This window comes from Acomys minous (assembly GCF_964271855.1).
Source record: "Acomys minous genome assembly, chromosome: 16".
Taxonomy (NCBI): Eukaryota; Metazoa; Chordata; class Mammalia; order Rodentia; family Muridae; genus Acomys; species Acomys minous.
The window spans coordinates 76,648,985-76,721,073 of record NC_140498.1 but is presented as its reverse complement, the minus strand read 5'-3'; the positions used below and the strand labels follow the sequence as shown (position 1 = coordinate 76,721,073).

Genomic DNA, 72,089 nt, shown 5'->3' with positions numbered 1-72,089 from the left:
AACAAACATCTGTTTACCCAGAGAGGGCACCAATGACAGATCGAGGAAATGATTCTACCCGGATCCAGGTGAGTGAACCGAAGAGTTTATTGGCGCTGCTTTTAGGAGTGTGGGTGAGGGGTCACTCACAGGAGTACCAGTGACCTCAGTGTCACTGAGAAGTCCCACCTCAGCATGGTGACAACCTTCAGAAAGCTGCATAGGTGGAGGTCTGCCTTTAGCTAACTTTGGCCTCCTATAGGAGTTAGTGCCTCCCTAAACCACTAGCAAGGAAGGTAGGCTTATGTGCAGCTGGTTGGGCGAGCGTGAATGGCTGTGTTAGGGTAAAAGTTTTGGGCTGGATTCTTTTAAGACATTTCATTGTTTATTAGAAACAATAATAATAACAAATAGGACATGTATGTATGTGTTCATGGTGTGTGTGTGTGTGTGTGTGTGTGTGTGTGTGTGTGTGTGTGTGTGAGAGAGAGAGAGAGAGAGAGAGAGAGAGAGAGAGAGAGAGAGAGAGAGAGAGAGAGAGAGAAGAGAGCAAGAACAATCGTATTCCTGGCACAGTGTACACATAGAACTCAAGGAACAAGTTTTGGGAGTGAGTTCTCTTTCTACTGTGTGGATTCTGGGTACAGCACTCAGGTTGTCAAGCTTGGTGGCAAGCACCTTTATCCACTAAGCCATCTTGCCATCCCCTGCTTGTATTCTCTCTCTGAGTTCCTATGCCTACGGGTCGCTAACACCCATGCTTGTTTTGAGGTCTCTAGCTCAACTGAGAAGTGTGGCTGCGGCTCACTGGTCATGGTACCTGAAGCTTAGATGGAGCCTTACTATGAAACTGCAGCTACAGTACAGCAGTTGAGTTTGAGGGTGGGAAAACCTGGACCATCACTGTCAAGGCTTTTCTGCTTCTCTGCTGCCTCTCCTGCCACTGCCAAGGCTTCCTGGCTTCTTCTTCAGTGGGTGTAGTGTCCTAAAGTCATTGTTTTGTCATTATTTCACAGGCATGAGCTTATATGTGTATGCATGTGACGTGTGTGTGTGTGTGTGTGTGTGTGTGTGTGTGTGTGTGTGTGTGTGTGTAGAGAAGTCAAAGGACAACCTCAGATGTCATTCCTCAGACACCATCCACCTCCTTTGAGACAGGATCTCTAATTGGCCTACAACTTGCTAGCTGGCCACTACTACACCTCTCTCATGAAAATGGCTTCTGGGGATGAAACACAGGGCCTCATGCTGACTGCCTCAGCCCCAGAATGTGCTTTCTAAGTAAGTACTGTCATGCAGGGCTAGGGTGGGCTCTTTTCAAGTGGTGTGCTGGTAAGATGTTTAATAAATGGCTTCCTGGAAAAGATGAACCACCCTGGCTTATCCTGTTTGCAGATTTCTGTGGTGTAAAGCCTCCCATGGTGGCCAATATCAGGCTACCAAGGGGACACCACAGAAGCTGAAGTGAGATGCGTAAGCCTGGCTTGTGGGAATGGTCTTCGGCTTACTCTATGGTTCTGTACATCTGGATGCAGGCAGCACGTGCTGGGTGCACACAGTAGGTCCCCAGGAACTGTTTGTTCATCGGCATCCCCACTCTGAGACCAAATGGGAAATGGAAGGCCAGAGAGAGATTGTTCTTGGATCTACCACTCCAGGGGGCTGTACGTAGTTTGACCCTACAAACCAAAGACTCTGTCTTCCATCTATGGCTAAGTGATCTGTCTCAGATATGTTTTGGATCATTTCACCTTTCAGAGCAGTGGTTCTCATTCTGTGGGTCATCATTTTTTTTGGGGGGGGGCTCACATATCGGATATCCTGCATTATATGATTCATAACCATAGCAAAATTACAGTTATGAGGCAGGAGTGAAATAGTGTTATGGTTTGCATCACCACAACATGAGGAGCTATAGTAAAGGGTCGCAGCGTTAGGGTGGTTGAGAACCACTGATCTGGGCCCACTTCTTACAATCTTTAAAGCTCTGTGAGTGTATTGGCCATATCAGGTACTGTCACCACACACATGTTTATCCATGATGGTCTTCTCCAGCACATGGGGTTTATCTTGTTCGTTTTATCCTTGGTGTCTAGCGAGGTCTAGCAAATAGTAGATATACAACACCATGCCTTTAGTGGCTAACTACAGAAACAACTGGGCTTCTCTTTTCCTCGCTCTTCCTTCCTCTGGTTCCTTGAATGGTCAGGAGTTGGCACCGATTTTGATTCTTCCCTCCCCGTCTGGCCTTAAACCAATATCGAGAAGAGTTATTTGATTGACGGTTGTCCTTCCAGGCAGATGGAAGTGGCGATTCAGCCATTTTTTTTTAGTTTATATTTTTCTTATCACTCCTTGCAACGCGTCAGTATTTGAAGATGGTATGTGTGGGAGCTCCAGCTCTCTGGTGACTTCTCGCCATTTAATTAGCCTGACCTTCTGTGCTAATCCCCCTTGGATGTCCCTGGCTCCCTCCTTCCAACTCCTGTATCACATTCAAGCGTCTTCCCTTCATCAGCAAAAGACCAACTGCTCGGCTCAGCCTGTAGCATAATTCACAGCTTGGCTCTTGAAAATGAACTTTCACTTAGACGGAGCTGCTCTTAGCATTAAAATTGGCCTGAGTGAGCTAGGAGAGTTTATCTTGGAGCCAGCATGGGGTCTGTTCCTCCAAGTCAAATATTTCTCTTTAAAAGTAGAATGAGCTTTAGCGAGGCCACTACCAACTGCTTCCTAAAATACCGGGGATATCTTTAAACATTAGCGTTTAGTTACAGCGCTGAAGGCTTGTTGGAAAGTTTATAATCTTCCCCCTACCCGCTTCCCTCCTCAGAATACTCAGGGCTTTCATGCAGACCTTCCTTTTATTTCAGGACATGCAACCTCTCTGTTCAGAACTGGGGAATGACAAAGCTCAATACTGGCCTAATCAAACACTCATTTATTTTTTTTCAGTTCATCCCTCTAGGATTTTATGAATGAGGTAGAGTCTACTTTAGAAAGATTCAGAAAGTCAAAGTGCTACCCCTGGAAGGTCTAGTCTGCAGGATGCTGGGAAAATTCCAGAGTGTTCACTGCTCTCTTTTCAACCCTCCTACCCAGGCTGGGAACTGTATTATTCTTCCATGCATTTTCAGTTTCTGGATTAAAATTATGTATGCTAAGCCAGGTGCAGTGGCGTACAGCTGTAATCCCAGCTCCTGGGAGGCAGAGGCAGGTGGATCTCTGTGAGTTCGATACCAGCCTGGCCTACAGAGTGAATCCAGGACAGCCAAGGCTACACAGAGAAACCCTGTCTCAAAACAACAACAACAACAACAACAACAACAACAACAACAACAACAACATATGTATTCTGTATACAAAGGAATGACCCTCTTCAGCAGTTTCAAATGGGATAGGGGCAACTTACATTATTTAGCTTACAGACCTGGAGGCTAAAGTCTGAGATTGTATGGCACCATCTGTTCAGCCTCTGGTGAGGGAAGAGGCCCCTTAAATGTGGGTGATGCCATTCTATAGACTGGGGTCCAGGGCTCTTGCCTCTCTGCTTTGTGCAAGTGTCGTGACAGTTTCACGTTCCTGCCGCCCTAAATTTTCCTGCCATGATGGGCTGCATCATCAAACACTGACTTCCGACCTCAAAGCCCACCTGCCTTGCATTGCCTTTCTAATGCATTTGATCACAGCAACAAGAAAAATAACGGATTCTGCAGAGTAATGTTTACCCCGCCTCAAAACCCTTGGCATCCCCTTGACCGGAGGATACGATCGTTTCCTCAAGCAGACAGCCCTTAGGGATGGGAAGAATAATGATTATATTATAAAATACCAAAGTCCCCCCTCAAGGCCAATGAGACTAACAGCGTGTCTTAGTACTCACAGAACATGTGTCATCCCAAGAAAGCATACATGTATCACAAGCCTCCAGGGGCACTATGAATGCTTCCTTGCTCATCAATAGTACATGTCTCTTGTTAAGCCTGGAGGCAAGAAGGAAGGCAAACCAGGAAAGGGATTTGAAACTGAGCCTTAGAGGAGGAATGGCTGAAGACCATGGGAACATTTGAGCCTGGATAAGAGAGGACTTGCTGGGGACTACGTCATAGAGTCTTTGAAGATTCAAGGACTGTCTTGTTTAAGAGACAGCATGTACACAGCTGCTCTGGTGGCCCCTCAGAGCAGAACTACCAACAGATGGGGCATAACGTAGAACCTGAGCCCAGAAGGACAAAAGTTTAAGCATGCCTCTGATAGAGCTGCTGGGAAGTGGGTTATTAGGCTTGTGCTGTGGATTCATTATGAAATGTCCCTCACAGGCTCATGTACTGAATGCTTCGGTCTCCGGATGGTGGTGCTATTTTGGGAGGTAGTGGAAACATCATGATGTGGGGCCTAGCTGCAGGGAATAGGTCAGGTCCTGGCTCTCATCCCTTCTCCCTCTTTGCCTATTGTCTGTCATGAAGTGAACAGCATTTTCTTCCCTACCCTGCCACCGCCGCCATACTGCTTTGTCTCTCTGTGGGTCCAGAGTCCATGGAGCCAAAGACTGTGGTTTGAAACATTTTGGTTAGTGAGCTGAAATAAATTCTTCTCCCTCTCTTGAGATTGTTTCTTAAGACCAAGCATTTGCTCACAGCAATGTAAAGAGTAATTAGTGTACCTTATATTGTGGGGGTGTGTGTGTGAGCACCTCTACCATAGAAAGTACCTAATCAATTATAGGCTGGTAAAGCACTTAGTAGGGAGGCTGATGAGGAAAGCTAACTAGTACTATAGGAGATCAGAAGACATCTTGAGCAAATCAGTTCTTTTTTTCCATCATTTGAGTTCAAGGGATCAAACTCAGATTGTCAGGCTTGGAAGCAAGGGCTTCCACAAGATGGCTCAGTGGGAGTGCCACTGAGTCAGTGCCAGTCTTGGGTTTAAATACTTGCTCTTCCATTTTTACTTCTTCTACCTCAAGGCTATGAGATCTTGGATAAGCCAAATGTCACTTTTTAAACAAACTACTTTGGTTTGGAATAATGATAACTCACTACCCACAAGCCTGTGTGTTAATTGTTGATGCTATAAACTTCCCTTAACTATGGCAGATGTATAATGTGAAATAAAGTTGATTTTTTTTTTTGAGACAAGGTCTCATGTAGCTGAGGATTACTTTGATTTTCAGTCTTCCTGCCTCTACCTCCAAGTGTTTGAATTATATGCGTGAGTCACTGTTGTATGACATATTTTTCTGTCAAGATGGGGGCACAGAGCTGGGCGTGGTGGCGCATGCCTTTAATTCCAGCAATCAGGAGGCAGAGGCAGGTGGATTGCTAAGAGTTTGAGGCCAGCCTGGTCTACAAAGCGAGTCCAGGACAGCTAAGACTACACAGAGAAACCCCGTCTCAAAAAATGAAAAACGGGTGGGGGGGGGGGGAAGGGGGGAAGAAAAAAGAGAAAAAGAAAAAATGAAAAACAAAACAAAACAAAAAAGATGGGGCACAGATGTCTACTTCTTCTAGATAGGGAACCAACTCCAGATCAAAGTAATGATGCCAACAGAGCTCAGTTTGGTAAACAAGTGAGTTTATTGAGGTTACTGGCAGAAGTATGGATGAGGGTTTACTTACAGGAGCAAAGAAGACTGAAAGGCATCTGCATCGTTGAAAATTCCATCCCAGAATGAGTAAATGATGGGAAATTGGAGCTGTCTGCATGGCTTACACAAAGCTCAACAGGCCAGAAAAAAATCTCTTTCAGGCAACTTGGCTGATGACCTTACTTCTTATATAACCTTGGAGGAATTACTGTCTGCCTCGGGCCTCTGGTCAGTTTCAGGTACTTCCTGAGACTTGTGAGTTGTCTATTTTCTAAGTCTTAATGAGACACCTTTAGGACTCCTTCAGTCTTAACTAGCTTCCTTCCAGGATGGAATATTTTGACTTGGAGTAAATTGCTACCCAACAACCACCATGCTTGGTTTATACTGTTTGGAGGATGAAACTCACTGATTCTTGCGTAGTGGGAAAGGGGTCTACCAATTGAGTACATCACTTACCTTCCTGCCACTTATAAAAACAGGTTTTTCTGTAAAGCGGTGTGCTACATTATGCTGGCAGTGGCTTCAAATATATGTTTATTGTGTTGCTGGGTTGGGTTAAAAGGCTTTGGAAAGGTTGTCCTATACCAGCTAAGTTAAAGTATGTCTGTGCTATTTACACAACGGTGAGGCCGTCTAGCAACAGGTTTCTTACAACTTCTCCCAGTCCAGTGGCCAGCAAGGTGAGGCCAGTAGCACAGTGCATGTCTGTCTTTCTTTCTAACGTTTGGGATGCTGAGGCAGGAGGATTGCAGGACCACAGCAAGCCTATATTAGACAGCTCAGATATGCCTCAGAAGGTCCCCCTCCCCAATGGGAAAATAAAGACAAAGGACAGGAATTGGAGGAGTGCTTCTAGGTTGCACGGAACGTGGCTGTGTCTACCTGAAAATTATTTCCTCAAATTCTATCTCTTTCTCTTCCACTGCCATTGCCTCTGCAGTTGCCTCCTCCTCCTTTCCTCCCCCCTCTTTCTCCTTCTCTCCTCCTCCCTCTTATGCTTTCTGTTTTTCAAAGGGTCTCACTAGGTAGATCTGCCTGTCCTAAAATGTTCTACGTAGACCAGGCTGGCCTTGAACCCCTGATGATCCTCCTGTTCCTCTCTACTGATGCTGGGATTATACGCGTGCATCTCCATGCCTAGCAACAACGTCTTTAAATTATATAAGTAATATTTTGGAGTCACAGGAGTCTTTTGGTTTGCACATTGTTGAATGAGAATGCAAGAGCTAAATTTGCCTTTTCCCTTTCCATTCAAAAGGGATGTTGCTTGTATACACTTATAGTGAAAAGGGAAAAATAAAACCTCACTATAAGAATACCATAGAATCTCATAGAATCTTCTGAGGCTACCAGCATGCCCTGACCTCTCCTCCCTCTCGCCCCCAGGTTCCTCCTTTCTTTCCATCCTTTCTTTTTCTCATTTCTCTTTCTTAACCTTACGGAAATTTTCAAACATATTCAGAGGGAGAGAAAGTATAATGAACCTTGATAAAGAGTTCCTTTAAATACCTCTCCTTTTGGAACATTTATGATAATCACCTAGGAAGCGCAGAAAGGCTCCATTTTTGTGTGGAGTATAGAATGCATATATGCTATAAAATGAGTCTCGGGAGAGATGTACACATGACAGGACTGTAAAGATCTTCTAACCTAATAAACAAGGGTAACTCCAGCAGCATAGTAATGCCATGCCATTTCTCTCTCTGTTTGTTCAGTTTAATTATTTATTTTCGCCTTCCTGAGAATTTGAATCTAAGGCAATACAACACACTAATGGTACTTGCCCAAGTCTGTGATTTTTTTTTTTTTTTTGAGCAGTTCATGGGGGAAGCACGGCAGATGGTACACCTGGGCACTTATTCAGTGAAATTATTACACCCACGGGCTATTGACCTTATCTCATTGACCCAAGATCCCATACAATCAACCTATTAAAAGACTGTTTCTTTTATTATTATTATTATTATTTTTTGAGACAAAGTCTCACTACGTAGCCCAGGTTGTTCCAATCTGTGATTCTTCTGCCTCGGCCTCCCAAGTGCTGGGATTGCAGATATGCGCCACTGCATCCGTCTTAAAGCAAGGTTTAGACAGGAATCCTCCACCCCCATTCGCACTCGTGCTCTGCCTCTCAGGGCTATGGATTGTGTGTGGTTTGAGTGTCTTCCCCATGGGCTTATGTGCTGGGCCTCAGTGTGGTGGTATTAGAAGGCAGCATGGAACACTTAGAAGGGAAGCTATTGGGCTGTTATTTTGGATACTGCCCTTGGAAAGTGTGGGGCTCTGCTGGATGAGGTTGAAGTCTAACATCTCCGGATAGGTCATTTTTGTGCGCGGTCTATGATGGCGAACCCCCTTTCCTTAGTGGGGTTCTCATTCCACCAGATCTTGTAAGGAACATCACATAACCCTCAGGGGAGATTACAGGCTGGACCCTTTCCTGATAAGGAACTTGGTCAGCAAACACAGGGAATTCCTGGAAGCATCCTAGTCCTCTAGCAGCTGGCCTCTAATTGTACCCATAGGATAATTAAATACTATTTTCTCCCTCTTGACATAGGACCCCATGTTACTGCACATAGATGAAGTGCTATATTGCTGTATGTAGATTAAATATCCTGTACCCTTAACCCTAGTGAGTCAGGCACACTCACCCTTAACCCCCCAGAGCCTCCACTGCCCAAGGTTTATAAATAAAAGTTTGCTGGCGTTTTCTCTCTATCTCTATCTCTTGCTCACCATTCCTCCACCATGACTGTTAGAGACTCCATTTATTCGGTGGAAGACTTGCCACTGAACATCTGGGGCTTGACTGATGATTAAGGCGGTCAAGGCAGCCATGGCAGAGCTGCCTTGGCAGCTGCTCCATTCCCCCTGCCTTGGTGCTGACACCCCGTGAAGCTCCTCCGGGTCTGCATCTCACTGTACCCGCCTGTCGGTGGGTTTCACATATCTGCCTGCTTCTGCTGTGCTTGGCACATCAGCTCAAACAAGGAACGGTAACGCTTTTGGTGTCATCACGGGATTATGGAGCTCCTGAATCTCCACTGCCTTCTGATGCCAGCAATCTCATCCGAAAAGAGCTAAACTGTAACACCTGGTGAAAACTCATTTTCTTCCCCAGTAAGACCAGGAACTTGGCCTGGTGCCCAGGTCGCGAGCCTCACCCTGAGCACTCTCATTTGCTACTGAGTAAGAAACAGGACCTGGGGACCCTTGATCTCAAATCCACCCATTCTCATCTGGAAGCAAGCAACACGTGGACCAGCCTTCAGGAGGTGGGGCCCGGCCACCTGTTGCCAGACACACTTACGGACAGGAAAAAAAAAATTTAGCTGTTCATGTGGAACCCGAGTTGTTTTCTGATAGTGAGTTGTTAAAACAGTAAGGCTGGCCTGTCCCCACTCTTTGACTTCCTGACTCTATTATTTATTGTCTTTGTGACAAATATGCCTAACAAAACAAGTTTACAAGAAGACATTATTGCACTCATTGCTTCTTAGGTTATAGTTCATCTTGGTGGGAAAGTTGTAGTGGAGAGGCTCACACCATGGTGGGCAGGAAGCAGATCAGCTCTCACCATGGTGGACAGGAAGCAGATCAGCTCTCATCATGGTGGGCAGGAAGCAGATCAGCTCACATCATGGTGGGCAGGAAGCAGATCAGCTCTCACCATGGTGGACAGGAAGCAGATCAGCTCTCACCATGGTGGACAGGAAGCAGATCAGCTCTCACCATGGTGGACAGGAAGCAGATCAGCTCTCATCATGGTGGGCAGGAAGCAGATCAGCTCATATCATGGTGGGCAGGAAGCAGATCAGCTCTCACCATGGTGGACAGGAAGCAGATCAGCTCTCACCATGGTGGACAGGAAGCGGATCAGCTCTCATCATGGTGGGCAGGAAGCAGATCAGCTCACATCATGGTGGGCAGGAAGCAGATCAGCTCACATCATGGAGAACAGGAAGCAGATCAGCTCTCACCATGGTGGGTAGGAAGCAGATCAGCTCAACATGGTGGGCAGGAAGCAGATCAGCTTACATCATGGTGAACAGGAAGCAGATCAGCTTTCAGCATGGTGGACAGGAAGCAGATCAGCTCTCATCATGGTGGGCAGGAAGCAGATCAGCTCTCATCATGGTGGACAGGAAGCAGATCAGCTTACATCGTGGTGAACAGGAAGCAGATCAGCTCACATCATGGTGGGCAGGAAGCAGATCAGCTCTCACCATGGTGGACAGGAAGCAGATCAGCTCACATCATGGTGGGCAGGAAGCAGATCAGCTCACATCATGGTGGGCAGGAAGCAGATCAGCTCTCACCATGGTGGGCAGGAAGCAGATCAGCTTACATCATGGTGAACAGGAAGCAGATCAGCTCTCACCATGGTGGGCAGGAAGCAGATCAGCTCTCACCATGGTGGACAGGAAGCAGATCAGCTCACATCATGGTGGGCAGGAAGCAGATCAGCTCACATCATGGTGGGCAGGAAGCAGATCAGCTCTCACCATGGTGGGCAGGAAGCAGATCAGCTTACATCATGGTGAACAGGAAGCAGATCAGCTCTCACCATGGTGGGCAGGAAGCAGATCAGCTCTTATCATGGTGGGCAGGAAACAGATCAGCTCTCATCATGGTGGGCAGGAAGCAGATCAGCTCTCATCATGGTGGGCAGGAAGCAGATCAGCTCTCATCATGGTGGGCAGGAAACAGATCAGCTCTCATCATGGTGGACAGGAAGCAGATCAGCTTTCATCATGGTGGGCAGGAAGCAGATCAGCTTACATCATGGTGAACAGGAAGCAGATCAGCTTACATCATGGTGAACAGGAAGCAGATCAGCTCTCATCATGGTGGGCAGGAAGCAGATCAGCTCACATCATGGTCATCATGGTGGGCAGGAAGCCGACTGGCTTTTTTTTTTTTTTTTTTTTTTGGTTTTTCAAGACAAGGTTTCACTGTGTAGCCTTGGCTGTCCTGGACTCACTTTGTAGACCAGACTGGCCTCAAACTCACAGAAATCCACTTGCCTCTGCCTCCCAAGTGCTGGGATTAAAGGCATGCGCTACCACGCCTGGCCTCAGACTGGCTTTTATTTTGGAAGATGGGAAGCATCTCAATTCATATCACAGTGGACAGGAAGTGGGGCCAGAAGTAGATCAGTTTACGTCGTGGCAGATGGAAAGTGGATTAACTCACATCACGCTGGAAGGGTGGCAGATCAGCACACATCATGGCAGACAGGAGGCAGGTCAGTTCAATCTGTCTGCATTGTGGTGGGTGGGAAGCAGATCAATTCTCACTCATATTCTGGCAGAGGCCAACAGCAAGCAAGATATGGAATATGGTGAGGAGCCAGGGAAAGCTATAGCTTCCAAGGACATGCCTTCAGTGACCTACTTCCTCTAATCAGGCGTGGCCTTCCTCAACTCCTTCTCCTAATAGTCTGTTCCTATTTAGAATCTATCAATGGATTAATTGATTGGTTAGGTCAGAGCCTTCTTAATTTAATTGTCTCTAAAAACTCCTTCACAGACACACCCACAAGTGTGCTTTACTGATCTTCTGGGTGCCTCTTCACCCATTCAAGCTGACAATTACGATTAACTATCTTGGTGTGTTGCTATATGTTCCCCTACTGTCCTGCTATTGTCACATTCTCCTTGAGGTCCTCATTAGAGCTGAGCTGATGACAGTGATATATCTTTAAATACTCAGAACCATGAGTTAAATTAAACTCTTCTTTTCTTTTCTTTTCTTTTTTTTTTTTTAAGTACTTGCCCTCAGGAAATTTGTTTTAGCAATGAAAAGGGTATAAATACACCCAGTAAGAAGAAGAAAAATATACTTGAAGCTATAGGGTGCGCATGGCTGATGTTAGTGGTCGTTCAAGGGGCTGAAGCAGGTTGAGTAAAACATCATGTCCTTTAAGTCTCTGTGAGGGACCCTGTAATGTACGCTATGTCGTCAGGTGGTCATATACTGTTCAAGCAAACTGAAAAACTGGCTCTGGAAGGGAGGTTGTTCTCTAATTCCTTTTCAAACGCAAGTGTACTTTGGTTTCCTAGAACCTGACAAAGCTCCTTGTCTGGGGATGGGTGGGATGCCCACTAACTCTGTGACAGAAAAGAAACAGAGTAGCCAAACAGCCCAAAGGTGAAACACTGTGTCCTTAAGAACAGCTGGAAGGTGACCTGTTTCCAACACAGGTCAGCAGTACCCACTGCATGGTATAACAGGGTCTGGAGTGGGAGAAAGAAGCTGGGAGTTCAGCCACGGGGAGAATGCTGGATGAGGAACTCCAGCTGAGTGCCTCCACTTTCCGTGATGCTGTGACCTTAAAATTCTGTTCCTCCTGCCTTCACCCCCCCCTACTCCGCCCCCCGCCCCAAGTACTGGGATTACCTGTGTGTGTCTCCATGCTTGCCCGAAGTGGGACCTTAACAATATTTACCTAATGGGGCAAGGTTGTGAGAGTCAAGCAAAACACATTTAAAGAGTAGAACCACGTAGCCGGCAGTGGTGGCATGACCATATAAGTCTCAGTACTTGGGGCAGCAGTTTTCAACCTGGGGGTCACAACCTCTTTGTGGGGGCTGCCTAAGACCACTGAAAAACAGAGAGATTTGCATTATGTTTCATAACAGTAGCAAACTCCCAGTTATGAAGTAGTAAATAAATAACCTTATGGTTGTGGGTCAGCGCAGCATGTATTAAAAGGGTCACAGCATTAGGAGGGTTGAGAACCACTGGGGTGGAGGACCGTGAGTTCTAGGCTGATTTAGTCTACACAATGAGTTCCTGATCAACATGAGCTATGCGGTACATTTGAGGCCATCCTGGGCTGCAGAGTGCGTTGAGGCTAGCCTGAGCTATGTGTTGAGTTTGAGGATGTTTTGGACTGTACAGTGAGATCCTGATGGAGTCTATGCCTGTGGCTCCAGATGATGAAGGTGGTGATAAAGGATGCAGCTGGGCCTTCCATGGTCATTTCTCAGGTACCCGAGAAGTAGGTGGATTGAGGCTACATTCGTCCCAGATGTGTTGCCTGGCTCAGTTCCCCAGGTTGCTAGGGACATCCAGGGACCCACACTGTTCTTTGCAATTCATTCAAGTGTTCAAAGGCACCTTGGAGCTGCATATTGTGTCTCTTGGACCTGTCGCTGCCATGCTGCTCAGAAATTGGATTCTGTGGAGTGGAAACGTGTGCGGCTTGTTGGCACGGCAACTGGTTCAGAGCAGGGACGTTTCCAGACGGAGAGAGTTTGCCTCTGTCAATTGGGTTACAGCCCTCATAAAAACCTGTTTGTTTGTATTCTTTTCTGGGTGCTTGGAGGCATCAGGCCTCCTCCAGTTCTAAGGGGGTGATGCTCTCCATGCGTGGGTGACTCCTGCTGCATGGTTTCCTTTGTACAGCGGACTCCCTAAGTGTACAGGCCACTTGACATGGCTGCTCTGGGTTAATATCTTTCTGTTGCCTGTGCTCACAGGGAGCGCTCCTGGATTCTCTCCTTTTGGACAAATGGAGAGAATAAGAAGAGAGAACTGTGGTCCTTGATGTGACTGTCATCCATGTCCACTTAGGAGCTAGAAGGGTAGGGCTGGGGGCGTGGCTCATTTGGTAGAGTGCTTGCCTAGCATGCAGGGAGTCCTGGGTTTCCTTGACAGCATTAAATAAACTGGGCATGGTGGCATGAGCTTGAAACTCAAGCACTTAGGAGGGGGAAAGCAGGAGGATCCCAACTTCTAGGTCATCCCCCTCTACATAGCAAGTTCAAAGCCAGCCCGAGCTCCTCGAGAACCTGTCTCAAACAAAGAAACAAACAAACAAAGGCAAAAACATTCTGCCCTCCAATCCAAAAGCAAAAACCCAGAAAGATAGCTTTCCAAAATGGCAAGTTTTGGTTGTGAAAAATGGAAATTTATAGCAGGAAGGTTAGCTGCTGACCTGTTCAGATCTGTCGACAATGCTGTCACGAGCAAAATAAAAAATGAAAGTTGGAGAATTTAGGTGCCCCAGGTGGCACAGCGAGAGTTGGAGGCTGATGGGAAATTATTGGCTTACGCACTGTCTCTGCCATTTTGCAGCCAGCATGATCTTAAGTGGACCTCTTTGAGCCTCCACTTGTACGGAGGAAGGGAATTTATAATGGCATTGTATTGGAGCACTGGTGTGACATTGTAAAGGATTAAATGTGTGCTAAGCACTCTTTACAGCTTAAAGCTTGGTACAAAGTCTGGCTGTGAGAAGCCAGGCATGGTGGCAGCTGCCTGTCATCTCAGTGCTTGGGATCCTGTGTGTTCCAGGACAGCCTGGGCTACAGTGTGAGAGAGCCTGTCTCAAATAAAACACAATACCCAGGTTCCGGCTGTGTACACTAACTTGGGGGTGCCTTCTAGAAAGATCCGGATGCTTGGTTATGAAAGCTAGAGAATCAGTCTCTCCCTTCGTCTCTCCTTCCCCACCCCATCTCTTCCCCCTTCCTTCTCCTTTCTCATTCCTTTCTCCCTCCTTCCCTCTTCTTTCCTTATCTATTTATTCAACCCATATTTACAAATTAAGACCCCGCCTTGTGCTAGACATTCTTAAATGGTGGTGATATAATCAATGGAAAAAAAAAAAGAGTCCAGTATCCGTCATCTTTCTGAGCTGACTTCTGGTTTAAAAAAAAAAAAAAAGGGCTATAGGTGACACGTGGCACATCAGATGATGTCAGGTGCCATGCAGAGGAAGGGAGGAGGTGGGATGGAGATGTAGGCGGTTCAGTGTCTCTGTTTTAAATACCACGTCAAGGAAGTCCCCATCGAGAGGATGACAATTCTAGTAGAGGCTTGAAAAGGTGAGGACGTGAACCATGAAGTTACCTGGGAGGAGGCTTCCCAGGCAGAAGGGAGTTGAATGGGTAGATGTCCCTCCAGTGTGCACAGATGTCTCTAGGGCACACCTGTGTGTGTGTGTGTGTGTGTGTGTGTGTGTGTGTGTGTGTGTGTGTGTGTAGATGTCCCCAGAGAAGATCTGTATGTGTGACTATCCCTGGAGTGTACCAGTGTCACTGAGAAATAGTGAGACGGCAGGGCCAGGAACCAGAGCATGTCATTCTCTGTCTGTCTGTCTGTCTGTCTGTCTGTCTGTCTGTCTGTTTCTCTCTGTCTCTCTGTCTCTCTCTGTGCATGCATGTGTATGCATTCAGATGCATGTGTGCATGTGCAGATGTGTGTGGAAGTCTGAGGACAACCTCAGGTTTTGTTTCTCTGGCACCATCTACTTTTTTCTGAGAAAGAATCTATCACCAGTCTAGAGCTTAGCAAGTAGGCGAGGCTGGTTGGTCAGTGAACCCAAAGGAGTCACCAGTCATCGTCTCCCATCACTAGTATTACAAGCTCAAGCCACAGCCCTTGACCTTTTCTTTTAATTTAATCTTTTATTAATTTATTCAGATTAAAACTCAATTGTTATTCCATCACTTGTATCTTCCTGTTCTTCCCTCCCTCCCGCTTTCACCCTATTCCCCTTCGCTATATCTATGACTTGGGGGGGGGCCTCCTCCGCCACTATATGGTCATAGGCTATCAAGTCTCATCATGGCAGCCTGATTTTTCTTTCTTTAAGTGCCACCAGGCCTCCCCACCAAAGGGAGGTGGTCAAATATGGGGCACCAGAGTTCATGGCAGAGTCAGTCCCAACTCTCCGCATACCTGTGGAGAATGTCCTGTCCATTGGCTAGATCAGAGTAGGGGTTTGATGGTTACGACTTGTATTGTCCTTGGTTAGTGCAATAGTTTGAGCAGAACCCCCTGGGCCCCTTGACCTTTTTCATGTGAGTTCTGAACATTAAACTCACACCCTTGCGCTCATAAGGAAGCCACTCAGGGAGTGGCTTAGATTTATAGAGGCCCAAGGGAAAGCAAGTGTTGCTTTCAGCTGCTTATCTTTACTTTCTGCTGGGGACTCTGTCCTACTGCTACCATCTTTCCTTGACATGGGACCCCAGCTTCTTCGGCCTCCCAACGCAGACCAAAGACCAACAGCTCTGCAGGAGTCCTCCCGGCCTTCGGCACCAGATTGGAGCTGCTGCTGCTGCATCCAGCTTCATAGACTGAACAGCTACCGAGTTCTCAGCCTCTCCACTGTGCCAACAACCACTGTTGGTGTACCCCCACTGTTGGGGTACCCCCAGCCCCTACTGTGTAAGCTTGTCTAGTAAATCTTCTTTGTTGTATGTTTATTCTGTCAGTTCTGTTACTCTGTGTTGGAACACGGTTGCCAATGAGAAAAAAGAGGAAGAGGGAGAAGAAAGGAAGACAGGGGCTATGACAGCTGGGAAGGATGGGCAACCCCTTACCTAAGTGGGGAGACAGGTAGAGCGGTTAGAGCAAGTACCCCCCCCCCAACCCAGTATTTGACACATTGCATCAGAGATATCTGTTTGACGTCTCAGCTGGAACGCGTATCTGGACACTTGAGCCTAAGCTTGTGATTCAGCCTTCAGTCACGCTAGGTCACGTGCCATCTCTTGCTATTTCTCTTCAGAATGCACGCCCTTTCCTGGACACGCCACTCCTGCACTTATCTGAGCCATGTAGGTGGTTGCTCACGTGTCACGCTCCACTTGGATCAGCTGCATCTCTCCCTCTTTCTTGGCTATATGTACATCAGCTTATTCTTCAGAAAACAAGGGCTGAGCGTGGAGTAAGTTTCCAACGATGACGTTGTCATGGTGGAGAATGTAAAGCTCCATTGATTCTTGGGAAGGAAGATGCCAAGTATGACTGTGTGAGTTTGCTTTTGCCCGTGTGACAAAAATACCTGAGAAAAACAACTTAAAGAGGCAGGGTTTATTTTGGGTCAGGGTTCTAGAGTTCTCAATCCACGGCCGGCTGGCCGCCATTTTGCCTTGAGTCTGTACAAATGTGTAATGGAGGCTGCTCGCTTCATGACAACCAGGAAGCGCAGAGAGCAAATTCCTATCTTCTTGCTTCCATCTTGATTCCAGCTTACTGGATGGTAGGGACACATAGTCAGGGTGGGTCCAGTGTTCTTAATTAATCATCCTCTGAAAACACAGTCCTCCTCTCTTCTCCCTTCCCCTTTCTCCCATCTTCCTTGTCCTCCTCTCCTCTTCCTCTTTTGCAGCCCCCTTTCTCCTCTTTCTTCTTCTCTTGCTTCTTCTTGAGATGCTGCCTCACTATATGGCTCAAGCCATTCTTAAACTTGGCATATGGCTCAAGCTGGCCTTGAACCTCTGATCCTCCTGATTCAGTTTGCCCAAGTGCTGGAACTGTAGTCGTGCACCATGACACTTAGCTCTTCTGTGCTATCATTTGTCATTTGTTTGGTTGAGACGAGGTTTTGGTATGTCGCCCAGGGTGGCATCAAATTTCCAGCTCTTGCCTCAGCCATGTATACACTGGGATTCGGCTTGACTGTATCATTATCTTTCTTAACACTTTACTCAAGGCTGGCTGTGTGCCACATTTTTTGCTAGAAGTTTTATAGCTATTGTTTTCCAGGTGTGTGTGTGTGTGTGTGTGTGTGTGTGTGTGTGTGTGTGTGTGTGCGTGTGCGTGCATGCACGCGCATATATACGGAGGCCAGGAATCAACCTTAGATGTTATTCCTCAGGTGTTGTCTGCTTTGTACTTTGAGACATGGTCATGCCTGGACCTTGCCAAGTGGGCAAGACTGGTTGTTCAGCTAATCTCAGAGACCCACTTGCCTGTGCCTCCCAGGTGTTTGGATTATGAATGTACATTATCATGCCCTGCATCCATATTCTCCCCCCCTCTCTCTCCAACCACAGTTTTCCTTCTACTCCCTCCTCATCCCTCACCCCTGCATCCACTCTTCCTGTGTTTCTCTTCACTACGCAGTTCTCCCGTGGTTATAAACGAGCCATGGCATATCAAGTTGCAGCGAGGCCAGGCACCTCCTCTCCTATTACGACTGGAGATGCCCTGCATTTTTATCGTAGGCTCTTGGGATAGAACTCAGGTCCTCGGTGCTTGCATGGCAAGCACATTACCAACTGAGCCATCTCCAGCCCAGTTTCATAGCAGCATTTGAAAGACTCCCATGACCTTTAAAACCACTCTTGGGGTGCTATAAGTAGCTCCATTTTGCAGATGAGGAAAACAGAGGCTCAAAAACAGATGTTCATCATCATCCCTTTTAGCAGGTAAAGAGCCTAAAGCACGAGAATGGTTAGAGCCTCTGGTTGTGTGATCTTTCTTCAGGTCGTTTAATTTGTCTGAGGCTCAGCGGTTCCTGCCCATTTTATCTTATTGATGGAGCTTAAAAGGGAGTAATGTATGTAAGCATGCTTAATAAAATGTCATTTTTATTATGAGTATAAACAGTAATTTATAATCTTTCCTTAACTCCACTGTTGTGGAGTTAAAAGTATCTTTATTTATTCAGACTGTCAGAAGAGTTTCGCAATTAATAGTGTCTGCAGCTTTATTATTTCTTTAATCTCTAAATATTCCTTAGGGGTGCCAGGTGTGTGGTTATATGCCAGCAATGCCAGAATTTGGGGCGCAAAGGAAGGAGGACTGAGAGTTGGAGTGTGGTCTGAGCCAAATAGTAAGCTCAAGGACAGTCTGAGTCACATTCAGTGCACAATGCTGTAATACCAGACACCTTCTAAAACACTAGTAATTGGGCCAGCAAGATGGCTTGGCTGGTGAAGGTGCCTTGCTGCCAAGGCTGATGTCCTGAGTTTGAACCCAGGGACCCACATGGCAGCAGAAGAGAACTGGCTCCTGTGAGTATTTATTCGACTTCCACCAGTGCTGGTGCACCACGATGTGTCCCCAGACATGAAATAAATGGAAAAAATATGATAAAGCACAACTAGTAAGGCTCTAGTTTCTCTTCATATTGCAGCAACCTTTCACTGTGTAAAAGACTCCTGGCATCTGGAGTTACAATGCTCTTTGAATGGACATTTCTTGGGTCACAAGAAAAACTTCTTGTTGTCTTTTCCCCGCCCCCTCCTGCCCCCCCAGACAGGCTCTTCTGTAGTGGAGCTTGACTTTGAACTTGATGTGCAGCAGGCAAAGACTGCCGTGAACTCTATATCCTCCTGCTTAATTTGGGATTACAGGTGTGTGCCACCATGCCTAGCTAAAACTGAACAATTTTACTGATATTCTCTCTCTCTCTCTCTCTCTCTCTGAATTGTTAGGTTTTTTTCCTTCCTCAGCTTATGCATTAGAGGCTTCCCTGTTTTGTATTCATGTGTGTTGGTTGTTTATATGTCATTGACGTGAACACTTGGTTTCATCTGCTGTGAGTGTTTTCTCTGGATCACTCCTCTTTGATTTCTAGTGAGGCAGAGCAGCTGTGTCAAGTAGCTATTTACTTTCATATTGTGCAGACTGTGCTCACATCAGCAGCACAGTGGTCCCTGTGCAAGGATGATGTGAATTCATGACCTGCCCCATTGTATATGTGTGTGTGTGTGTGTGTGTGTGTGTGTGTGTGTGTGTGTGTGTGTCCGTGAGTGCAGAGGACAAACTTTACTGTAGTTTTGGGGTGCTGTCCACCTTGTTCTTAAAATACAGAGTCTCTCACCTGCCTAAAACTTAACAAGTAGGCTAGACATACTGGCTGGTAAGATTCAGAGATCTTCCTGTCTTTATACAATCACACTTAGCTTTATTTACTTATTATTAAAAATATGGCATCTAGGCATTGAATTCAGGCCCTCATGCTTCTGTGGCAACGCTGAGATAGTTTTCCAACCTGTTGTCTCACACACACAAACACACACACATACACACACATATGTGTATGTACATACATACATACATACACACACCACACACACATTTGTATGCACACATATATATACACACACATACATATATATGTACATACATACATATACACATGCATACACACATATGTATATATACACACACACACACATACATGTACACACACACACCACACACACACATCTTATACGTTGTATATCTTATTTATTTTGGGGCAAGGAGTATCAGGGTGTGAGTCCATGTAGGTCAGAAGACAACATGGCAGTCTAGTCTCTCCTTCTCCAGTGTGGGAACTGGATTAAATCAAGTTGTCAGGATTAGCAGTAAGCACCTTTACTTACTGATCCACCTTGGCAGCCCCTCTTCCATATCTTTTATGGTGTAATTATATCTCAAGCCGGACACAGTGGCATGCACCTATAGTCCTAGCTACTTGGGAGGCTTATAAGGAGGATCCCTTGAGTCCAGAAGTTTAAGGCCATTTTGGGTAACACAGTGAGACATCCCTGCATCCCTTTTTAAAGAAAAGTTATATATTAGCAAAATTGTTAATGACACATCAAAAACAAACACATAGGGAATTCATTGCTGTAAAAATATGCAACATCACAGTGGTACACGTTCCTTTTTGGAGCTGAGAATTTTCTTTAGGCTTTTTTTTTTTTTGTCCATGTCATATGAACCTGCACCTCTGATTTTCTTTCCTCTTGTTCTATCTTTATCATCCTTGCCTAACGGATACAAAGTACTCAACTTTCTTTTCATTCTGAATGGGTATTCTTTTAGATGTTTTCTTATTGCTCTGACAAAACACCTGGGAAGAAGCAACTTGAGGGAGGAAACATTTATTTTGGCTCACGGTTTGTAGGCGCGCAGTCCAACATGGTGGTGGAGGCCTGGTGGCAGAAGCATGAGGAAGCTGGTCACACTGTATCCATAGTCAGGAAGCGGGAAAGATGAATGCAGGTGTGCTCAGCTCCCTATCCCCCTGTTTTTTATTTTCAGTTCAGGAAGGGCCTGGGCTCATGGAATGGTGTTGCTTTTATTTGGAGGAGTGTTTTCCTATTTCATTTCACCCAAGCTAGAAACTCCCTCATGGGTGTTCCTGGAAGTTTGTTTCCAAGGTGACGCTAGAACCTGTCAAATGAACAAGCAACACTGGCCACCACAAATGGTTTGTGCAATGTGTAATGTAGCCCAGGCTTGCCCTAAACGCTCCACCTCTGTTTACCTCCTTTCTCAGATTCCTGAGTGCTGATATTACAGATTTCTGCTACTATGATTAAGCCCCACAGTCCCATCTGGTTTAGACCAACTGCACTTTTGAGTTGTTACTGAATAATTTTCTCAACTTCTTGACAATTATTCCTTTTAGAATTATATTTCCTAGATTCTTTTTTCATAAACTGTATTTTTCTAGAAATTACTTATTTCACTGAGGATTTCAATGTATTTGTTTACAAGTACGCGAAGCATTATCTTTAGAGTTGGATGAAAAACACATTTTCCATAAATGGTCTTATCTCCTTTCCCATTTCTAATTAAAAATGTTCTCTTAATTATATTTATCATTTTGCTTGTTTACTTTAACAGTTTAAAAAAAAACAGCATTTGAACCAATTTATTATGCTGTTGCTTTGTGCTTTTACTTTGTTTCAGCTGTTTACTGCATCATTGAGAATTGCTTTTCTGTTTAACTTTTAAACAAGAGGCTTTGTTAATATCCACTTGGATAATCCCAGCCTGAATAGGATCTCTGAGAGACCAGAATGAGAGGTAAGGAGAGAAAGTAGTGCATTATCAGTGTTTATCCACCAGAGACCAGTGTGTTTTGTGTGTGTGCGGGCGTGGGGGGTGGGGTGGGGAAGAGCAGCATAAGAACCCACACCAGCTAGTTCAGTGGAAGGCAGTCAAATGCAGGGGGCTAGCTGTCAAATATGGGCAGAGCTGAAAAAGCCAAGAGGGCTGATGATTCATCTCAGGTAAGTGACAGGGGCCACTTCTGCCCACACACAGCTGGAGCAACCCAGTGAGAGGGAGGGGGAGTTATCAAGACCCCATGAGTTGTCTCACCTGGTGGGGCCCAGATGCTCAGCTCTGATGAGAAGCTGCAGAAGACAGAGATGAGGCAGGAGCTGGGGGAAGGCAAGGGAAGGGATGACCCAGCTTTTATGACTTCTAGAATCTTCTGCCAGTACCTGTTTTTGGAGGAAATTCATTAAAAACCAGATGGAAAAGAGGGCTGAGATAGTCCATTTGTAGAGGTCAGGTCCCCGTGGTGGGCCTGAGAACAATGACCCGTGGACCCCTTCTCCCTAAGACTGGTTAAGGTTTATGAAGCTGTGCTGCCTTTGCCCTTTGTGTCGTTATAACAAAATTGTGCTGGTTTGAATAGGTACGGGCCCCATACACTCATGTATTTGAATGCTCGGCCTATAGGGGGTGGCACTATTAGGAGATATGGCCTTATGGAGTAGGCGTGGCCTTGGTGGAGGAAGTGCATCATTATGAAGGCAGGGCTTTGAGGTCTTATATATACTCAAACTCCACCCAGTGTGGTCCATAGTCCCCTTCTGCTATCTATGAATAAAGATGCGGAACTCTTGGCTCCTCCAACATCATAATGATAACGGACTAAACCTCTGAAACTGTAAGCCAGCCCCAACGAAATGTTTTCCTTTATAAGAGTTGCTGTGGTCATGTTGTCTCTTCACAGCAATAAGACCCTAATTAAGACAAGAACACTACAGATTGAACTGTTAATTAATTACCTATTCAATTTGTATATGGAGGTGTACATGTGTGTACTTTTCATGTATGTGGAGGCCAGGGTTCAGGTGTTTTCCTTAGTCATTCTCCACTTTGTTTTTAGAGGCAGCATCTCTCATTGAATCCAGAGCTCACTGTTTTTCCCAGGCTGGCTGATGGATGAATTTCAGGAACCGTTTCTTTTCCTTTCTAGTATGGGGATGCTGGGAACCAAACTCCAGTCCCCACGCTAAGGCACATAGTCTTATTGATTGAGTCATCTCTCCAGGTCCTTGCTTGCTTGCTTGGTTTCTGAGATGGGGTCTTGCTCTGTATCCTAGGTTTGCTCTGGACTCAGTTTGTAGCTCAGGCAGGTCTTGAACTTACTTCTTCCTGACCCAACTTCCCAAGAGCTGGATAGCATGTGTATACTACTAGGCCCAGCTTCAGACTGGGTAATTTATAGGAAACAGAGATTTCTTTCCCATAGTTGTGAAGGCTGGGAAATTTAAGACCAAAGGCAGTGGCCATGGGTCTGGACCATCGTTTCGTTTGCTCACATGACATGAAAGGCACAAGGGCAGAGGGCATGGAGGCCATTTCTGCAAGCTCCTTTCACAGCAGGGTCAGTCAGTCTATGAGGCTGGAGCTCTGAAGAGCTACATTTTTTTTTTATAGTTTCCATGTTTCTAATACTGTTGCATCGAGGTACACGCCATCACACGTGACTTGTTTCTGCTTGCTGCTCCCTGGTCCCGCAAGGCAGCAACTTCCACAACGTAAATCCCAGATCACCATCAACATCCACATCATCCGTCAGGAAGATGGGAAAATCATATGCTCAGGTCCCAGTCAGACCACTAAATCAGAAACTTTGGACAAGAGCCTAGGAGTTTGGTTTTCAACAGCTTCCTAGGTGACTCAAGTTCAAGGGATCATTGGAAACTACTACGGGAGTTCCTCCTTTGGACCCTGAGTTCTAGTCAATATGTTTATTAGCTTGTTGGCGTTGTGTGGCCCTCCATTGTTATCTCTTGGGTAGAGTTAATCACCCCTTCATCTATGCTCTCCTAGCACTCTCTCTCAGCTGTGTATGGTGATAAACATCTATAATACCAGTATTTAGAACCTGGGGCAAAAGGATGGAAAGTTTAAGACCCACCTGTAGCACATAGTGAGACCCCGTTTTGAAACAACCACAAGGGACCAAGCTGTGATATCAAAACATGGTAAGTTTAGTAATTCACGAAACTGGGTATGGTGGCAAATGCTCACAAATCCTAGTACTGAGGAAGCAGAGGCAGGAAGATTGAAAAATGTTCCAGGTCCAGCCTGGTCTACATTTTGAGTTCTATCCAGGCCAGTCAGGATTATTCAGTCTGGAAAATCAATCAGCGAAGCAGTCAATAAAATAAATTCACAGTTCAAGGCAGACATGGTGTCTCATTCTTGACATCCTAACAATGGGAGGCTGAGGTGGGAGGGTGTGGAGTTCAAGGCCAGTTTTGGCTACGTGTTGATAAGGCTTCCTTCAAATAACCAAGTTACATGCAAATAAGCAGATACAAACCCAGAAAACAAAAACTGACTTTTCAATCGAAAGCGTTCTATTTTATTCTTTATTTTACCACATCCTGGAAATGTCTGTTCTAGAAATGCTCGCTCTTGCTGTCTTCTCTTCTCTTCTCTTCTCTTCTCTTCTCTCCTCTCCTCTTCTCTTCTCTTCTCTCCTCTCCTCTCCTTCCCTCCCCTCCCCTCTCCCCTGCCTCTCCCTCCTCTCCTCTCCTCTTCTCTCTCTTGTCCCTACTCCCATCTGTGTGTACACTGGGGAGCAGATATGATCACAGGCTACTTAAGGACACAGACATATTTGGGCATCATAGCATTAGGCAGTTTCATTGTACTAAAATCACAGAGCAAACTCACACAAGCATCCTTGGGCTTTGAAATCTCCAGAGACTACTGTCATCATAAATGAGGTCAGACATCGACCCAAACATTGCTACATAACATGTGACTAAACAGTGGAGCATTAATTAACAAGCAGATCCATGATGCTTTCAGCAAGGCAATGTTTGAGCACTATAAACATTAAAACATCTCTCTGTCTTCCCCCCCCGCCCCCCTCCCTGAGGTAATGCCTCACTAAGTAGCTCAAATTGGCCTTGAACTCACAATGTAGCCAAACATGACCTTGAACTTCTGACAGTCCCCCCCCCCCCCCCCGACCCCCGCCTCCATCTCCCGAATCCTGGAATTACAGGGGCACATCACCATACCCAGTTTATGTGGTTGGAACCCAGCGCTCTCTCCGTCTTCATAAAAAATCATGGTATATGGCTGTAGGTTTGAATGCTGACGATCTGGCTGCCGACTGTGCATTCCAAATAGGCATCCTGCACAGTCTATCAGCAGTGCTCCCTGTTAGAGTGTGTATAAACGGTGCTTCAGACAGAATCTCAAGGAGCTCAAGAACTCCTTGACGGTGACCTTGAACTTCTGGCTCTCCTGCCTCCATCTCCTGAGAGCTTGGGATGGCAAGCTTGCGTAAGTCCCCGTGCCCCATTTATGCAGTACTGGAGGTAGAAACACATGCTAGGCAAGCCAGTTACCAGCTAAACCACATCTCCTGTCCTCCTCCGCAGAGGTTCTTCCTAATCTTAAGTCACCCTAACTTCAGCACAGGCAGTTTGCCAGGGAGGTTTCTGTGTTCTCTTTAACATCCATCCTCTTACAGTCAGAGGAAGCCTGGGTTAGCGGTCTGAAAGAGTTTGTTTAGAAGGCCGTCGAGATCTTCACTGACCCCAGACCATCTAGGGATTGGGTTGAAGTTGTGTTTTAGTCTGAGCCAGGGTGTTATGGATCCCAGGCTAGGCTTGAACTCATTCCATAGCCAATGCTGACCTAGGATTTCTGATCGTCCCGTCTTTAACCTCCTGAGCACGGGGATTACAGGTGTGAGCCACCATGCTCTGTTTCTGTAGTTCCGAGGATAGAGCCAAGGGACTTATGCATGCTTGGCAAGTACTGCGCCAGCTGAGCCACATCTCTTGCCCTCAGGTTATGGTGTTTAGTCTTGACTATGTCAGGCAATCTCTCCTGGAAGGATTTTGGAGACCTTTCTAATACACGGCAATATTCTTTTTTTTTTTTTAATTAATTTATTCATATTACATCTCAGTTGTTAGCCCATCCCATGTATCCTCCCATTCCTCCCTTCCTCCCACTTCCCCCCTACTCCCCTCCCCTCCCCTATGTCTGTGTCTGAGGGGGACCTCCTCCCCCTGTATATGCTCATACAGTATCAAGTCTCTCCTTGGTGACCTATTATCTTTCCTCTGAGTGCCGCCAGGCATCTCCATCCAAGGGACATGTTCAAATATGGGGCACCAGAGTTTGTGTGAAAGTTAGATCTCCTTCTCCACTCAACAGTGGAGAATGTCCATCGGCTAGTCCGGGTAGGGGTTCAAGGTTTACTGCCTATTTTTTCCTTGGCTGTTGCACAGCAATATTCTTTCATGGAGAGCACAGGCTGTGCCGAGGGAAGGGCTGGACTGGCTTGCTTGAAGATTTATATAGCTCACTTCAACTTCTAAAGTGTTCTTCCATTTCCAGTCAGTTCTCTGAAGCGCACGATAGCTTGGCCTCCTCCAAAGGGAAGGTTCAAGGATTTAGCAAATGCCGGCCTTGTGTCTAACACCACAGTCTTCCCTGTTAAAGGTGGAAGAGAAGCAAAGGATTGCCTTACAGGAGATTGCTGGTAGAGCCGGAGATGAGAGTGAAGGCATCCACATGAAGAACTGGGGCAAGGCGTGATTTTGTATATTAGCATACGATAATTAGCATAGATTCAAGGGCCAAATTGAGTGATTCCAATAATTAGCGAACAGGGTAGTGTGTTGTAAGATGGGGAGTACGTGCTGTGAATACTAAGTGTGAAGTTGGGGGGGAAAGGAGATAATGGAAGACTGGGTGAGAAGGGAAGGTCTTAGAAGAGTGTAGGGTCCGGTCTGAGTGACGCAGGAAAATAGCCCGAAATGTAGCGATGCCCAATATTAGATTAAAGGGATTGGAAATAAAATGTAAAACTAATTGAATCGGAAGTCTACCATGGCAGCACATAACTATGATCCTAGTAACTGAGAGGCAGAGGCAGGGGGATTGCCATCAGTTCTGAGCCATCCAAGACTACATAGTTTAAAAATCTTTTTAAAACGGTGTGTGTGTGTGTGTGTGTGTGTGTGTGTGTGTGTGTGGCGGGTCAAGTTATTTACTGTGCACTTGTGATGGTGTGATGGCACCCTCTGGGGCCCACCTGGTGGGAGGAGGAAACTGAGTCCCACAGCTGCCCTTTGCACCTTGAGAGCCTGCCCGCACCCTCACACATACTTAAAAGATCATCCCTTAGAAGAAAAGCAAAACAGAAAATCCGTCCTGTTCACACAAATTTAGCATCGTAAGTTAGAAAAGAGTGAACAGATTGGAGGTTCAGCTCTTTGGTAGGGTACTTGCCTAGCCTAGAAGGGGTCCAGAAGGTGTTGATATCAATATCTACATCTCTGTCTGTCTATCTATCTATCTATCTATCTATCTATCTACCTACCTATCTTCATATGGACAAAATCTAGAATAAACACAGGCAAAGGTTTTATCTTCCATTATGCACCCATCTTATCTTAGTGTCCAGACTTCTCTCTCTTTCCCCCTCCTTCCCCACTTGCCCCTGTGTGTGTGTGGGAGAGGGGAGAACAGGGGAGGGAACGGGAAGGGGGAGGAAGAAGGAGAGGGAGAGGGAAAGAGAGAACAGTGCCCACAGAGGCACTGGAGCCACTAGAAGATGGCATTGGAGCTAGAGTTACAGATGGTGTGACTCGCCTGGTGTAGGTGCTGGGAATTGAACTCAGGTTCTCTGGAAGAGCAGCAGCAAGCACTCTTAACTGTTGAGCCATCTCTGCAGTGTGCTCTCTCCCACCCTGTTTCTTTCTCTTAATCACTTTTTATACAATGTTATTGTTTGAATGTGAAAGGTCCCCTATACACTCATTTGTCTGGGATTTTGGCCCATAGCAGTCTCTACTGCTTGGGGAGTATATGGAACCGTTAGGAGGTGGAACCTTAGTGGAGGAAGCATGCTACTGAGGTTGATAGTTTGGCTACACTCCCTGTCTGAACTCTGTTTCCTGTTTCACCAAGGGATGAGGAGGTACGTCTTCTCAGCTTCATATCCCTGACACCATGGAGTCCCCTGAGGCCACACCCTCCTCATTATGATGGACCGACCCTTCTGAAACCACGAACCCAAACAAACCTCCCTCCCTTAGTTAGCTTCCATCAGGTATTTTGATCACAGAAATTAATGCAGTGTCTTAGTCAGTGTTCTACTGCTGTGAAGAGACACCACGACCAAGGCAACTCTTATAAAGGACGACACTTAACTGGGGCTGGTTTACAGCTTCAGAGGTCTAGTCCATTATCACCACGGTGGGAAGCGTGGCGGCACTCAGGCAGACATGACGCTGGAGAAGTAGTTCTATATCTAGATCAGCAGGCAGCAGGAAGAAAGAGACACTGGTTCTGGCTTGAGCATCTGAAACCTCAAAACCCACCCCCTAGTGACACACTTCCTCCACCAAGGCCACACCCACTCCAACAAAGCCACGCCTCTTCATCGTGCCACTCTCTGTAGGCCTACGGGGGCCATTTTTATTCAAACCACCGCACACAGGGAAGGCCTATGTGTGGCCCAGACGGGTCTCCAGCTCACAACCTTCGCATCACCTTTCCTCTTATCTGAGGCTATCATCCTGGGTCTCACCGGTTTTTGGATTTGGGGGATTAAGCCACAAACCGATTCAAGCTACAGCGTGATGCTTTGATAAAGTAACTCACTTCTATATTTGCATTTTAATGGAGACTCTCAATGTCTTAACAGCACAGGGGTTGTAATTCTAGGCACCCTGGTAAGCATCTTGGAAAAATATTTTTCTCCAGGGGAGCCTTTTACTGCCCCTTAAATCTTTATCACGGGGCTCTGCAGCCAGGGCTGGGCAAGTGGCACAGGTGATTTCTGTCTTGGTCTGTGCTGGATACCCCCTGGGAAGAAGGCACAAAGATAGCAAGTCAGGTCGTGTTTTTATTAAGTATATTGGCAAGAGAGAAAAGAGAAGAGACATTATTCAGAAGAGGACTCAGGTGTGCAGAGAAAAACAAATAAGCCGTTCTGCTGCTCTGCCCTCAGATAAAAACCCATCGGACTGTAGCCTGGAATGGTTCTGAGTTTCCATAAAAGAGGACATGGCTTCCCCCCCCCCCCATCCCCCCACCTCCCCGTCTCCCCTTTGAGGATTGGAATGAACAGTTAGTTAGGTTTCTTTCCTACTGTTTGACATTTTTCCATGCTTGTTGCTAAATCTCTGACAGGAGCATTAGCTGGGCTGAAGAATAATGGTGTTGTAAGAACGCTGATAATGGCCCAGGGAAAAAAAAAGTATGTATAATACATACCTTGACATTGAATCTCGGAATGCTTTCATAGGTGATACGCACAGACAGAGAGGCCTTTGTGTTGACATGAATGTAAGTGTTGCCTTTCTTCTCATTGAGCAGCATAAAGAGCAGCAGAAGAAAATAGATGGGAAATATTCAAATATTTTCCTAGGGGGACTTTGATGTACTATACACCTATTGGTTCTTTTTAAATTTCCTCAAGTGTTAAAGAGAGTGAGAGTGAATGAGATCAAGACAGGAAATTAGAGTGTGTGTGTGTGTGTGTGTGTGTGTGTGTGTGTGTGTGTGTGTGAAAGAGAGTTTTCCTGGTGTTTTCTAGAAGGTATCCCCAGGCATGAGGTTCTTATTCAAACATGCTGTGATGGTTAATAGTGGCGGCCAACTTGAGGGATCTAGAAGCACCTAGGAGATGCCCTCTGAGCACATCTGTGAGGGGATGGTTACACTCATCCTGAATGTGGGAGGCACCATCACATAGTCTGTGTGTGTGTGGGGGGTCCTAGCCTGTATAAAAAGGAGGAAATAAGCTGAGCATCAGCATTCCTGACCCAACTTCCTGATTGTGATCAGAGATAAGTCCTTCTTTCCATAAGTTACCACTGTTAGATACTTTGTTATAGGGACCAGAAAAGAAACTAATAGAAATGACTAAGCAATGCAGGTCTGCTCCCAGGTCTGGCTATAAATATCTACACATGAAATAATAATTTGATTGATTTGGAAGGCTGGGAAGTTGACTCAGCAGTTGAGAGTGTGTGCTGATCTTCCGGGGGACCTCACTTTGGTTTCCAGCACTCATGCCAGATGGGTTACAATCACCAGATTCAGGCACTCTGACATCTTCTTCTGGTCTCTGCAGATACTTGCATTCATGTGCACATACACAGACACACATGTATATGCATAATTAGAATGGCAAACATTTTGCTCAGGATTATAGCTTAGTATGGTATGGTGATTATGGCTCATATCTAGCTATTTTCCATATATAAACAATAGGTGCATTCCAAGAAACTTTCACTACGATGACTGCATGTAAAGCAAATCCCGCCTTACCTTTAACCATTGTTATGAAGTAGGAGCTATATTTCCAATGGAAAGCATTATTCTGCAAGTAGCAGGTGTATTTGAAATAATGGAAGCAGATGAAATTTCTATTCAGTGGTTATAAAACTGGGTTTGATGTAACTAAAACTAAAACTGCAACAATTCCCAGACTTCTTTTTAAATTGCTGAAATCACAAGATGCCAAGAAGGATGCCAAGGAAGCTGTGGACTTGCAAAGTATCTCATGAGACATTGCTGTACAGGCTGACTTGGGTATCATAAGTGTAGAGCAATCGCCTACAGCCACTCAGTGAGGAGCAGGATATACGGCTCAGTAGTAGAGCACCTGCTTAGATGCCCGGTTAAGAGGCTGGGGGTATAGCTCATCAACAGTGTCTACCTAGAAGCCTTCAGTGAAGGGCTGGGGGAGGGCATGGCTGAGAGGTTGAGATCCTGCCTAGTATTCCACAGTGAGGAGACATCCCGTGTCTCAGTGGCTATAGAAAGAGACTTAAAGAAGTATGAAATGTAACAGGTCTTTGAAATACTCCGGCCAAGTTCTGACTCTGCGTTTTAAAGAAGAGGGATAAAGTCAGGCTTTCTGACAGTGTGTCTATGACCCCAGCACTAGAGAGGTTCAGGCTGGGGGCAGAGCGGGGGGTGGGAGATTTGAGTTCAAGCATAGCCTGGGCTACACAGTGAGACCCTATCTCGAAATACCAAGGGCTAAAGGCTTGGCTCAGTGGTAGAGCACTTGATCAGAGAGGGCAGGGGTACTGGGAGCATGGATCAGTGGGAGAGAGATTACTTGGCAGCATGCACACAGCCTGGGTCCCATTCATAGTACTAAAAGAGCAAGAGAAGGAAACAGAAAAGGGGGAAGGTGAAGTAGGAGGAAGAGGAGGAGGAGAGGAGGAAAAGAAACACATGAAATTATGAGGTTTGCGAGCCCACCATGGGACTCCACAGCAGCAGAGGTTTAGCATAATTTTGACTCTGATCTTTATGTTCTCACAAGCACATCACTGCTAGGGGAGGGAACCGTGGCATTCCAACAGTCTTATAAGTTTGCTGAACTTGGGCTCTATCATCTATCTTCGTAGACTCTCTCTTATCAGAACACTTATCAGTGCATGAGATCTCCTATGGCCATCATGAAGCTCCTATTCCGAGAACATCTTTAGGGCTGTGAAAGTTTTTGCACGCCTGTGTACAACAAGCCATCACCTGTCCTTGTGGGCTCTGAAAAAAATCAAAATTGAAATCTTAAATCTGACTATTTCATGTCCCCTCTTTATATATTTTGTACTGACGAACTTGTTCAAAAATCTACGAAATGAACTAATTTACACTAGTATTTATATTACGTTGCTTATACTAAGAGTTCGTTAATATTATTATCATTGTTACTCTTCTGTGTTTAAGCATATATGTTGTAAGCATGTAGGGGCCAGAAGTGGATGCTAGGTGTGTCTGGTTCAGTTGCTCTCTATCTTGTTATTACTATTTTAAGGGTTTGTTCTTATTTCTAGTTGCACATATGTGTGAGCAAGTATGGGTACGTGTGTATGAGTGTAGTTCTCCAGAGCTGGGGTTACAGCTGATTGTGAATCATCCTGAAAGGATGCTGGCAACTGAACTCTTTGAGAGAAAAAGTGCTCTTAGCCATTGATCCATCTCCTCAGCTCTTCTTATGTATGTATGTATGTATGTATGTATGTATGTATGTATGTATGTACATATGTATGCATGTATGATTTGTTATGCTGGTTGGCCAACGAGTTCAGTTATTCACTCCTCTACTCCAGTGATGGGATTACATCCTGCTGCACCTGGCTTTTATAGGGTGACTGGGTCCTAATATCCGCATAGCAATACTTGATTCACTGAACCATCTCCCCATCCTCAGGATTATTAGTTTGAGGGCAGCCAAGGGCATACAAGGAGATCTTGTTTCAAAACAGGACCAAATGAAACCAATGTGTTAATTAAATGTTCTTACTGTAAAAGGAAGAATAAAGAGGCGTGAAAGGAGCCAACGGGATTGAAGAGGTCAAAGAAAGGACCCAGTGGATTGTATAGAATACAGAGAAGAGGGAAGCAACATTTCATTTTTCATGTATTGGAAACAGACCAAGGAGAGAAGTTGTACCATGCCATGTGGGGGATACAACAACTTTAAATTTGGCTCTTGATTTGAGATAACTTAAAGAGATATAATAAAAGTTTTTCCTTTCCTCTCTCCTTCTCTCCCTCCTTCCTTCCCTCCCTCCCTTTCTCCCTTACTCCCTCTCTCCCTCCCCTTCTTCCTTCTAACGGTATCTCACATAATCCAAGCTGGCTCCAAACTCACAATATTGCATGTTTTAACATTTTTTTTCCTGTGGTAGGAATTGAAATCTAAGGAGGGCCTCAAACATACTAGGCAGGTGCTCTACCACTGAGCCACACCCCCAGCCCCTCACTGGGGGATTCTAGGCAGGTGCTCTACCACTGAGCCAGACCCCAACCCCTCACTGGGGGATTCTAGGCAGGTGCTCTACCACTGAACCACACTGCCAGCCCCTCACTGGGGGATTCTAGGCAGATGCTCTACCACTGAGCCACACCCCCAGCCCTTCACTGGGGGATTCTAGGCAGGTGCTCTACCACTGAGCCACACCCCAACCCCTCACTGGGGGATTCTAGGCAGATGCTCTACCACTGAGCCACACCCCAGCCCCTCACTGGGGGATTCTAGGCAGGTGCTCTACCACTGAGCCACACCCCAGCCCCTCACTGGGGGATTCTAGGCAGGTGCTCTACCACTGAGCTACACCCCAGCCTCTCACTGGGGGATTCTAGGCAGGTGCTCTACCACTGAGCCACACCCCCAGCCCCTCACTGGGGGATTCTAGGCAGGTGCTCTACCATTGAGCTACACCCCAGCCTCTCACTGGGGGATTCTAGGCAGGTGCTCTACCACTGAGCCACACCCCCAGCCCCTCACTGGAGGATCCTAGGCAAGTGTTTTATCACTGAGCTTTGGCCCTTCCCTTTGTTTACTTTTACTTTTGAGACAGGGTTGTGCATAGTTCTTAGGTTAGCTTTGATTCACTCTGTAACCCAGTAGATCTTGAGCTTTCAATCCAAGCCTATGGGGTACAATCATGCATCGATAGGTCTCATCCAACTCACACTTTCCAAGGGTCAAGCAAATCTTGCTCCATCTAGACCTCAAATTAATGCTCTCTATTGTCCCTCAAGTCCTTACCCAGTTAGTGCTTTTTATTCTCAAACAGATGCTATGCTAAGAATCCCTTTTACTGCTGCTAAAATAAACACACAAACACAGAACGATTAAAGTGACCCCTTAGACTTTGGAGATTAGAGGTTATAGACTTGTACTTGACCGTTTGCTTTGCATTATGGCCAAGGCTAATTGTTCACCCTACACTTGGTTAGGGATATTAGGATGCTAAGTACCATTAGCACAGTCTGGGGTTTGGCACAGGTGCCTGGGATGACTCACAGTCACTGCCAGGCTTGCTTTGGAAGGTTGTTTATTTTTCCTCATTAAATCCTGGTGCAATTCTTATTTTCAAAATGGCATTTTTGTCCTCTAGGCTTTCTTTCAAGAGGGAGCATCCTTACATCCTCACCTCCCCTTTCATTATAGAGTCTTTTTAAATATGGTTAGTGCTCAGTGGATGCTCTTGTATGCTGGGTTTTGACTGCACAAAGTAGTGTAATTCGTGAGGATCATCAGGAGGCCCCTGGGGGGATTCCTTCCTTTTACTGTAATTCTTCTACCGGCTTTTGAAATGAGAGGATTGGATTAGAGCAGTGTACTCAGCCTTCTTAATGCTGCAACCCTTTAATGCAGCTCCTCACGTTGTGGTGACCTCCAGCCATAAAATTATTTTGTTGCTCCATCATAACTGTACTTTTGCTACGGTTATAGATTGTAATGTAAATATCTGATATGGAGGATATCTGATGACTATCTGAAAATATATGAGCCTGTGAAAGGGTCGTTTGCTCCTCAAAGGGATCACAACCCACAGGTTGAGAACCACTGCAAGTTGCTTTCCAAAAGCAGAGGCCATTGCTTATGATCTATAATTCTTATCTGGGAGATCACAGAGAAGGTCAAGAATTTGGCCTCCTTCCCCCTCTCTCCCTCCCTCCCTCCCTCCCTCCCTCCCACCTAATATCTCTCTTCTTCCCTCTTTCTCCCCCCCTCTCTCCTTCTCTCTCCGTGTCTGCCTCTCTGTCTGTCTGTCTCTCTCTCTCTTTGTGTGTGTGTATGTGTGTGTGTGTGTGTGTGTGTCTTTCTCCCTCTCTCTGTCTCTCTGTCTGCATATGGAAGTCAGAGGATCACTTCAACTGTTCCTCAGTTGCTACCTACCTAGTATTCTAAGACAAGGTCATCTCTTATTAGTCTGGCCAAGTAGGCTAGGCTGGCTGGCCAGTGAGCCCCAGGGGGAGGGACCCTCTCGTCTTTACCACCTCCCCAGATCTGGGATTCCAAGTGTATACTACCATGCCTGGATTTAAAAAATAAACTAAGACAAAGGCCAACCAAACAGAAAAAAAAAAAAAGAGAGAGAGAGAGAGAGACTTGAGGATCTTTACTTCCCCCATGCTTGCATGACACTAGATAGCAGTTTCTGCCTGAACTGAAACTTTCCTTCTAGGTGGAAGTGGGGAGAAGCTCATTAACTCAGGAAGTCAACAAAGTCCACATGTCCGGGAAAGCTGGTAGGCACAGGATACTAACTAGGACTGTGGTGGTTTGGATGAGAATGGCTCTCATAGGCTCAGAGATGTGAATGCTTGCCCACCAGCGAGTGGCGGTACTTGAAAAGATCAGGAAGTGTGTCGAAGTGTGTCTTTGTTGAAAGAAGTGTGTCACTGGAGGTGGGCTTCGAAGTTTTCAAAAGCCCAAGCCAGGCCCAGTGGATCTCTCTTCCTGCTGCCTATGGACCCGGATGCAGTACTCCCAGCTGCTTCTCCAGCATCATGTCTTCCTGACTGCCGCCATGTTCCCCACTATGATGACAATGGACTAAGCCTTCGAACTGTAAGCCAGCCCCAATTAAATGCTTTCCTTGATAAGAGTTGCTGTGGTCATGGCGTCCCCCAGGCTAGAGAAGCCATAACCAACGCTGAGAGAGATTTTTAAGGCCTGTCCAGCTACCCCGCAGGTTGTCCAGAAAGCTCCATGGATGCAGCTTTGTGCGGGTGGCACTCATGTTGGGATGGGATTTTCAGTGGTAGAGCTGCTTTGAGTCATGCCTGCTCCTGTAAGTAACCTCTCATTCATACTCCTGTTAGTGACTCCAATAAAAATCTCACTGGTTTGCCAAATTAGACTTGGCACCATCAACACTTTGGTCCAACATGAATTCCCTTTCTGGGGTGGGTAGATGTGTATGTGTGTTGTGGGTGTCCCTAGGAGAAGCATCTCAGACAGTATGTGACAGGTCTTTTATCATCTGTGCCATGTCCCTGGCCCCAAGGACATCTGTTGTAGCAATGAACCAGAGAGATGGCAAAATATATAGGAGTGTGAAAAAGGCATTGAATCATGGGAAAAGAAGAGATTCCCACCGTGTGTGTGTGTGTGTGTGTGTGTGTGTGTATGTGTTTGTGCACATACATATATGAGTGTGTGGGTATGCATACCCATTAACACTGGTACTAATTCTGACTGCACTTTTAAAAACAACCTTAGCCTCCCAGAGTGCTGGTAGACATATCTTCAATTGCTCTTCCACCTTACTTACCAAGGCAGGAGCTCTCAATCAAACTCAGAGCTGGTAGATGCGGCTACTTTGACTAGCCACCTTGTGCTGGAGATGCCCTGTCCCTGCTTTCCAGGCCTGGAACTACAGGTAGCTGTCAACACCACGTGGCCTTTATACAGACCCTTGGGATACAGATAGACCCTTATGGGGCAAGCACTCACCACTGACCCATACCTGCAGCCCCAAGAAGTTTGTTTGGGGGAATGCTATATAAGGGGACCCTCCCATAGCCAAAACGAAAAGCAAAACTAAGCCATCCCCCTCTCCGAGTGTGCGCAGTCTTCAGATGGCTCTCACCCAGACGGTAGTCTGCTGACTCAGCTCAGACAATCAGCAAGGAGACGGATTTTTGCACGGAAGAGAGAAAAATTTCAATAGGATGCCGATGATCAATGGGGAGTGTGTCAAAGGACACAGAATTGCCGCAGTTTTAACACTGGTGGTGGTAATTCTGACTGCACTTTTTAAAAAACAGCCTCAGCCTCCCAGAGTGCTGGTAGACATGTGACACCATACCTGGCTTTTTCTTCTCTTGTGGCAGGGTGTCAGGTAGCCCAGGCTATCCTCCAATGCCATGTGTAACTGGGAATGACTTTGAACTCTTATTCCATCTGCTGGCGTTACAGGTGCGCGCCATCATATGTGTGATCCTGTGGATGGAACCCAGGGCTTTGTGCATGCTAGGCCAGCACTCTCCCAACTGAGCCCTAGCCCCAGCCCCAGCCCAAGATTACATATGAGTACCATAGGGAGCCCTTGTTTCTTTATGGAAACAAAACATATGCGAATTAAGTGCATTCCCCTGGTTACATAAGCATCCCCATTGGTTGCTTTCTAGACCTTCTCAGCTCCCCAAATAGCAACTCCGTACCCTGTGACTACCAGCCCCCCTGGCTTCCCCTTTTTCTGGCCTCTGCATGCAGAGTCATCCAATACATGTCCTTTAGAGTCTGGTTTAGTGCATACAGCATATCCTTAGGAATGCTTGACAGCTATTTAGAATTTGGCTGCCCCAGTGTTTTGGATACAGATTTCTGTAGTACGTGACATAGTTCTCCAATTATCTTCTCCGAGACTTTTTGCTGTGTTCCTCTCCCCCCTAAAATGGCGAATAGAAGTTTCTCTCCAAATAAGTCATCTTCCATATTTTTAGCACAACTTCCAATAGCAACAGTCATGTGATAGCCACCCTGGCAGGACGCTGAAGTTTTCCAGAGCCCCTTTTGTAGAGGAGCTGTGGCTGACAATAGTGTTGATCCACAATGTACCCTTGCAGCTTGTATCCCTGGGTATGGCTAGACCCCTTGGAAATCCCCCCTCCCCTCCTCCCCCCTCCTCCCCCTCCCTCCCCACCCCTCCTCCCCCCCACTGTACAGTGTGATTCCCAGACTTCCTTATTCCAAATCACTCTGACCCATGCAGTGCGTGCACACTTGCCGCAAGTCAAAACACATCTTCACTTTAACAGTTTTCATACAATTTTTTTTTAACAAGCCCCAAGTTTTTGTTGTTGTTGCTGTCAGACTCAACAAGATATAAAATTACTCTGTCAAGTTGCTATACAAGCTTCTAAATTCTTACTCTCGGTTTCTGTATTTGTCTTCTCCAGGCTTGGAGGCAAAAAGTTCTCAGTTCATGCTCCAACCCCCTGAAGTTGCTCCACTTTAGGGATCACTATGCTGGCTACCTGAAAATTTTTTATTTTATTTTTTGGATTTTTTTTTTTGTCTTTCTGAGATTGGGTTTCTCTTTGTAGCCTTGGTTGTCCTGGACTCACTTTGTAGACCAGGCTGGCCTCGAACTCGCAGAGATTTGTCTTCCTCTGCCTCCCAAGTGCTGGGATTAAAGGCATGCGCCACCACCACCCAGCTTCTGAAAATTTATTTTTATAGAGTCTATTTTGCGCATGCGCAAGCGCACGCATGTGAGTGTGTGTGTACATATGTGTGTGTGTGTGTGTGTGTGTGTGTGTGTGTGTGTGTGTTCAGTTGTCATGGCTCAGGCACAATCTGCCTTCGTCTCATCTTTTGTGTTGGGTATGGTGCACCATATGCAGGCAGTGCCACTGAAAGCCAGAAGAGGGCATCGGATTCCCTGGGACTGGGTTTACAGAGGTTGTGAGCCACCATGTGGGTGCTAGGAATAGAACTTAGTTCCTCTGCGAGAGCAACCAGTGTTCTTAACCGCTGAGCTATTCCTCCAGCCTCTTTATCCACCTATCTTAGCTAGGTTTCTGTCTTTGTGATAAAGCACCATGACCAAAAATGACTTGCAGAGGAAATGGTTTATTTCATCTTACAACTCTCTCACTAGGTCAGGCTAGAAACTCAATGCAGGAACCTGGAGGCAGGAACTGAAGCAGAGACCACTGAGAAACACAGTTTACTGACCTGTGTCTCGTGCCTTGTTCAGCTTGGACCTCCCACACCGATCATCAATCAATCAAATGCCCCACAGGCTTGCCTAAAAGTCAATTTTGTGGAAGTGGTTTTTCTCAGTTAATTCCCTCTTTCCAGATATGTCTAAGATTGTGGCAAGCTGACAAAAACCAACCGACATGCCACCTTTCTAAAACAAAACAAAAAAGCAATAACCTCATATGAATTCTTTGACAATTTTATACAGGCATACAATGTAAACTGATCATGTCTACCCCGGCTTTCTCATCTCTGCTCCCCTCCCCATTCCCCTAACACACCCCCTTCCCAACTTCTTGTCCTCCTCTTCCTCTTTATTTTTGTAACCCACTGAGTCCAGTGAGGGCTGCCTGCAGGAATGATGACCTGCCTTCCTTGCTGCCTTGACCTAGTAGGGGTCAAGTGCAAGCAACCACAGCTTCAGTGAGTTCTTGAGAGCAGTGGTAGGTGTCACATCCCAAAGCCAGCATTTCTTAGTGTTGCTCTTCCCTGTCCTCCACCTGTATGTTCTTTCTACCTAGTCCTCTGTGACGGTCCCTGAACACTGTTTTATTCTCTTGACAAAGTGTCTCACTGGCTGTGATGACCTGCCTTCGAGTTTTTCAGGGAACTGTTTGCCTCTAACTCCCCAGCACTAGGCTTATAACATAGTGCTATTACAACTGTTATAAGTTGATGCCATAGTTAGTCATAAGCTAATGCAATTTTTAGTCTTAAGGGAAGCCTGATTTGGAAGATTTATTTTTGTGGCAGTGTTTCTTAGATTGCCACACCCCCTAGCCTCACACTAAGGGATTGTAGGCAAGTCTTCTACCACTGAGCCACAGCCCCATACTCCCCCACTGGGGGATCCTAGGCAGGGGCTCTACCACTGAGCCACACCCCAACCCCCTACTGGGGGATTCTAGGCAGGTGCTATACCACTGGAGTCACACCCCCAGCTCCCCACTGGGGGATTCTAGGCAGGTACTCTACCACTGGAGCCACACCCCAGCCCCTCACTGGGGGATTCTAGGCAGGTGCTCTACCACTGAGCCACACCCCAGCCCCTCACTGGGGGATTCTAGGCAGGTGCTCTACCGCTGAGTCACACCCCAGCCCCTCACTGAGGGATTCTAGGCAGGTGCTCTACCACTGAGCCACACCCCAGCCCCTCACTGGGGGATTCTAGGCAGGTGCTCTTCCACTGTCACACCCCCAACCTCTCACTGAGGCATTCTTGGTAAAGTGCTCTACTGCTGAGCCATACCACTAGCTCCTTACTGTGGATTCTAAGTAGGCCTTTTACCTCTGAACCACACCTCTAGCCACAAATTCTACATAAGAACTCTATTGTTGAGCAATGCTCCAAGCCTTCTTTTTATCTTTTACTTTGTTGCAGGGTCTTGCTAAGTGACCTCGCTATATGCAGGAAGGCCTTATGTCATCAAGCCTAGTTAGTTCAGAAGAACGTTTACCAAGGAGTATATGATGCTCCACAGATATTCAGTACTATTGCACACTGCCTTTTCTCTGTATCTGTGATTTCTATGTCTGTGGATTGATTCCGCTGGGGATAAAAGTATTTAGGGAAAAGGAAATCACATTTGTACTGAATGTGCCTAGACTTTGCTTGTCATTCCCTATATAGCGGGACGTAATAATTACATGCAATACATTCACATTGTAGATTTTGATAAACATTCTAGCAATGAGGCCCAGTACATGAATGGATGTACGTAGGTCACATGTAATACTGTATCATTTGCATATGGGACTGCAGAGTCTATGTGTTTGAGTGTTTAGATGGGGTTTAAATGGGTGTGGTGGTAGAGGTCTGCATCCCCTGCATCCCCAGAACTCAGGAGACAGAGGCAAGAGGATCAAAAGTTCAAGGTCATCTTCAGCTCCACAGTGCATTCGAAGCCAGCCTACATGCATTGTCCCATGAGCCCTAAGTCATCTCCTGTCCTATCAGGATTCAGGCCAGTGGGCATCGAACGTGACAGCATAGCTAGTGGCAGCATTCTGTGATGCACAAAATATGGGTGAAGAGCTAGAAACCTATGTGCAATATTATCTCCTTTGCCATTTGTTTTTACATTTTTTTTTTGCTTTTGTTTTTTGTTTTGTTTTGTTTGAGACAAAAGTCTCACCATATAGCCCAGACTGGCCTGAAAACAGTATACTCTTGCCTCTACTCTCTGAATGCGGAGATGCGATTCAGGCCTTGCTTTACGTGTGTCACATCTCACGCCTTCTTTCTGGACACAAGGCCTACGTGTTGCCCAGGTTTGACCTCATACTCATCCGCACTTGAGGATGACTTTGAACTCTAATATTCACCTTTGTCCCCTGCCACCTCCTGCCACCTATCTGGTCCTGGGGTGGGAGGCATATACCACCACACCTGGCTTATACGGCGCCGTCGAGGATAGAAACCCAGGGCTCCATGCGTGCTAGGCTAGGGCTCTACCAACTTAGCCACGCCCCCTGCCCTCTCTGCCACTTTTAATCTGTGCAATTTTGGACAGGCACTTAATTTCCCAGAGCCTCCTGGATGAAAACATCGGGGAATTGTGAGAGCACGGCTATACAGAATTGGAGCCTGGCTTAGAGCAAGCCGGCACATACTTCTTTCCTTCTTTGAGAATTCTCTGTTACGGTCCAGAAAGCTGCTCTTAAATACTTGGCTTATAGGTGGAAAGCACGGTGAATTGCTTCCCAGTAGTGCCTGATAACAGATTGATGATGCCTGCTGGCTTGGAGGGGTTTTTTTTTTTTTCTTTCTGGGGAGTCTGCCATCCTTGACTCTTAAAGAGATTGTGTCTGGTAGCAGTAAACAGGCTTTTAGCAAAATAGGTCTTTAATCCCATTTGAGCATATTTTGCACTGACAATGGAAATAGAAATGCAAATGAGATTTCATTTTTTTTTTAACCTAATGAGTGGGCAGAGTGCAGGAGTTTGATACCAGGCTGGGGTAGTCAGAGTCTGGGACAGTGGCTACTAGGTGGAGGATGAATTGGAACTGCTTTTGCCTCAATGGAGGGCTATTGAATGCTGTTTATTGAGAACACAAATGTACATCTCACTTTTTAGAGATTTATTTATTTGTGTGTGTGTGTGTGTGTGTGTGTGTGTGTATGTCATATATGTACAAGTACCCGCACAGGCAGGACTGGAGGCAGATGCCTGGGAGCTGGAGTTACAAGTGGTTGTAAGTCACCAGACATGGGCACTGGGAAACAAAGTTGCGTCCTCTGCAACAGCAGCAGTCATTTTAAACCACAGAACCATCTCTCTAGTCTCATTGCTTCTTGAAACGTATTTTCACTTGCTCCTAGGCAAAAATAAAGTGGTTACTGGAGAAAAAAAAAACCTTCACGCTATAGTCTCAAAAGCATTTATTTACTTAGATTCCTGGGTGTGCTTGTGTGTGGGAGTGGAAGAAGCCTTGAGTGAATGTGTACTATTCGACACGGACGTGGCCATGTCAAGGACCCTGATGCCCCAGATCTATGGGAGTGGCAGAGTCTTCCCCTAGGGTGAGGCTCAAAGGGATGGAAAGCCTTCTTTTGGGTTGAGTGTGTGTGTGTGTGTGTGTGTGTGTGTGTGTGTGTGTGTGTGTGTGTGTGTGTATGTGTGTGTGTGTGTGTGTGTGTCCACAGTGTGTGCAAAACCTAGCAACCGCAGCTTCCTCCTCCAAGATGACTGCAACCTGAGATTGCTGCCTCACCAAGACTAACCAACTCCTCCACCACCATGTGCCCCACTACTCCACCTCCCAGTGTTGTAAATAATAAGTTGGATGGGGTTCTGGGTTCTTTACTAGTTGTTACGATTATAATGCATGGTGAAGATAGGCTGCCATGCAGCATATATGGTACAAGGAGATTTATTTGAGGGAAGGAAAGTGGAGAGGAGTTAGGGCCTGAGTGGGCCATGAAGGTGGAAAGAGAGAGGCAGAGAAACAGTAGGAGAGCAAGAAAGAGAGAGGGGGGAGGAGAGAGAGAGAGAGAGAGAGAGAGAGAGAGAGAGAGAGAGAGAGAGAGAGAGAGAAAGTCTGGCAGGTTCTTTTTATCCTTGCAGACACCTGGAGCACACCTGGTCCACACCTGGTGGCGGCAGGTGATGATGTCAGCAGTTGCTAGGCAACCTAGAAACTGGCTAGTGGGGGCCTCTTAACAGGTACCACTACATCAGAGTGCACAAGGTCCACTTGATCCCAGCTTTTCTGTGTGCCTGTTTTTTTCCTTTATTCTCTCTCCACCCTAGGTAGGTCAACTCCTGGCCTCAACAGAAGAAGCTTGTGTGTGTGTGTGTGTGTGTGTGTGTGTGTGTGTGTGTGTGTGTGTCCATATGCATGTGAAGGCCTGAGGTTAACCTCAGGTGCCTCCTTTAGTCATTCTCTACCTTGTTTGTTTTGAGTCAGAGTCTCTCATTTTTACCTGGAATTTCATAGTGTCAATTTCACTATGATAGCTGGCCAGTAAACCCTAGGGACACTCCTGTCTCTGTACTCCCCAACCTCCACCACTTATTTGCCAAACTCTGGGATTATAAGCATGTGCCACCACATCTAGCATTTTAATATGGAGTCTGAGGATCCAAACTTAGGTCTTTCTGCTTGCATGTCAAGACATTTAGCAACTGAGCCATCTTCCTAGCCCCAACTCCCCCACCCCCTTTTTGTTTGTTTGTTTGTTTGTTTGAGACAGGGCTTCTCTGTGCAGCCTTGGCTTTCCAGGACTTGCTTTGTAGACCAGGCTGGCCTCAAACTCACAGCGATCCACCTGTCTCTGCCACCGGAGTGCTGGGATTACAGGCATATGCCACCATGCCCAGTTTACCCCCTTTCTTTGAATACAGATTAACCAGGCTGGCTTGAAACTGATTCTGGAGCTGAGGATGGCTTTGAACTCCTAATCCTCTTGTTTCTATGTGCTAAATGCTGGGATTACAGGCATGCATGGAATGCCTGGTTTCTTATGTGGGTGTTGAGTTCCAAATTCCAGGCCTCATGTTTATGCAGTAAATAGTCTTTATTTCTGATTTATCTCTCCAGCCCCAACTTAGAAAAACAAAACAAAACTGGGATCAGTGGCATACATCTATAATCTCAATGGCTGGGATGCTGAGTAAGGGGGACCATGGGGCTATTCTGATATATCGGTTACTTATCATTTTGCTATGATGAAATACCAGACAAAAGCAACTTGACTTTGAAGGTATAGTCGAGTCTGTCACAACTGGGGGGAAGTCATGGTAGCAAGAGTAAAAGGTGGCTGATCATGTTGCCAATTGTTCATCTTTGTAGATCTGTAGCCAGAATTCCCAGACAGGACAGAAGGAGGAACTTGGGGATCTTCAAATTCCACCTAACAAGGACTCTGTGACCTACCTCTTGAGCTAGCACAGAATCATCCATTTCCTTGTTATCCTCCCCAAAGGGGCTCAGGAAGGGAGACTGTTAGCATTAACATGGGCGGGGGCCTCCTCACCCCCTTTCCTTCCTCTCCTTTAAGCACACATGGCCAGGCTTTCTGTGACAGCCCACTTGGCTTTAATTGTCAACTTGACACAGTCGAGAGAATCGCCTCAGAAGGCAGTCTTAGCTGAGTAATCGCCTGCGTCGGATTGGCATGTGGCCATTCTTTCAGGGATTGTCTTGATTGTTAATAGATGCAGGAGGGCCCAGCCCACTGTGGGTGGCGACATTCTCTAAGCCCGCTAAGCACGAACCTGCAAGTGAGCAAGCAGTGTCCCTTCATGGTTTCTACTTCAGGTGCCTGCCCCTAATTCCATCTATGGTAGTCTATGACCCAGAAGTAAAATAACAAATAAATCCTTCCTTCCACAACTTGCTTATAGTTATATATATATATATATATATATATATATATATATATATATATATATATATATATGATCATATTTTCATCGCAGCGAGAGAGATGAAACTAGACCACATGGTTTCTGCCATAAGCTCGGCTTTGCAAAAACAGTTTCCTTTTACTTTTTTGTGTGTTTCTGGGCTTTCAAGCCCGTGGGTATTTTGAAGGAAACATATTCCATCTGTTTCTGATTTGCTTCCATTAAACTTGCCAGAAGTTTCTTTTGTAAAGTCTATGTCACGTCTGGGAAACCTTCTCAGCCTGCTTTCTCTTTTACTTTTTTTTTTTTTTTTTTTTTTTAATAAGCCTTTTAGGTCAGATCTTCACTCTCAAAAGGACGTTGAAAATTGAGATAATTATTAGGCTACAATTGAGATCAGCACCACCCCTTACCTTTCCCTTGCTTGCCTGAGGACTTTGGGCGAACAGTAAAATCTAGAAGGCCTCCACAAGGAGGGTGACTGGTCTAGTGTTTTAGTTGGAATCCTATATGTTAGACACAGCCCTTAAAGACCTGTTTCCAGAGCCCCAAAGTGCAAAGTTTTGTTTCAACTTGAGTTAATCTCAGTTAAGTGTCCCTGGTCTGTTTCCTATTCAGAAATGACTGAATTTGAGTACAATATAAAGTTGATAAAGTGCTTTTATTTATTTATCTTTCACTTGGAGAGAGTGTCATAAAATCAAGCAAAAAATAATGTGCATAAAACTCTCAAAGGGTACCATTAACTTTCAGATGATAAGTATTAGTGTGTTTATTAGCAGTAAACGCCAAAACACTGAAGAATGGTTGGGAGACTTGAAGTAGGCCAGGAACAAAGGGATATACGAGGGAGAAGCAGAGACATCCCATTTAAGATGATTGTAGGCCAACCACCCAAGATACACATTAGTTTAAGGGGTGGAGAATCTCTACCCCTAGTCTTGAATAGAGCATATTAGTTATTTTTATGTAGCTTCTACATGACTTTCCTGGGAGACAAGAACAAATGTTCTACTTACCCCATATAAGGAATAACCAACCAAACAAATATAGCGATTCTATCAAAGCCCGACTTAGTAAGCGAAATAGTTTATTGTGGTTACTTTAAAGGAGTATGGGTAAGGGGTGACTCACATGGGGAGGGATGACACAAGGCATGATGCAAGGATGAATTTTTACTGGAAAAAAAACCCTATGGTGGTATGGGTGCCTACTGACAAAAGCTACATCTCTAGCGTTCCCTTCAGGACTTGCAAGTAGTTTTGCTGGTGGAGGAGTTTCTCCAGCCATGTTAGTTGATCAAAAAGTCTCTTTTACCCAGTAGTTATTATTGTTTTCATAACCTTGGGGAGGTTATCTTGTGAATCCTGTTAGTTTCGGGAACTTTCTGAGACTTGTGAATTACTTCCCAAGGCTCGTTAAGTTTAGTCCTCCTTCCTGGAGTTTTACTTCAGAGGAAGCTGCTACATGCAGTAGCTATAACAAAGTAACTGATGAAAACAACATATTCAAGAAAAGATTTATTTTGTCCTATGGTTTAAGATGTTTTAGTCCATTATGGCTGCAGGGAGGCAGGGTGGTGGTCTGTGGTAGTGGGAGCATCTTCTGGAGCTCTTCACATCCCTTGGACCCAGCCGCAAAGCCATCATGTTCAAGGTCAACACCTAGTGATCCACTTCAACCAGGCAGACTCTACCTCTTAAAGGAAGGTTCTACAGCCTCCTCAAACAGCACTGCCAGCTGGGGAAGCAAGCACTGAAAACATGAGCCTGTGAGGGCGTTTAAGAACAAAACATTAACGGGCCAAAATGAGGGTCTAACAAGGATGTAAAGAGCAAAGAGCATCCTAGAGCCGTGGTTCTCAATGTTCCTAATGCTGAGACCCTTTACTGCAGCTCCTCATGTTGTGGTGACCCCCACAACCATAAAATCATTTTCACTGCCACTTCACAACTGTCATTCTGATGCTTTTATGAATCACAGTGTAAATATCTGATATGCAGCATATCAGATATGACCCCTCTGGAGGGGTCATGACCTACACGTTGAGAGCTGCTGTCCTAGGAGCACAACAGAGTTCTCTCTCGCCCGAGGCCAGCCCCTGCAGCCACAAACTACTGTCAGGACATGCTTACCACACTACATATTGACAGTTTTCTCCATTGCCAACTTTCAGCTGTAATTTCAGGATTTGTGTGTGTGTGTGTGTGTGTGTGTGTGTGTGTGTACACGCTAGTGAGAGTAGAGGCTAGAGAACAATTTTGGGCATCGTTACTTGTGTGCTGTCTCTTTTAGTTTTTTGTTGTTTTGTTTTTTTTGAGACAGGGTATCTCATTGGTCTGGAGCTTGCTGATGTTTCTAGCCTGGCTGGCCACTGAGTTCCAAAGATCCTGTCTTTTAGTCACTGCTGTTGGGATGACTAGTGTGCACCATCACTCCTGGCCTCCTTACATGGCTTCTGGCTATCACCCTTACATCCCTGTACTGTCAAAGCAAACGCTTTACTAAGTTGTCTCCCTATTCTTTGGATTTTTCAGTTTATTAATATTTTTCCCTTTTGAGCTTTATGGCATTTTCATCAAGTGAGATTTTTTTTTAAATTTCCCATTTCTCTCCTTTTGAGGCATTGAATGTGTCCTTCCCTCCCCCCTCCCCCCTAAAAAAAAAAGCACAGACTTTTCCCAGAAATTACTAGTAGTGAAAGGGAGGGGATGGTGTGCTATGCAGCGAAAATTGAAAGGGAGGCCTTTCTGGAAGAAAAGCCCGGGCTTTGAACTCTGAGCTCGGGATTGAAATGAGCAGTTTGCTTTAACTTCCTCAGTGCAAAGAATTCCCAAAGGCAGGGGAGGGGACAACTCCCAAGAGCAATGGGGAGATCAGTGACTGAATAGTGGACTCTCATGGTGATTTTCACGCTCAGTGAGAAATATTTAATACTTCTCACTTCTGGATCCCTTGACTGTAAAACAAAATATTCAACTGAGTGTGTTGGTCCATGCTTTAATCCCATTATTTAGGAGGCTGAAGTAGACGGAGCGTGAGTTCAAGTCTAGCCTGCACAACCTAAGTCTATCTTGATTTTTTTTTTTTTTAAATGGTGAAGGATAAAAAGACAAGATTTTTTTCTGGAAGCCTTTGTTTAGTGAGTTGCTCCCAGTGTGGCTAGCCTCAGATCCTAAGTGTGTATTTGAGTTCTGTTTTTTTTATTATTATTAATTTATTCTTGTTACATCTCAATGGTTATCCCATCCCTTGTATCCTCCCATTCTTCCCTCCCTTCCATTTTCCCCTTATTCCCCTCCCCTATGACTGTTCCTGAGGGGGATTACCTCCCCCTGTATATGCTCATAGGGTATCAAGTCTCTTCTTGGTAACCTGCTGTCCTTCCTCTGAATGCCACCAGGTCTCCCCCTCCAGGGGACATCCGAGTTTTACCTTCAAAGGAAGTAAGAAGGTGACCTTTGTCCTCAAAACATAGGTAGTGCTCAAATGATATTGACACCTTTTAGAATTTATTATTTCAATACTCACTGTTCTTCAAATGTGGTCTTTCAGGTAAATATATGCTACCGAATATTGCTTCATAATATTTAAATCTGAAATTTCATATGCTGAGTATAATAAAATTAGAGATTCTTTGTTGTTGAGAGCATACCAATTGTCATGCCTACTTAAAATATTTTGTTTTTAATTATGAGAAACTGTGATTAAAAAAAAAAACCTGGGCTGGTTAGTTTTTGCCAACTTGACACAAACCTAGATATACCTGGGAGGAGGGAATCTCAGTTAAGAAATTGCTGCCATGAGACTGGTCTGTGGTCATGTCTATGGGAAAGCCCACCATGGGCAGTACCATCTCTGGGCAGATGGCCCTGGTTTATATAAGAGCTATCTAAGCAAACCAGTGAACTGTGTTCCTCAGTGGTCTCTGCTTCAGTTCCTGCCTCTAGGTTCCTGTTTTCCGTTCCTGCCTCTAAGCTCCTGCCTGGCTCCACTCAATGATGGGCTGTAACCAATTAGGCAGTTAAGCAAAAACAAACAACCAAAACCAAACCAAAACAAATAAGTACACTCCTTCCCCAAGTTGATTTTGGCCAATAGTTTCTCACAGCAACAGAAACAAAAGTCGACCCCCACCCCAAGCTAAACTGAGGACAAGCCATTCGAAGCCTTAACATTAAAAAAAAATTCATTCATTATTATTCCATGTGTGTGTGTGTATAATATATGTGTATGTGGGTACATGCATACCATGGCACATGTATAGAAGTCAGAGTTGCTTCTTTTTTCTGGTGTGTGGAGGCAGAGTCTCTGTCTCTCTGTGTCTGTGTCTGTGTCTGTGTCTGTCTGTCTGTCTGTCTGTCTATCTCTCTGTTGTTCTGTCTCTCTGTGTCTTTCTGTCTCTCTCTCTGGTTGTTTTGAGACAGAGTTTCTCTGTGTAACAGAACTGGCTGTCCTTGAACTCACTTTGTAGACCAAGATGGCCTTGGACTCACAAAGACCCTCCTGCCCCTGCCTCTGGAGTGCTGGGATTAAAGATGTGTCTTTGATCTGTCATGTCTAGCTGGCTCAGGAGCTTCTTTTCCTGGTGAGATATCTTCCTCTCCAATCTTTGTGAGGCAGGGTCTCTCTGGGTAGCCTTGGTTGGGCTGGAACAGGCTATAAAGCCAAAGTTGCCCTCAAACTTGCAGAGTTCCTCCTGCCTCTGCATCCTGAGTACTGGGTTGAAGGTATAGCACTAGGACTGCCCGAAATTTTGACTCTCGTTTTCTCCCATCTTGGATTTATGCTGTCTTCTGTGAACACTTGCTCTTGCTTTTTTTTTTTTTTTTTTTTTTTGAATGTCTGTCACTCAAGTGACTTTCAGTTTGATTCTGTCACCACCAAGCAAAGTAAATTGGGAGACATTCTCAAAACCCACTGGAGCTGGGTGGTGGTGGTGCACATCTTTAATCCCTGCATTCAGTAGGAAGAGGCAGGGGGATCTCTGTGAGTTTGAGGCCAGCCTGGTTTACAGAGTGAGTTCTAGGACAGCCAAGGCTACACAGAGAGAACAAAAACAAAAAAACAAAACAAAAAACCCACTGGGCTTCCATTTCACTAAAGAGGGTACCATTTGTAAGATATGCGAGTTGTCTCTAGCATGAGATCATGATATCTGAAATGTGTTTTTCTTTCTGTGTCCAGAAGAGATACAGAGAGGAAGAAAGGGAAAATCTAAAATCTGGCATTGTGGTTCACACTGGTCATCCCAGAAATTAGAAGGTAGAGGTAGAGGGATTCTGGCTAGTTCCTTATCACTCTGGGCTATTTAGTAAGATGTTGTCTTAAACAAAACAAACCAGAACCCCAAACTAAAAACAAACAACAAACAAGCAAAACCCAACATAGGCACGCATGCACCCATGCGCGCCCGTGCACACACACACACACACACACACACACACACACACACACACACACCACCCCCAAGGCTGAGGAGATGGCTCATTCAGTAAAGTTCTTGCCTTGCAAGCATGATAATCTGAGTTTGATCCCCAAAACCCAAGTTAAAAACAAACAAACAAAGAAAAAAACCAAACAAACAAAACGTGTATGAGCTGAGGGGATGCACAGCATAAGGACCTGTGTTCTGATTACTAGCACTCACATAAAAGCCAGGCGTGGTGTAGGCATACATTAGTAACCCCACTGTTTGAGAGAGGTGGGGGGAAGGGCAGGAAAGGAAGGCAGAGACTTACAGATCTCCCAAGTTCAGGAACCAAGCCTATTTAGCTAAATTGATGAGTTCTATGTTCACTGATAGACTCTGCCTGTACATGCATGAGCACATATGTGTTTCTACACATGTATACACAGGCACGTACATACGCATATACACATGCATGCCAGACGTGGTGGTACATGCTTGTAATTCCGTTGTTAGGAGGGAAAGGAAGATACAGGGAGATTCCTGGGGCTCTCTGGCCAGCCAGCCTGGAAAAACCCAACGAGTAATGGGTTACTGGCCAATGAGAGATGTTATCTCAAAAAACAAGGTGGATGGCGACTGAGAGACGATAGCTGCTGAGCTTGCTCTCTGGCTTCCATGTGCATGCGTACCTGCACACATGTGAATATGCATGCGTATGCACATACATACACACAAACTTCCCAAGAAAGAAAGTTTTAGTAGCTAATGCAAAAATGTTAGTGTCTCTCATCTTTCACACAGGAGAGAGAAAGGGGGGCGGGGGAAGTCTTGTAGCTTGTGTCATCTCACTGTTCTCCCAGGACACGGTGGGAAGTGTTTTTCTCCTAGACTTGTTTATACATCGTGTGCTCTCACATGCTATTAAATTCCCAGCACAGGCATTTCGCATGCTGCGCTACACTCAAATCCTCTTTAAAAAATAATTCTAGATTGATTCCATATACAGGGTTGGATGAAGAGCATGCCTAAATACTGTCATGTGCTTTAGGTACAGGGGACAGAACGTGCAGCTGTGTTTGATTGGACAGAATGTCTGAGCCGTGCCACTTAATTAAAAGAGAAAAAGGCCTCCGGCTTCTCAGTGGGGCTCGTGTTTTTTAGGTCATTTCTATATCATTCCTGTGACCTACTTTTCTTATTCAATGTACATTTCACTGTGTGCATGTTAAGATCTGGGAGGGCAATTTGTACTGAGCTTCCCTTTTGTCAAACTCCTTGCACGTTGGCTAACCTTTCTTAATTTACCAGGGCTTTGCCCGTGTGGTGCTTCCTTCTGAGAACAAAGTGCCTAAAATAGGATTGAATGAGTTTATCATTATTTTTAAGACAAGGTCACACTATGTAGCCAGGGCTGTCCTCACACTCATGATTCTCCTTTGTCAGCCTCCCAAGTGCTGAGCTACAGATGAACACCACCACATTACTTCTTGAAGAACTATTTTTGGGTGAGTGTGTGTGTGTGTGTATGTTCATGTATGTGCATGTGTGTATGTTAGACACATATGTATCTCACTCTGTGTGTGTGTGTGTGTGTGTGTATATAAGCCAGAGGAAAATTTGTCATTTTTTTTGGTGCTATTGATCTTGTTTTTTAAATGTTTGTTTATTACTATTGTTGTTGTTGTTTATGTGTATATGTTTATGTATGTCTGTATGTGTGTATGCATATGTGTGTGTTTGTATGTATGTATGTGCCTATGTGGAAGTGTGTGTGTTTGGGTGTATATGCACGTGTGTGTGTACAAGTGTGTGTTTGTGCCTGTGTGTGTATGTGTGTATGTATTTGTGTGAATGTATACATGTGTGTATGTATGTATGGGCGATGTGTATGTGTAGAAGTGCGTGCCATGGCATGGGTGTAGAACTTGGTGCACAGCTTTGTGGAATGGATTCTCCCTTTCCAATCCTATACATAGGTTCCAGGGATGGAGTTCAGGTCCAAACTTTTACTCTTACCACAGAGCCATTCTGCAGGCTCCACCTTGGCTTTGGACACAGAGTTTTTTACTGTTTTGGAACACAGAGATTAGGCTGGGCTGGCTGGCCATCGAGAGCACAAGGGATCTGCCTGGGTCTGCCTCCTGGATGCCGTGACTGAAAATGCACAGGATTCGAACCCAAACCTCCCAGCCAGTGCTTAGATGAGGACAGAGCAACTCATCCAGTACCTGTGGCTTCAGGGGAGGCAGGGATTTAGAGCACTGGGTGGTGTGAACCCTTCATCTTCAAGGGGAACAATTTGGCAACAGCAGCTAAAGCATTCAGAGGCTGTTAACGGGATACAATTAAGTCTATGACCTCTTATGACAACCTGAAGTGCCACTTAGAAATGAGAATTCTTTCTAACAAGCAGCCACATTATGTAGGTGTTCATGTTTGATACCCACGAAGGCTCTGCTTATCATTTTGCGTGGATGGGCAGGAAACATCTCTAAGTACCTGCAAAAGAGCAGTGAACTACTGGAAGGGTCTTAGCGTGTTAGTTAGCAAAATAGCAGGGTCTTAGCTTGTTAGTTACTTTTATTGAAGTGTGACCGATATACTCTACTCCAAAGAGCTGCAGAGAAGAGACATTTATTTTGGCTCAGGGTTTCAGGGGTATCATTCACTATGGTGGGGAGGGTCTGAGACTGTGGACCAACTTATATCATGACAACCAGAATGCAGAGAAACAGAATACAGGAAGTACCCAAAGCAAGATAGACTGCCCATGAACATGACCCCTCCCCCTCCAGAGCCTAATTCCTTCAAATAGGCCTACCCCCTTCTTTTCACCATCCTCAATAATGCCAACATGTTGCAATTTCATCAAGGGAGTAATTAACTGATTAAGCCAAAGCTTGTGGTTTGTCTTGATCACAGAAATATCCAGAGGTGTGCTTCTCAGTTCTAGGTGTTTCCCAGTCCTATCAAGTGGACAGTCAAGGCCCTTCAGTATCTTGAAGTGTAGGCTTCTTGAACATTCTAGAGGCTCTAACTTAATAGCTAACGCACCTTGGTTTGGGGTAAGAGATCAATAGGGCTTCGTAGGAAGAGAGATTAGAACACTTCCTTCTGTTCCAGCCTTTCCCAGGTAATATTCTCTTTCTCTCCTTTGGCTCTGCAGTCTTTGGCGGTGGTGGTGGTGGTGGTGCGGTCTAGGAGTGGAGCATAGGAGGTTGGTTACTGAGTTAAAAGTAACCCAGGTGAGGGGCGGCAGTAGCCAGGTCAATTGGTGCTTACAGAAACAGGACTCTGCCACTAAGCCCTCACTGGGGGATTCTAGGCAGGCGCTCTCCTGCTCAGCCATGCTCCAAGCCTTTTACTGGTGGATTCTGGGTAAGACTCTTATCATCGAGCTATAGATATAGTCCCTATCCTACTGATTTTTTCTAACAATGTGACTATTTATTTAAAAAATTTGAGATTATAATATAATGACGTCATTTTCCCCTCTCCTTCCTCTCCCAAGACCCTCCCATGTACCCACTCTTGCTCTTTTTCAAATCTATGCCCCCCCTTTTCTTTAATCACTGTTACATATATATGTATGTAGATGTACTATGTGTGAGCACATATATTCACTAATACGTAAATACAACCTGTTCAGTGTGTATAATGTTACCTGTATAAAATATAAATGTGTCTCTAACCCTCCTGGTTCTCTGCCATTGAAAGGTGGGGAGCCTGTGACTCCTCCCTCCTCCTGGACCAGGGTAGGTGTAGTGGCTGTTCCAATTAACAGAACATGGCAGACGTGATAGTGGAGCTAAAGTCATCAAAGCCACCGGCTGGTGCCTGGGGACACTTATTCTGGAAGACACCACCTTTGCATAAGAGTCCTGACCACCCTGCAGAGGCCGTGGGCTCAGACACTGTTGTGCAGCCAGCTGTCAGGGACATTAAGTGCCAGCCGTCTGTGTGAGCCGTGGCTGGCAGCCAGACCACTTGAGCTCTCACATGACCACAGTACTTGTGGGGACATCTGAATGCCACTCTGTGAGAAGCTCCGATTCAGAATTGTCTATCTAAGCCTCACCCAGACTTCTGACTCACTGAATTACTAGGCAAATAAAATAATTGTTATTTGTGTAGGGGGGGGCGGGGAGGGTGCTTCTTACTAGAAGAGCACCTACCAAGCTGTGTCTACTTCTTTTCTTTTTTTTTTTAATGTGTTTATTTTAGCATTTAGTCGTTGCACAAAGTGGGTCAGTTTTATTATCACATTTTCACGTACGCATATCAAGTGTACTGTGCAGCCTGCCAGGGGAGGGGGACTAGTTTCCATTGTCCTGGGTTCCTTTTAACCTCACCTGTCACCAAAGGACCTAGAGGCTGGACTCTGAATTAATGCCTTCAGAGATATACAGAATTTTGATAAGAACATGTTGGACTCGGCTCTCTGTGTGAAGGAATTGTGATGAGAGGTGCACCCAAACTATGTTGGTGTTTGTGTTCTGGAGAGAAGGAGGTCTGTTTGGAGACCTGGGAGGCTCTGTCCTTCATCAAATAGCCAAAGGAAGCTGGGTCTCTGTTTGGGTAGCTCCCGTAGAGCTGCAGACGGGAAATGTGAGGTATAGGACAACTTCCGGACATCTTTGGAAGGCCGAGACCAAACTCTGCAAGCTGTGTCAGGGCACCAGGAATGGCCTTGGGAGACTGTTCATTCCTAATACGTTCTGGAACCAGCTCTGTCTGGCCCTGTCCAGAGTTACCCTGAGCCACCTCTACTCACACAATGAGTGCATGTCTTGGGACAGCTGTCGGGAAGGCTTAGGATGGGAGCGGATCATGCTTCTTAGCATGTTTCTCATGATGACATTGAGCAAGAACTCACGGGCTATATGATAATGGGTTTTTATTGTCTCTAAAATGACTCTTAAAGAATATACTTTTTTTTAAAAAATGGGGCTGGGCTGAAGTCTCTGTGGGTAATGTGCTCGCTGTGTGAGTCTAAGGAGTCAAGTTTAAACCCCGAGCACCCATGGAAAAAGTTTGGCATAGAGGCACATGCATGTAACTCCAATACCGGGTAGCCTAAGATGGGCACATTCCTGGGGCATGTGGGCCATCCAACCTGTCTGCAGCAGGGGGCTCCAGGTCCAATGAGAAACTTGTCTCAATAAATTATGTCTAGGCAAGTGAGGAAGACACCTTATGTTGACCTCTGGCTTCCATAAGCACATGCGCACACAAGTACATACAGCACATGAACACACACACACACACACACATACACACACACACACACACACACATACTATTAATTTTGTTTAAAGGGGGCTGGGCAGATAGTTATTTTGTGAATTGTGTTCTGTAATCTGTGTGCCCGATTGGGATCTTAACTTTCTTCCACTTATTAGCTCAGTGATTTTTGTTGCTGTAAGTTATTTAACCTCCTGAAAGCCAGATTTCTTGCTGTCTTCATGTGTACTTGTGGAAGTGGATTATCTGAGAGTGGCCTTGCTATGCAGTTCAGGCTAGCCTGGAATTTGTGATCCTTCTGCCTTTGTCTTCCAAACACTGGGATGATAGGCCTGTGCCTACAGGCTTGGCAGGTTTGCCATCTTAAAGGTCAGATGAATCATTGTATTTCCAACATAGGGTGACGGTGAGGCTCCAGTGAGCTAATCTATAGTAAGCGCCATTGAGAAGGGTTTGCAAGTCTGCATTGCTACTACGATGACTCAGTTTCTCTAACAACCACTCAGTATTTCATTCTAGACCCGTGTCCCTTCTGCCCACATCATGGCTGACTTTATGCTCACTCAGACTTTCCTTCCTTTGGAGGAAGCACCCTTGCCCTGACCTGTGGGTGTTAGGGGTAGGAGGAAAAATGTGAGGCTGATTGTCTTCTAGTCTTGTTTTTTTTTTTTTTTTTTTTTTTTTTTTAGACAGAGGCCTGGTATGTAGTCCAGGTTGGCCTGTTATTTACTTTGTAGCCCAGGCTGGCCTTAGGTTTGCCATTCTTCTGCCTCTGTATTAGAAATGATTTCAGGTGTGAATTACCATGACCAGCGAGTCTGGTGCTTAGAATACCTGTCTTTTCATGGCCTATTTCTAAGTAGGGATTGTTACAAAGATTATCAGGACACTCCTTCTCTAAAAGAATAAAGACATTTTCCTCTTGTGTGGACCCATTTCCCTTCATGGTTTTAATAAGTTCATCACCTGTGATGCTTAAGCTTATTGTCAACTTGACTGGGTTTGGAGTCACCTGGGAGACACACCTCTGCATGTGTCTTTGAGGGAGTTTCTAACTTGGGGTGGGAAGATTCAGCCTTGATGTGCGCAGCACCATTCTGCATGCTGGGGTCCTGGACTGAACTAAAAGAAATTAGTAAACTGAGTACCTGAATTAAAGTCTCTCTACTTCCTGACAGTGGATACACTATAACCAGTGGCTGCTTCCTGATAACCAATGGCCTCACATCCCTACAGCCATACCTTCCCTACCCTGACCTGTTGTACACCGAACTGTAAGCCAGAGTCAACCTTTCCTTCCTCAAGATGCTTTAGTCAGATATTTTTGTCACAGCTACACAAGGAGACTAAAGAATATGTCACCTAACTAAAAAACTGCAAATGTCAAGAGAGAAGTCATGAAGCAGAAGCCTTGTGTGTGTGTGTGTGTGTGTGTGTGTGTGTGTGTGTGTGTCTGTGTGTGACAGAGGCACAGAGAAAGAAACAGAAATAGAGACAGAGACAGATTAAGATCAACACACACATACAATGAGAAAGAGAGAGACAGAGAGACAGAGAGATATACAGACACACAGACACACAGACACACAGACACACACACACACACACACACACACACACACACACACACATGCACACACCCTGAGATACCCTGCACATGATGTATCTATGCCTGTGTTCTCCCTCATGAAGTCTAAGATTATAGTTGAACTCTGCCAGTTCATTCATTATTTAATCCTTTAATTGATGACTGTGGTAGGATGATGACAGCAGCATCTCCTTGGCAGGGAGGCAAATTCCATTTATTTGTTGATTACTGTTGCACAATTTCTCTGGTGGTGAACAAGTGATGGGAGGCCACCCGTGCTTCGTGGTTCAGAATGCCATCATAAATAACAATTAATCCACTTAGATATCTGGCTTCAGTCAGCCTGAAGGATCCCATTGGGCGGAAGTGACAGGGGATGGGCAGGTATTAAGGAGTGGATGGAGCTCTCCATTTCCTGGGTTCACTCTTCCTGAGCGGTCATTCTCAGAGTGCAGGAGGTTTTCCATGATGGTGAATGCTCAAGAGAGCTGGATCATCTCTTAATGTCTATGACCTTACTCAAATTGATTCCAGACTTTGGACTGTCAATCTTATGTTACACTGAGCTTTTATTTCTCTCCATTCCCTTCCCCTTTCTCCCTTTCCCATCCTCGCATTTACCTCTCCTCTTCTTTCCTCCCTCTCTCCCTTTTCCTTCCTTCCTTTTTGTTCTACAGTACTAGACATAGGACTCAGGCCTTTGCACACCAGGAAAGCACTCTACCACTGAGCTACATGCCCGGCTCCTCTCCTCTCTCTTCCTTTATCTTCCTTTAATGTTCAGGATGACACTCAGGGCTTTGTGCATCCTAGGCAAGCACTCTACCACTCAGCTACGTCTCCAGGCCCTACTAGGGGATTCTGGGCAAGAACTCTACCACTAAGCTATGTCCTCAACCCCTCACTGGGGCATTCTAGGAATGCAGTCTACTGCTGAGCCACACCCACAGCTTCTCGATGGGGGAATCTAGCCAAGTGCTCTACCACTGCGTTACATCCACAGCCCCTCACTCGGAAGATGGCGGGTAGGTGCTCTATGACTGAACCATGTTCCCTGACCCTTACTGGGGGATTCTAGGCAAGTTACTGCTGAGCTACCTTTTGAGGTTCAGTATTTCTTGAATATTCATAGTGAACTACTTGTTACCTATTTCCTTCTTTAAAAGATGGAAGACTGCTTGAAGTTAGGGATTATTGCATAATGGAGGATGAAGGTTGATTCTTAGTAAGAAAGGAAGTAAACATTTTTTTAAACTCCTGTTATGTCCTATGGACTGTGGTTGGAGTGTTCATATTTATTTAGCAAGATTTGAAAATGGGATGTGTGTTAACTGAAGAAGCAGGAGGCTATTGTCCCAGGGCTATCTCTGTGCTCGGAGTTCAAATTAGTACATAAACAACTCAAAGGCAAATTTAGAAGCCTTTTATTTTTTTATTTTATTTTATTTTATTTTTTGCTTTGTAGCCCAGGTATTCTAGCATCATTTCTGTTACTATAACAAATATCCCAGCAAAAAGCAACTGGGGGAAAAAAGGTGCATTTGTACAATTCCAAGTTATATCCCATTATTATATGGAAGTCACAGAGGCAAGAGCTTGAGACATCTGGCCACATCACATCCATAGTCATGAGCATCAACAAATGAATGCCCTCATGCTGCCTGTTAGCTTGCTCAGCCAGCTTTCTTTACTCTTATACACTGCAAGGACCAGCTCACAGAATGGTGTCACCCACAGTGCTCTGGGTCAATTGAAAGTCAAGGTAATCCCCTAGAAATATGCCTACAAGCCAGCCTGGTCTAGGTAGCTCTTCAATTGAGACACTCTTCTCAGGCGGTCCTAGGTTGTGGCAAGTTGACATTTAAAACCAACCATCCTAGCGGGCTAGGCTCAAACATGTGGTCCTCTTACTCGGCCATGAATGCCAACGTTCACAATTGCATTCAACTCCCTTAGCATTCCTTAAGCGACACAGAGAAGGTCTTAGCAGCGATTATTAATGCTGATTTGGCCAGAGTCTTTTAATAGTTGACCTTTCTATATAGAGCTGACCTTTCTGTGGCACCAAAACTCTGTGCTCCTGGAATGTTAGTCTCCACATTGATGCATCCCAGTGCCCTTGTTTTGCTTTTGTACTGAGCATATGTCTCTGGGACCCCCCCACCTCTCTCCCTGCCTTAGGATTTGAGTAGGATTGGTGGGTTGGAAGAAGACCCAAGCGCACTTTGGGTTTAGGCCATTTCCAACATGACCCCAAACTGCGATCAAATGCATACACTTGCACTCTTTATAATGTCTCTTTCATGTCCTCCTTATGCTAGGCAAGCGCCCTATTGCTAAGCGGTGCCCTCAGCCCCTTACTGTCACATTCTAGCTCTACTCTGTCCCAGAGCTGTACCACCAGCTCCCTTTGTTTTTATTTTTGACTCTGAGACACGGTTTCACTAAGTTGCCCAGGTTGGCCCTGAACTCCCTGTGCTGAGATCACAGACCTCTGCCACTAGGCCTGGGTTCCTTTTTCCTTTCCTTGTCTCAATATAAATCATCACAGTGTGCCTTATATTCCTCCCCTCCCCCCCTGCCCCCCCACTTTCATTTCTTTTTTTTTTTTTTTTTCACTAGAACGGACTACCTGAGAGTAACAGCTCAAGGAAAGGAGGGGCTGAGGCGGGGTCAGGAATTGTGAGGATTTCAATTTCTCATGCGGACTCCATGGTGGTGAGACCATGTGAGCACACAACAGGAATTCCTTCTCTTAGAGCAGCGGCTCTCAGCCTTCTTAATGTTGCCACCCTTTGACACGGTTCCTCGTGATGTGGTGACACCCCGTCTCCCAACCATAAAATTATTTTTGTTGCTACTTCACAGTTGTAATTTTGTTACTGCTATGAATCATAATGTAAATATGTGACATGCAGGGGTTCTGATATTCAACCCCGATGAAAAGGTCATTCAACCCCCAAAAGGGGTGGGTCGTGACCCACAGGTTGAGAACCACAGTCTTCGTGGCCCAGTAACAGATAGTTGGGCAAATGGGGCCACTGGACTATAACCCTCAAGACTCACCCGTTGTCAACCTCCTTCCCCCAGGCAGGCCTCACTCCTAAAGGTCCTTAAAGGTACCCAAACAGCATCATCAATTGGTGACCAACTACTTAAGCACACGGATCTGTGGGAGGATATTTCACACCCAAAGCATTAACAGCCTTGAAAACAAGCAAGCCGACAAACCCTAGCTCTAACTAGAGTTTAAGCCTGCTCTATTAAGGTAGAATTGGAACCATTGGCTAGACCAACAGTGTGTGACCAGCTAGGTCATTGGCCCTTAGGGGAGAAGTTAGGGCTATTATTCCACTAAATGGACAGAGTAATAAACTGCCTCCGTAGTACTTACCTTTATGCCCATAGGTTAGTGCATTGCTCAGGCCTCCTCAGAGAAACGTCTGCTTTGCTGTAGATAGTAGTTAACACAGACACCCATAACTGGTCAACACACAGAGGAGGAGAGACTGTGGCATGTTCATCTCTAAAACAGAAACTGGTATCCCAGTTCCCTCTTCCTCAATCTAAGAAGTCATTGAAGAAGAGAGGTGAACAGTCGATTAGAGCCAGAGGCACTAGGACAGCACGGAACACAACACACACACACACACACACACACACACACACACACACACACACCCCTCACAGCTGCTGTGACTTCATGCACAGGACCTTTGCAAGACCAAGCCAGCCAAAACCTCAATGTGGCGGTGAGAGGGACTCATGGAAATCTACCCCTAGCTGAGGACTTACCTGCTACTGATCGCTGCTGTCCCACGAGAGTCAGTTTTCCTCAGGAGTCCTCCAGTGGAATGCTCCCCCTAGGTTCCCACAGGTAGAACTAAATGGGCCCAGTTCACCCCTCTCTCCCGCCCAGAAGATCAAATTCGAAGTAAAAAGTGGTGGCGGTGGGGTCACATTAGGCTCATGTATGAAATTTTCAGACAATTAAAAAAAAATGTAAAAGAACCCCAGAAAACCCAGCGTCATGATTTCCCAGTAGCACTTTCTCTTTATCAAGCCTATCACCTCACAAATGTGAGGAACCAATTGTTAACATCACACTGCACTGCGGGGCAAGTCACAATTCACTTAGACCTCAGGGGTTAATCTCTGCAAGTGACACCACCAGATGCGCTGGTCAGCAAGGATGCCATTAGCCCAGTCTCTCTAGGATTCTGAGGGGCCTTTTGCTGTGGCTGTTGTAACTGCTAAGTGTCTGCTCTCTAGCTTTGAGTGGTAGAAAGAAGTGAGCACTCAGTACCTCAGGTAAAATAGGAGTGGCTTGAACTTCACTGCCATTATAATCGAATCGATGGGAGTCCATCCTGTGGAAAGCCTTGTTACTATTAAAACAAAGGGAGAGGGGGCAGTGGCTCTCCAGCGCTTATTTATTCTGGAAGCCTAGCCGTGTGGGTGGTAGCATTCGCCAGCTTTGAACACTGGCTGAACGGGTTCCATTGTTCCGGGGTCACTCTTTGCGGAGAGTAAGAACAAGAACCACTCAGGCAAACCTCAGTGGAAAATAATTATCAGGAGAGCTTCCTACTTCCGGGTTCAGCGTGGCTTTGTATCTTTCTCCTTGTGTTTCTAGAGCTGCAGGTGGGAGCCAGTGACTCGCTGCTCCTGCTCTTCAGATGCTCCCGTACCATCAATAGGGCTGCTTTCAAATTCACGGCCACTTAAAAGACGCATTGAATCACTTGAAGCTTGAGAGGTGCGTTTGTTTCCTAGGACTTCCGAGAGTTAAAGCAACCAAGACGCCACACAAAAACCGTTGGCAGGTGCTGGTGCCTGGCTGTAATCCTGAGGCTGAGATAGGAGGAGCTCCGTTCGGAGGCCAGCCTGGGCTACAGAGTGAGAGATATAGCCTCAAAATGAAAAGAGTCTGAAAACCTTGTAGTATACCTTAAATATCGGTTCTTTTATTTTATAGTGGCATTCAACGATGGCACCTCCATATTGAGCACTGTGCAATGACTGCTATTTTGTAGACGTCGAATCAGATCTTTGTGATATTCTGGGATGGCATAAATTATACTCCAGGTCAAATTAGACACGCCCACTCTAATGGGTGATCTTTGTCTTCGAGACAAGAAACACTGTTTGTCAACACGGGGGAAAAGTAACTAGACTTTGTATTTCTGACCCAGAAAGAAGGCACCGTCTCAGCTTAGGGACATCCGCAACCCTTGCGTGGTGGGTGGTTCATACCCCTAAATTCAGAGCTGGGAGACTGAGTGCTCCAGACCCAATTTGGGCTTCGTATCCTGCTCAAGAGGAGGACCAAGGACTGGGGAGATGGCTTAGTCAGCAAAATGCTTGCTGTGCAACCCTGAGGACCTGAGTCCAGAGGCCAAGACTCCATGTAAAAAGTTGGGGGTGATGTCGGGATCCATCCGGGTGACTCCAGTAGTGGGAGTCTGGAGATGGAGGGACCCTGGATCTTATTGGGCAGCCAGTTTAGCCGGACGGGTGCGCTCTATCACACTCACCCCTTTCCCCATGGCTGCATGTCAAGTTACAAGCTAGGGTCTGCATGTGAGGAAGAACATGTGGCATTTTTCTTTCTGAGTTTGGGTCGCCTCGCTGAGTGTGATGCTTTCCAGATCCATCTAACTCCTTGCAAACTTCCTGATTTCCTTTTCCTGTGCAGCTGTATACTATCCCAGTGTCCACATGTATCACATATGTATCATGTTTTCACTATCTACACTCATCTGTCGATGGTGAGATGAAGATAGGGTGATGAGGAAGAATAGAGAGTGGGGGGAAAAAAGACAAATGGGACATAAAAGAGGAACATAAAGTCTTTAGGAAGAACAGGGGTAGGCAGGTAGGAAGAAGCACAGAAGCGTACTTCATTCAAAAATGTCACAAGGCTTCCAACACATTCTGTGATGACTGATGATGATGATAATAATAATAATAATAATAATAATAATAATAATAATAATAATAATAATAATAACCACCTTACAAAATGAAGGTAGAGGGTGTTCAAGGAGTGATGTGGCCAGGGCCCTTCCACACCCACATGCACACGTCCACACACCCACCCTAACTTGTAAACCCTCACCCAACATGCACATCAAAAGCATTTAGGAATGCCCTCCTGAAAGTTTGAAGGGCTGGCAAGTAAATGTGCATCTGGGAAAGCAGCCACAGATCCTGCCAGCCAGCGTGGCCTCACAGTGAACCAGTTTTTCAGGATTAGTTGCATCTAGGGCTCTGAACTTGAACACAGTGTTCGGCAGGGGAGAAAAAAAGGACAATGGGATGGAATAACTCTTGATTAAACAGCTCTCTTTTGAAGGGACTGATTGCAGAGCAGAGTTGACCCAGGGAGAAGTGTCCAGAGACGTGCTCCCAGCTTTGCTCTTGTCTTCTGATACTTCCTTTTTTTTTTTTTTTCATCTATGATTTTCAGGGACATTTACAAAGAGGTTTATAACATAAACGAAGCTGCGAGCCTAGTAAGCCTGCAGTCTAGTATCATGAAATATATAAACAAGAGGGTAAGCAGGTCAGATTTAATCAGCCCATTGGGATAAATTCGTGGCAAGAGGGATGTGGCTTCACAGCGCCCTGTGTGATGAGGCCTGTTAGCTGCAGGCCAGCCATGGGACATTGCTGACACACAGAGGGAACGCGACCTTGCCTGACATTATTAGCACTCATAGGATTCTGTATCTGTTAGTTTTCTTATGGAAAAAAAAATACCCGAGAAAAACAGCTTCAAGGAAGAAGCGCTATTTTTCTGTTCACGGTTTCAGACATTTGAGTCCATGGCTGACCTGATCCGTTACTTTGGAGCTGTGGTGAGGAAGAACGCTATAGTCGTGAGGCTGTGTGGGAGAGGAAGCTGGTCACCTCACAGCAGCCAGGCATCAGAGGTCTTCTGGGGCACAGGTTACACACTGATTGCCCTACCTCCTCCAACTAGGCCATCTCGCTCTTAGCTCCCTTCACTTCCCAACAGTCCAGTCAATTATGGATTAATCTGCTAATTAGATCAGAGCCTGGTCCTAATTTCATTCTGTGGCTGTGATAAAAACACCCTAACCAAAAGCAGCTGAGGAGACAGGAGGAGCTTTCTTTGGCTCAGTCTTCCAGGTTCTGGTCGGCTATTGTGGGACACTCAGAACATCACGCCCACAGTCAAGAACAGAGGCAGTAAATGTCTGTTTCCTTGCTTGCTTCCCGCTGCTTACTCTCCGCTGACCCTCTTCGCTCTTACACAGTGCAGGGCTCAGTCCACACTTGGGGAGAGTCTCTCCACCACAATTAGCAATCAAGACAATCCTCAGAATGTAAATACCACCAATTTTAAATAGCAATAAAATCTGAGTCTTGGTACCATTGTAATGATTCAAATATAAGATACCAGAAGCCGGGTGTGGTGGCGCACGCCTTTAATCCCAGCACTCGGGAGGCAGAGGCAGGTGGATCACTGTGAGTTCGAGGCCAGCCTGGTCTACAAAGTGAGTCCAAGATGGCCAAGGCTACACAGAGAAACCCTCTCTCAAAAAAATAAAAAATAAAAATAAGATACCAGGCAACAGATCTGATATGGAGACGTGTAATGAGCATGGGGAGAGAAGGAAGCGGGAGCACCTCAGAAAGACAGAGACAGAGGGACAGAGTAGAGGAGGGAGGGAGGGAGAGAGAGAGAGGGAGGGAGAGAGAGAGGTGGGTTTGTCCTTTTATAATCCTGAGTAGGGTCACGCCTAGTGGCAGGTAGGCAATGACATCACAGGTTGCTAGGCGGACTGGAGCAGAATCCTAACACTGAAGACACGCTCACAGGTCAACCCAGCCTAGAGGCCCTCCTCAGGTGATTCTGGGTTGTGACAAGTCCCTGCTTAATACCAGCAACCACATCCCTTACTTCTTACACCACTTCTGACTATTATACTGGAGGGCAAGCCTCCTGCTCACCAGTCTTGAGGGACGTCCCCCATCAAAACCAAGGTGGCTTTCAAGGAAAAAAGATCCTAGCCCATATAGTGTTAGACAGGAGCCTAGCATCATCGCCATCAGTGAGGATTCATCCGGGAACTGATGGACACAGGTGCAGAGACCCATAGGCAAATATTAGGTATAGCTCCGGGAATCCTGCAGAAGAGGGGAGAGGAAGGATTGTAGGAGCCAGAGGGGTCAAAGGACATGACAAGAAAAACCGCAGAACCACCTAAGCAGGGATCATAGGGGCTCACTGAGATTGAACCAACAATCAAGGAGCCTGCTCGGGTCTGACGTAGGCTGTCTGCTTATATGTTGCGGTTGTGTGGCTTGGTTTTCTGTAGGGCTCCTAACAATGGCAATGTGGCTGTCATCTCTTACTCTTACTCTTTTGCCTGCTTTTGGGGGCCCCTTTCCTTCTACTGGGTTGCCTCATCCAGCTTTAAAATAAAAAGAGTTACCTAGTCTTAGTGCAACTTGATATGCCACCGTTTGGTTGATATCCCTGGGAGGCCTGCCCCTTTTCTGAAGGTGAAATGGAGGAGTGGTCAGTGGGGTGGGGTGGAGAAGGGACTGGGAGGCCAGGAGGGAGGGGAAAGTGAAGTCAGAATGTAACATGTGAGAGAAGAATTAAAAACAAAACAAAACAAAACACAAAGGAGCCTTGTAAGAGCTAGTTTTTAGCCTCTGTTTTATTTGGGGTTTCTTAATGCCTCTGCCTCCCTCCCAATCCTCCCCGCCCCCACGCACCAGCCCTTGGTAGTAGAGAAAGAAGATTAGAAGGAACAGGGAACTTAGACCCATTTAGCTACTTCCAGCTGTTTAGGGTCATCGGGTTCTTAGGGAAAATACCGATTTCAGTTGTCAGGATATCCAGCAGTCCAGCAGAGCCAGCTGCCTTCTTCTTTCTCCATCTGTCTCCTCGAAGGTTCCTTTGAAACATTCTCATTCTCTCCATGGGCTCTGGTATTCGTCCCTCTTAGAGTCCTCTGAATTCCACTAAGTGCATCTGGCAAAGACCACACGTCTCTCTGAGCCACAGGAGGCAATTATCAGCTGTGAACAAACCAAAAGCAGCTCCATATCCCACACTTCAGATTAAAAAAACCAAAACAACAACAACAACAACAAAAACAACAACAAATCCAACCTGTTTACATAACATAACTGAGTTTTTAAAGAAACCAAAACATCCACTACAGAGCCTCATCTGAAAGTTGCTCTGAAACCTATTTGGGGCTCAGTGTAGATCAGCACCTTAGTAGGCTGGGAAGAAGCTGAAGCCAAGCCTTTAATTCTGAAGTACTGTATTTTTGGACTATAAGATGCACTTGACCATAAAACGCACCCAATTTTTGGAGCAGAAAAACAGTAAAAAACAATAATCAAACCATAAGGCACACCTTAAATCCTCCTCCCCCTTTTTTTGGGTGGGTGGGTGGGGAAGTGTACCTTGTTATCCGAAAACTATGGTACATTAGCCTTACAGAAAGGTTGGGGAGATGGCATCTGTAATCAGTTCTAGTTAGAGGCCTGGGACCTGGCCCATTTTTCCTTTGTAAAGGCTTCAGAAACCATCTCTGCAATAATTAGTATTAGGTGGAGGTCAGTTTGTGCACCGAAAATGTGGGGTTTTGCTGGCCTTTCTGGGAGCGTTCTGTATTGGTAAGACAAGCTCTATAGGGAAGGGAGGGAGGTAGGGGAGAGATGAGTTAGTTTGTGCTTTGATTCATGGAAATCTGGATTTGGCAGGAGTAGATGTGGCTTCTTCTTCTTCTTCTTCTTCTTCTTCTTCTTCTTCTTCTTCTTCTTCTTCTTCTTCTTTCTTCTTCTTTCTTCTTCTTTTTAGCTAACTTCAAGGATGGGGAAAAGTGCTCAATTGGTGAAGTGCTTATTTGACAAGACCCCAGTTTGGTCCTTAGAAGCCATGTTAAAGAAAGTAAGCGGGGCTTGGTAGCACTTGTTGTAATCACAACATAGGGGAAACAGAGATGCTTAGACTCTGGGTCTCACTGGCCAGCCAGTCTAGTGTAATTGGTGAGCCTGGGCCAAGGCAGGCAATATCTCCCGAAAAGAAAGGTACCTGAGGAAAGATGCCTGAAGAATGAGGGTCAAGTTGACAATTATGTGCGTGTGTGCACTCGCGCACATACACACACACACACACACACACACACACACACACACACACACATGGGGTAGAGGGGAGGGAGGGAGTGACGGAAGGAGGGAGAACTTCAAGAGGGATACTCCTTGCTTAAAGTCCCTTTAGCATCTGGGTGATGGACAAATTGCATTCAAATTTTATGCACTGTCCTGTTTTGTTTTGCGTATTCATAGGACACATACCTTAGAAATACAGATTTTGGATAAGGCACTGGGAGTTGGGAGAGTTTGTCTAAAAAACAGTCACAGTGGTCGGTTAGTGTGAGCCCTTGATGCGCACAGCGTGCGATTTTCTCAGAATGAGTTTATGGAGCGTCATGGGATGATCCCAGATCGGGAGTTTAAGAAGGGAAGTCAACAGCCAACAACAAACAACCTATTTCCTTTTGCTAGGTTTGCTCATCTGAGATGGGAGGGAAAAAGAGAGGAGGGAAAGAGAGAGAGTGAGAGAGAGACAGAGACAGAGAGACAGAGAGAGACAGAGAGACACACACAGAGAGACAGAGAGAGACAGAGAGACAGAGAGAGACAGAGAGAGACAGAGAGACAGAGAGAGACAGAGAGTCAGTGAGAAGGAATTTTAAGGCTGTTATATGAACAGAAAAATGCATCGGTTCTGGGATTTGTCCATTCCGGGAGAAATGGAATCAGTTTAAAAATAGTTTCCAATCTTCTAAGCCAGGAAAGGCCTCTGGGAGGAAGAATGGAAGGTGAGGAAAATGTGGAGAGACTGCAAATGGATGAGAGGAAGAGGACCACTTAGCTAAGGGCCGGCTGACTGGGAAGCAGGAGAGGGGAACAAGGACAGATAAGAACAAAACAGGGCTGGGGAACCAACCGGGCTCACAAACACGAAGGCTCGAACTGAGATTCCCGGCAACCTCGCAACAGCCAGGCGGCATGGTGGCACATGCCTGGGATCCTAGTTCAGGGAAGTCAGAGGCAGGAAGGATGGAAACTCAAGGGGGCAGTTTTGTTTGGAGGTAGATGTTAAAGGATGAAGCTGAGGCATCTCAGAAGGGAGAAGGGGGCGAAGCAGTAGCCATGGACGCAAAAACACCACACAGAGTGAGAAATTCTCAAGGCTTTCTCATTTACAGAATGCACACAGAAGAGTGGACCCCTGGGATCAAATATAAGGTCATGGCATTTACACATGCTCTGTGTGTGTGTATGTGTGTGTGTGTGTGTGTGTGTGTGTCTGTGTGTGTCTGTGTGTGTGTGTGTGTATGAACCTAGGACCTCATATATGCCAGGCAGATGTTCCATGCTGAATAACATTTTAGACCTTCTCTAGAAGATTCTAGGCAGGCATTCCAACATGGAGACATATCCCTAGCTCCTCACTGGTGGATTCTAGGCAGGTGCTCTACCACTGAGCCACACCCCATGCCCCTTACTTGAGGATTCTAGGCAGGTGATCTACCACTGACCTATGCCCTTAGCTCCTCACTGGGATATCCTAGGCAAGCAATCTATTCTTCAGTCAAGCCTCCTGTCCCTCACTGCTGGATTCTGGGTAGGCATTCTACCACTGTGCCACACTTTTAGCTCCTTACTGCGGGATTCTAGGCAGGTGCTCTACTACTGATCCAGGCTTCTGGCTTCTCACTGGGGGATTCTAGGCGAGCCCTCTACTACTGAGCTACATCATCAGCCCTAAAGTAAAATGTAAAATCGAATGCTTCTTGATTGTCCCGAGATAGGAAAATTTGCACGAAGCCAGCTTCCTGAAAATAACTTTTGAATTGTTTCTGTTCAAGAGCATACCTATTTTGGTGTATATCCCACGTGCTCTACAGAGCTGTAATATAAACAACCTGAGAGACATGCTGTTAATATCTGATTTCCTTTCACTTCTTGGCCTCCTCTTTTACTTACAATGAGATCCTTAGCATAGACTGTTATTCACTGAAATTTTAGGTTCACTCTTGTTTTGTATGTGTTCCAGGTCCAAGCTATTCCCTTCGGTTTGAATATTAATCTCCAAACTTCTATATTCTTTGAATCAGCATTTTCCCCAAGGCAACCTGACTTCAATGTTTTCTTAGAATCCTGATGTGAAAAACCAAAAATTAAAAAGAAAATTTACCCTTGAGGGTTTTCCTACCTTTTTAAATGCTCAATAATGTATTCAAAATATCTTGAACATAATTCTTACACCATCTGATGGTTTGATACTGAGTGCTGTGTTTCTCTGAATTACAATGCCAAAGAAATTCCTGTAGCTGTTCTTTACTGAGAAAACCAGTAGAACCCAGCTGTACTAGCTTAATTTCTGTTGCCATGGTAAACAAACAAACAAACAAACAAACAAACAAAAACTTACAAAAGGCAATTTAGGACTGAAAGTGTTAGTTCATAATTCCATGATAAGATTCATGACTGTGAGAAAGTCACAGAGGCAGGAACTCTGGGCAGTCACCTCACATCCACAGTTAAGAGCAGAGAAATGAATGCATGCACACTTAGTGTTTCACTTGCTTTCTCTACTATAATACCATTTTAGGGCCACCTCCTAGGGAATGGAGCTGCTCAAATTGGGCTGGGTCTTCCAGCATCGATTAACCATCAAGACAGTCCACCACAGATGTACCCATAGGCCAATCTGACCTAAACAATCTTTCACCCAGACTCCCTTCCCAAGTGACTCTGGAGTGTGTCAATGTAGTGGTTTGAATAAAAATGTCCCTTGGAAGCTCCAACATTTGAATACTTGGTCTCCCCTTGGCGCTACTGTTTGGAAAGATTTAGGAAGCATGGTCTTGCCGGGGAAAGTACATCACTAGGGGCTGGGTACTGAGAGTGAAAGTCTCATACCATTTCCATTTTGTGCCCCTCTCCAACTCTGCTTCATGCTCTTAACTGAGGTGTGAGCTCTTAGCTACCTTGCTTTCTGCTTGCTGCTATGCCTCCCCACTATCTTGTATCCTCGGGAACTGGGAGCCCAAATTAGCTTTTCTATGTTGCCTTGGCCATGGTGTTTTGTCACATCAACAGAAAAGCAACTGATACAGCCAAACTGACAGTGAAAGTTAACCATCACACCATTCTTTCTCGGTTTTCAATGTAGTTCAGAAGCAAAACAATACATACGGGCACCCAGTGACCACCTAAGCCTGATATCATTGGCTTGTCATCCCCGCTTCTCTGGAGGCTGAGGCGGGAGGAGACCAAGTTCAAGGCTTGCTTGGTCAACTTAGTGGGATGCTGTTTCAAAAAAACGAAAACCCAAACAATTCCTCAAAAACCTCCATTGCCCACAAATAACCACCAAAGCTCCCATCATTTGGTAAGAAGGGGTCAGAGCTGAGCTCTTCAGCTCTGGGACATGCAAGACAATTAATTAATGATGTCTCTCTCTCTCCAACCCCTATTTCTGGTATTGTCATTCTTCCTTATCTGTCCCATTGATCTGGCACAGTTGATATCAAGTCTCATACCAACATGGCCGTTGCTTATGCCTACCAGGGATGTGTTTTAAGGAGGAATCTCCAAGACGAGAAGATTATTAATGCTTCTTGGGAGAAGGGAAGGAAAGACACTCTAGGAGACAAAAGGAAGTGGAAAGAGACAAAGCTGGCCATAGCTCAGGCAGACATTGTGCAGCATAGATGAGAACCCATTGCAACAAATAGATGTTCTAGGCCCTGAGATCTTCAGAAAGAATGCCCTTAGTAATTTATTAATAGCGCAGTGCTCCAGTTTCCTTCCTGTTGCTGTGATACAGGCACATTGACCAAAAGCAACGTAGAGGGGGAAAGGGTTCATTTCAACTTAGAGGTCATAGTTCATCACTGCAGGAAGCCGGGGTAGGAAGTAAAGCAGGAGCTTGAAGCAGAAACCATGAATGAATCATGCTTGCTGGCTCCGTTGCAGGCTCGTGCTCACCTGGTTCTCTCATCTAGCGCAGGACCCCCCAGCCAGAGACAGCCTCGCTCACAGTGGGGTGAGCCTTTTTTACCTCAATTAATAATCAAGACACAAACACGCCCACAGGACAATCGTATCTGGGCAAATCCTCTTTCAGCCGACCCTACGCTGCGTCAAGTTGATAGTCAAAGTTGAGTAGGCCGCATGGTAAACAGATAAAATGAGAAAGGGTTGGTTTCCTACCCTATTTGGGCTCTGCTTTGAGGCTCTGGGAGTCGAAGCTTGTGAACACAGAAGCATCCTTTCTACTAGAGGTCCAACCCTCTGACACTGCAACATGATGTTGTTCCCTACAGCCACATTTATAGCTGTTCCAGGATGCATGTGGCCTATGGGCTCCAGGTTGCATGTGCTGGGTAAAAAATTCAGTTTCCTGGAGGAGATACAAGTAGTGAGAACAGCTCTCAATAGGGTGTAATCATAGCCCCAGGATTCATTTAGGGTGAGTTCACTGTGAACCAACAGAGTCAACTAAGATGACAGAAAGACAGAGAAATAGTAATATAGATATAGGTAATGTAGATGGATAGATGATAGATAGATAGATAGATAGATAGATAGATAGATAGATAGTCTTGGAAAGATTGATTGATTGATTGATTGATTGATTGAAGGGGCCAACAGAAAATCAGGAACTTTTTCTCTACATAGAACAAATGCCTGTGTGTTTTCTTTTCTTTCTTTTTTCTTTCTTTCTTTCTTTCTTTCTTTCTTTCTTTTTTTTGTTTGTTTTTTTGATACAAGGTCTCTCTGTGTTAGCCTTGGCTGTCCTGTACTCACTTTGTAGACCAGGCTGGCCTCAAACTCACAGCGATCTACCTGCCTCTGCCTCCCAAGTGCTGGGACTAAAGGCGTGTGCTACTGTGTCTGGATCTGTGTGTTTTCTTGATTGGTCCTAACTGTGGAACAATTTGCCCATATGGATTAGACTCTCCATCTATTTTCTACCTCTCTGCCTCTGTCTCTCTCTGTATGTATGCGTGTACGTGTATTCACATGGAGAACCCATGGAGGACAGAGGTCACTCGGTAGTATCTATCTTCAGTCACCTCCACACCTTGATTTTTGAAGCAGCATATTTCACTTTCTCGTGAGCCTTACTGACATGGCAGGCCCTGACTCCCCAGCTTTGTAATTATAAACATACCCTCCCACACCCACATCTCTTTGGACATGGAACTCAGGGCCTCATGCTTGCACAGCAAGGACTTGGCTGACGAGATGCCTTCCAAGCCCTGATTCTGAATCAGTTCTATCTATTGTCCTCAACACACCTTTTATGAACCTCCTTGCAACCTGAGCTCTTGGTTGGTCAGATCAGAATTGGAGTATCATCTAGGTATAAGTTCTTCCTGGACAACAATACAACAATTACTTAAGATTCTTCTTCTTCCTCCTCCTCCTCCTCCTCCTCCTCCTCCTTCTTCTTCCTCTTCCTCTTCCTCTTCCTCTTCCTCTTCTTCTTCTTCTTCTTCTTCTTCTTCTTCTTCTTCTTCTTCTTCTTCCTTTTTTGAAATAAGCTTTCTGCATGTACCCTTGGCTGTCCTGGACTCTCTTTGTAGATCAGGGTGGCCTCAAACTCACAGAGATCCACCTGCCTCTACTTCCCTGAGTGCTGAGATTACAAGAGTGCATACCACCCTGCCTGGCTAGATTCTAATGCATTTATTTTATTTTATTTTATTTTTTTACAATTTTCAACTTTCAAATTCTGCAAAAATACCTTCAATGAATAGTTCATTGCTATTTGCAAAAGCCCTCTCTAGAGAAAGGTATTACATTAATATAAAGAAAAAGGCCCTTTGGTGGGCAGCTTAGTACCTCTGAGTCTGGGAGGACCAATTAGCAGACAAAATAAATTTCTAGAACAAAAGCAGATTTGATGAACTGTTACACAGAGGAGTCAAGTCAAAGAAATAATAACCACACACGATTTAGCCTGGAACAAAAGAGGGAAACCGCCATGAGCCACTAGAGAGGGAAGATTCTTGATTTTCATCTTGGCTTTGATGATAGTTTAA

General features: G+C 45.6%; 2 long non-coding RNA genes across 2 annotated transcripts; one reads left to right on the top strand and one right to left on the bottom strand.

Moving 5' to 3' along the window:
- Positions 1-35,967: 35,967 nt before the first annotated feature.
- Positions 35,968-59,998, bottom strand: LOC311586519. The gene is made up of 3 exons (XR_014775554.1): positions 59,758-59,998; positions 59,357-59,528; positions 35,968-36,095 (listed from the first exon to the last, which is right to left on the bottom strand). It is a non-coding gene; the product is annotated as an uncharacterized lncRNA (long non-coding RNA).
- A 139-nt stretch (positions 59,999-60,137) lies between these two features.
- LOC311586522 lies at positions 60,138-60,721 on the top strand. Its single transcript, XR_014775557.1, has 2 exons — positions 60,138-60,273; positions 60,599-60,721. It is a non-coding gene; the product is annotated as an uncharacterized lncRNA (long non-coding RNA).
- Positions 60,722-72,089: the final 11,368 nt, after the last annotated feature.